This window comes from Thalassophryne amazonica, chromosome 9 (genome assembly GCF_902500255.1).
Source record: "Thalassophryne amazonica chromosome 9, fThaAma1.1, whole genome shotgun sequence".
Taxonomy (NCBI): domain Eukaryota; kingdom Metazoa; phylum Chordata; class Actinopteri; order Batrachoidiformes; family Batrachoididae; genus Thalassophryne; species Thalassophryne amazonica.
The window spans coordinates 32968850-33040938 of NC_047111.1; the positions used below are offsets into that span (position 1 = coordinate 32968850).

Genomic DNA, 72089 nt, shown 5'->3' on the forward strand with positions numbered 1-72089 from the left:
CTGTTTTGTGTTTTCTGTTGATGAATCTCATGATGACGGTTCGTTTATCACCGTCATTTCTCCGGGGCAGAGGGTGGCACGCTTCAATGTTATTTAAATCCATTTCTATACCTTTAGATAGGAGGAAATCAGCAACCTGTTTTTCCACAGAGCTGACCTCCTGTTCACTGGGCTCCCCTCCGCTCTCATCTGTTACCGCCCGTGCGTAGGACCGTGGTTTGATATGAAGACCTGTGATGATGACGTCGTTAATTCTGGTGTACTGCTCCAATTCAGCCACTCTATTTTCCAGCTGCACCAGATGCCGGTCTTTCTCGGCATTCTGGAGCCGTAATGCCTTCACCTCCTCCACCAGATCCATAATTGATTTCTGTTGCTGCTTCACAACAGAAATATCCTCTGATAGAAAGTCCAGAGATTTTTTAATATCGTCACCTTCCTCCGCTGTCAGAACCTTCTTAGGCCCCATGGTCGGCTTATGAGCAGCTTGTCGATCGCCGATGTTAACAGCCTGCGTTGTTTGTCACCGGGATGGATCTGCACTGCGCTGGTGCCGCGCGGCCTCGGTGTTTCCGCGCTGATGGATCCGCGGTGGCTGCACGAGGCCTCGGGGAAGCGGCACTCGTGACGCGCGGCTCTAATGACGCAGCGCGCGGCCTCAGTGAATTCACCACGTTGGGCGGGCCTCGGACGTTGTTGCTGTCCAGTCGCGGGGCTAAGTTGCCGGTTGAGGTGGTATTCCCACTGTCCGGGTTGGCAAACACCGGCGTGGCAGATGGCAACTACAAACACCACCTCTGAAAACTCAGGTACAAACTTTTTGCAGCTCGCTCTGACGACACGCAGCTCTTACTGACTGTGACTGACGCAGCTCTGACTGACATGTCAACCTATACGGATTGTCCGTAAATTATATGGATTTTTCCGAGTTTCAGAGTCATACGGACGTACAAATAAAGTCGGATACCTTTGACTGCTATGCAGATGATACTCAGTTATACATGCCGATAACTGCTGGTAATTTCGTTCACATAAAATCCTTAGAAGATTGCCTTGCAGCAGTGAGAAGTTGGATGTCTAGAAACTTCCTACTTTAAACTCTGATAAGACTGAAATGATGGTTCGTGGTCAGTGAGACATCAGCATCAATTTGACCAGTTAACGCTCAGCCTCGGCTCGTGTGTCATACATCACACTGACACACTGAGGAACCTTGGGGTAATCTTTGATCCTTCGTTGTCCTTTGGCCTCCACATTAGAAATATTACTAGGACTGCTTTCTTCCACCTGCGAAATATAGCGCAGATTCATTCCATCCTGTCTATGGCTGATGCTGAGACCCTGATCCATGCATTTATCTCTTTTAGATTGGACTACTGCAATGTTCTATTTTCTGGTTTACTGCAGTCTAGCATTAGGGGTCTCTAATTGGTTCAAAATGCTGCAGCCAGTGTTTTGCCACGAAGCAGAAAGTTTGACCACATTACACCCATTTTGGCATCCCTTCACTGGCTTCCTGTCCCAGTGAGATCAGATTTTAAGGTTCTGCTACTAACCTATAAAATTATTCATGGACTGGCACCCTCCTACCTAGCTGACCTAATTAAACCTTACGTACCAGCCCGGGCTTTATGTTCTCAGGGTGCAGGACTACTTTGTATCCCTAAGGTGAATAAGAAGTCTGCTGGTCACAGAGCTTTCTCTTATCATGCCCCTGTTTTGTGGAATGATCTCCCTGCGTCAATAAAACAGTCAGATTCTGTGGAGACTTTCAAGTCCAGACTTAAGACGCACTTATTTTCCTTTTCATATGGCTAGCATACTGGTACAGTTTTGTTTTACGCTTTTTACTCTTTTAATACATTTTATTAGTAAATGGAGCGGGCAGCGGCCTCAACTTTACCTAAATTCTGGGTCTGTTAATGACGTTTAGGGCTAGTGGCCAGCGATCACCTTAATATTTCTGTTTTTCTTGTTGTTTAATGCTGACAAATTACACAGTATTTCTTTGTCTATTTCTTGCCTGATTCTGTTTTTCTCTCTGTTTAAGGTGCAGCTCCATCCAGAGATGGGAGTTGTGTTCGTGTTGGCGATCCTCCTGTCCTGTGTGCCAATAGCATTTCTTGTATATTCGTCTGTGAATTGTTCTGAGAATTGTTCTGTAATTTATGTTTTGTAGCATGGCCCAAGCAGAGGGTCACCCCTTTGAGTCTGGTCTGCTTGAGGTTTCTTCGTCAGAGGGAGTTTTTCCTTACCATTGTTGCTCTGGGGGTTGGTAAGGTTAGACCTTACCTGTCTGAAGTGCTTTGAGGCAACTCTGTTGTGATTTGGCACTATATAAATGAAAATAAATTGAAATTGAAAATTGTATATTGTACTGTATATTCAATGTCCAGTTGTATAAGCTTTACACTTTGCAAGTATGCATATAGGTATCCTATTACAGTACAAGTTACAGTGCAGAATGGTCTATGGTCTAATTTATGTAAACTTTGTTTCAGAGAGTTATGGAATTGGAGGTCAACCAGGCCCCGGATGAATTCATCTATGTAGATGAGGCAGGATTCAATCTTGCCAAAAGGTGTCGGCGAGGATGGAACATTATAGGAAAAAGGGCCACAGTTGAAGTGCCAGGACAGAGGGCGGCCAACAATGTGTCCAGCAATTGGAAATACTGGTTTGGTCCTTCATAGATCTCAGGTTGAACCCTACAACACCAAGCGCCTCCTTGTCTTTTGGAATGATCTGCACCAGCGCCTGGTTCCAGAGGAGGAAGGTGAAAACATGAGGACCTTTGTCATCACCTGGGACAATGTGGCTTTCCATCACTCGCAAGCTGTCACAACATGGTTTGAAGCCCACCCAAGACTGTTGCGTCTCTTCCTTCCACCTTATTCACCTTTCCTCAATCCCATAGAGGAGTTCTTTTCTGCATGGCGTTGGAAGGTTTATGACCATCAGCCACATGACCAGATGACCCTCCTTGATGCCATGGATGCCGCCTGCAGGGACATCACAGTTGAAGCCTACCGAGGGTGGATCTGACATGCTAAGCGGTTTTATCCCAGGTGCATTGCTTGAGATGACATCCAATGCGACGTTGATGAAAACATGTGGCTTAACCCTGAAGACCGCAGAGATTAGATGGGGGTTTGTTTTGTCCCCCCCTTTCATCTGGGCCTTTTTGCTGCTTTTTGTGTGTACATTCAGGATGTTCTTGTATGTTTCATGGATATTTCCACTGTGAGAAATATAACTTTTTCTGTTCTATCACAACACAAAAAAAAATCTGATTTGTGCTTTTGTTGGAATGCTTTAGAATGTGAACGTCGTATGAAGACATGCAGTTCCCAATAAGAAAATGTAGTGTAAAAATGGTGGCTTGCGTGTTTTATATGCAAATACCTGTCAAGATGAAAGTCTATGCAGTTTTTGTAATGCCAGCATTTGACAGTATTTTGAAACCTGGTTCACTTTGTTTGACTGCATGTACCTTGTGAAGTGAAAATATGTGTTATTCGCTGACAGAATGTTTTCATTTTGAGTCAGATTATCAGTGTTTTGGTGAAGTTAGTGTGTGCAGAAATAGATGTATTTTGAAATGAAGAGTTAGTATATATTCAACGAAATGTGCTGTTGGGAGGAAAATTAACCCTTTGGCTAATTGTGTTTTGTGGTTGTGTCACTGTGTTAGGAGTTCAGAAAAGTATCTGAAGTATGGGTAAGCGTGTGTTAGCGATTACAAAAAAACTGTAAACGGTGATTCACTTTGAATTTATTAATTCCAACTGGACTCTGTCAAGACAGAGAGCAGTGCAGTGTTTGGAGCTGTGCAAACTGAACGTAGGATGATTCTCGTTTCTTTCCTGCAACAAGACAAGATAGTTAGTGACTTTAATCTGCACAAAAGTGACTCATGATTGACATTTTTAACTGGCTTTGAGAGGGGTTAAGAAGCGGACCTGTCGCTTCTGAAAAGCAGTGAAGCAATGACCAACGAAGCAGCGAATCGGAGCACTGCTTTGTTGTTTCAAGCTTCAAAGAAGAGCCATTACAGAAGCGGTTGATTACAGACCCACTGCAGGGTCTGCAATCAACAAAGAAATGATAATTTTCTCGATAAAAGACCCTCAAAAACAACGGCTGCTCTGAAGGACTGATAAGGGACTCTTAAGCAAACCACTGGTTTCAGAGTTCAGTTAAGGGTTCTGTGTTTATTAATGCTTGTTTAAACTTAACAACTCTGCAACATCAGTTAGATATTCCTATGACAGTTATTAAAGTTACTTCTATAAAAAAGAAAGAAAGAAAGAAAGAATGAATATCTTTTGGGGGAGGTGATGGTCTAGTAGTTAAGCGTTGGGCTTGAGAGCAGAAGATCCATGGTTCAAATCCCCGCCTGACTGGAAAATCACTAAAGGCCCTTGGGCAAGGTCCTTAATCCCCTATTGCTCGCAGTGTGTAGTGAGTACCTTGTATGGCAGCACCCTGACATTGGGGTGAATGTGAGGCATTATTGTAAAGCGCTTTGAGCACCTGATGCAGATGGAAAAGCACTATATAAATGCAGTCCATTTACCATTTACTTTGTCCTTCACAGTTTTTCCAATGCAATGAAATCATTAAATTCCAGAATATTTGGTGTTATATATAAATTTAAATCTACACTTTGTCTCACAGTAATAAAGTATCTGATGGCAGCTCTCTGCTGCTCAGATTACAGCTACTATATATATATATATATATATATATATATATATACACACGAGGTCTGTCAATAAAGTATAGGTCCTTTTTATTTTTTTCAAAAACTATATGGATTTCATTCATATGTTTTTACGTCAGACATGCTTGAACCCTCGTGCGCATGCGTGAGTTTTTCTACGCCTGTCAGTGACGTCATTCGCCTGTGAGCACTCCTTGTGGGAGGAGTCGTCCAGCCCCTCATCGGAATTCCTTTGTCTGAGAAGTTGCTGAGAGACTGGTGCTTTGTTTGATCAAAATTTTTTCTAAACCTGTGAGGCACATCGAAGTGGACACGGTTCGAAAAAATAAGCTGGTTTTCGGTGAAAATTTTAACGGCTGATGAGAGATTTTGAGGTGATACTGTCGCTTTAAGGACTTCCCATGGTGCGAGACGTCGCGCAGCACTCTCAGGCGCCGTCGTCAGCCTGTTTCAAGCTGAAAACCTCCACATTTCAGGCTCTATTGATCCAGGACATCGTGAGAGAACAGGGACGTTTCAGAAGAAGTCGGTTTCAGCATTTTATCCGGATATTCCACTGTTAAAGATTTTTTTAATGAAAGACGTGTGGATGGATTGCAGCGCTGCGACGCTCCGCCACAGGAAAAACACCTCCGTTGGAAGCCTTAAGGACAAGTTGGAACATGTCCAGCTGTTAAACAATTTCTCATATACTCACTCCACTGAAAGCCATCAAAAGCCGCCTGGATTTTACAAATGGTTATCAACACGGAGGTGTTTTTCCTGTGCCGCCGCACCGCGCCGGCTGCATCCCGACGCACGGACCCGTCCACACGTCTTTCATTAAAAAAATCTTTAACAGTGGAATATCCGGATAAAATGCTGAAACCGACTTCTTCTGAAACTTCTCTGTTCTCTCATGACGTCCTGGATCAACAGAGCCTGAAATGTGGAGGTTTTCAGCTTGAAACAGGCTGACGACGGCGCCTGAGAGCGCTGCGCGATGTCTCACACCGTGGGAAGTCCTTAAAGCGACAGTATCACCTCAAAATCTCTCATCAGCCGTTAAAATTTTCACCGAAAACCATCTTAATTTTTCGAACCGACTCCTCCCACAAGGAGTGCTCACAGGCGAATGACGTCACCGACAGGCGTGGAAAAACTCAAGCATGCGCACGAGGGTTCAAGCATGTCTGACGTAAAAACATATGAATGAAATCCATATAGTTTTTGAAAAAAATAAAAAGGACCTATACTTTATTGACAGCCCTCGTGTATATATACATATATACATATATATATATATATATATATATATATATATATATATATATATATATATACACACACACACACACACACACACACGGTATATGGGGAAAATACGGGGAAATAAAGGGATTTGGATAAAGATGCTTCTGTCAGGCAAGTTTATGTTCAAGTTATTAAAATTAATACATAGTGTGTAGGTGCTGCCCTTCACGTTTTGATATTACAATTATGGCTATTACAATTTTATTAATATTATAATTATGACTGTCAAAGTAACACATTAACTTAGATTAATTAATTATAGAACCAAAGCATGTCAAAAATATTTCAAACTAATATATATATATATATATATATATATATATATATATGAAAAATGTAAATAAAAACAGAATGCAATGATTTGCAAATCCTCTTCAACCTGTATTCAATTGAATGCACCACAAAGACAAGATATTTAATGTTCAAACTGATAAACTTTATTGTTTTTGTGCAAATATTTGCTCATTTTGAAATGGATGCCTGCAACACATTTCAAAAAAGCTGGGACAGTGGTATGTTTACCACTGCGTTACATCAAATTTCCTTCTAACAACACTCAGGACACTAATTGTTGAAGCTTTGTAGGTGGAAGTCTTTCCCATTCTTGCTTGATGTACGACTTCAGTTGTTCAACAGTCCGGGGTCTCCGTTGTCGTATTTTGCGCTTCATAATGTGTCACACATTTTCAATGGATGACAGGTCTGGACTGCAGGCAGGCCAGTCTAGTACCCGCACTCTTACTATGAAGCCACGCTGTTGTAGCACTTGCAGAATGTGGCTTGGCATTGTCTTGCTGAAATAAGCAGGGATGTCCCTGAAAAAGACATTGCTTGGATGGCAGCATGTGTTGCTCCAAAACCTGGATGTACCTTTCAGCATTGATGGTGCCTTCACAGATGTGTAAGTTGCCCATGCCATGGTTCACTAACACACACCCATACCATCACAGATGCTGGCTTTTGAACTTTGTGCTGGTAACAATCTGGATGGTCTTTTTCCTGTTTTGTCCGGATGACACAATGTCCATGATTTCCAAAAACAATTTGAAATGTGGACTCATCAGACCACAGGACACTTTTCCACTTTGCGTCTGTCCATTTCAAATGAGCTCGGGCTCAGAGAAGGCGGCGGCGTTTCTGGATGTTGTTGATGTATGGCTTTCACTTTTGCATGGTAGAGGTTTAACTTGCACTCGTAGATGTAGCGACGAACTGTGTTAACTGACAATGGTTTTCTGAAGTGTTCCTGAGCCCACGCGGTAAGATCCTTTACACAATGATGTCGGTTTTTAATGCAGTGCCACCTGAGGGATCGTAGGTCACGGGCATTCAATGTTGCTTTTCGGCCTTGCCACTTACGTGTAGCAAGTTCTCCAGATTCTCTGAATCTTCTGATTATATTATGGATTGTAGATGATGGAATCCCTAAATTCCTTGCAATTGAATGTTGAGAAACATTGTTCTTAAACTGTTGGACTATTTTTTCACAGTTGTTCACAAAGTGGTGATCTTCTCCCCATCTTTGCTTGTGAATGGCTGAGTCTTTTGGGGATGCTCCTTTTATATCCAATCATGACACTCACCTGTTTCCAATTAGGTGTTCTTTGAGCATTCATCAACTTTGCCAGTCTTTTGTTGCCCAATCCCAACTTCTTTGAAATGACCCTGGACTGTTGAACAACTGAAGTCATACATCAAGCAAGAATGGGAAAGAATTCCACCTACAAAGCTTCAACAATTAGTGTTCCCAAACACTTATTGAGTGTAACACAATGGTAAACACACCACTGTCCCAACTTTTTTGAAACGTGTTGCAGGCATCCATTTCAAAATTAGCAAATATTTGCACAAAACCAACAAAGTTTATCAGTTTGAACATTAAATATCTTGTCTTTGTTGTGTATTCAATTGAATATAGGTTGAAGAGGATTTGCAAATCATTGTATTCTGTTTTTATTTACATTTTACATAACATCCCAACTTCATTGGAATGGGGGTTGTACATACCAAACTGTAACTTCTGTGTACTGTGACACCCTTTATATATAATTTTCAGATCAAACATGCCATCATTTTTAAACTTTTGTAGATTAAAGCCGTGCGTCCAACATCCCGATGTTTGATGTGTTTGTGATGTGTCATGTGATCAATACATGATACAATACACTCTGCTGTTTGAAACAACATGACGCCTCTCAGTAAAAAAACCTGGGAATGCCAATGGCTACGTTTACATGCTGTTAATATCCGGGATAAGGTCAATATTCCGGTTCCTGAATAGTTACGAATAACCCGTTTACATGCTTAAGTAGACAGAGTTACTTCTATATACATGGTCATTGGTATCATTTGGAATATCCCCATCTAAACAGTGACGCATGTCTTCCACCGGTGCTTGATTTGGTCTGGCGTTCATGCAAATCCTGCTTTGTGTAACTTTTCAGCCACCTTCTTGTAAATGTCGCTATCTCTGTACTTTCTACCATCAATAAAAGACATTATATTTATGTCTTTCACGATAATAATGAAGTACTTGGTTTCCTCCTCACTCCAAAAGTGTGGCGCTGTGCTGCCGCATCTGGATTTCCCCATGCTTGTTTACCTCTGCTTCTGTGGTGTCCGGTGGGTTGCGCACGCCGCATACAAGTAGTTGTCATACTCAAAAGACCAAGATTCCTTGCAGATAGAACATGCGCAGAACACAAAATAATGTTCCTTTCTATGGGGATATTCCGATGCGCGTTTATATGACCTGATATTCAGGTTAGAAAAGGAGTAACCCAGGGATCATATTTGGGTTTTTAAAAACCGGAATATGAGCATATTCAGGTTTTTGCAGGTGTTTACATGGCCATGCGCAACCGGGTTATTGCTAATATTCCAGTTATGAAAGGGTTATTGGCTGCATGTAAACATAGTCAATGTCTCCACTCTTTATGCAGGCACTCTAAAAGAAGCCCCCCCATGCTCTCTTCCACCTCTGAAATGGAAGATTCCACCACTCAAATAGACTGTCATTGTGTCTTGCTGTTATTTGTGTACAGAAACAATACCTAATGGGTGTCACCAGCAAGAAAAAGGCTGAAATACTAAACTATGTCAAATAGCAGTTTTCATGTTGAATCCTGCTGAAAACCTTGGAAGAGGCTACAGCCCCATTATCATTATCATCATCATGGTGAACAACCCTAAAGCTACACATGCTTATCAGCATGTCTCTCGCCTCCACTCCACATCATGGCTGGTGATATTCTGATATTCTGTCCAAACGTATTAGTGCATTGTCTGTCTGTCAGCAGAAAAACGAGAAGCCCAACATGAGCAGTGAGGGCCTTTGGACTAGTGCTTATTCTCATCTCTATGGCATTAAGTAGATGAAACTCGACAACACCAGTCTGGCACAGGTGACTTCCCAGCCATGGCTACAACCCATTTACAGTTGGACGGACTGCAAAGATGCAAATGAAGTGGGTTCATTTGCATCTTTCATGACTGGGAATCAAACCAAAGTATATACAGTGAGGAAAATAAGTATTTGAACACCCTGCAATTTTGCAAGTTCTCCCACTTACAAATCACGGAGGGGTCTGAAATTTTCATCTTAGGTGCATGTCCACTGTGAGAGACATAATCTAAAAAAAAATTCCAGAAATCACAATGTATGATTTTTTAATAATTTATTTGTATGTTACTGCTGCAAATAAGTATTTGAACCTGTGAAAATCAGTGTTAATATTTGGTACAGTAGCCTTTGTTGACTGACTGGGGGAACCCGAGGCATTGCCAGGCCACCCCGGTTCTTCCCCGGGGTTTCCTCTCAGATGGATGTACCTGGAACACCTCCCTAGCAAGGCACCCAGGGAGCATCCTTACCAGATGCCCAAACCACCTCAGATGGCACCTTGCAACGTGAAAGAGCAGTGGTTGTACTCCAAGCTCCCCACAGATGACCGAGCTTCTCACCCTATCTGTAAGGGAGACACTGTGATCTAGTTCTTTCGGTCATGACCATAGGTGAGAGTAGGAATGAAGACTGACCAGTAGATTGAGAGCTTCGCCTTTTGGCTCAGCTTCCTATTCATCACAACAGTACAGTAGAACGAATGCAATACCGCCCTGCTGCACCGATTCTCTGGCCAGACTCACACTCCATTGTCCCCTCACTCGTGAACAGGACCCAAGGTACTTGAACTCCTTCACTTGAGGTAAGACAACATTCCCTACCCAGAGTAGATAATCCATCAGTTTCCTGTTGAGAACCATGGCCACATCATCTGCAAAAAGAAGCAATGAGACCCTGAGCCCACCAAACTGGAATCCCTCCTCCCCTGACTATGCCTCAATATCCTGTCCATGAATATCACAAACAGGATTGGTGACAAAGTGCAGCCCTGGCAGAGGCCAACCTCCACCGGAAATGAGTGTGACTTAGTACTGAGAACCCGAAGACAGCTCTCTCTATGTGAGTACAGAGATTGGATGGCCCTGAGAAGGGACCCCCTCACTCCATACTCCCATTGCACGTCCCACAGTATCTCCCGGGGTACCCGGTCATACGCCCTTTCCAAGTCCACAAACCACATGTAGACTGGATGGGCCTACTCCCAGGCACCCTCCAGGATCCTTGAGAGAGGAAAGCTGGTCGGTTGTTCCACGACCAGGATGGAACCTGCAGTGTTCCTCTTCAATCAGAGGTTCGACTGTCAGCCAAACCTTCTTTTCCTGCACCCTGGAGTAGACTTTACCAGGGAAGCTGAGTAGTGTGATGCCCCTGTAGTTGGCACATACTGTATGACCATACCTGTTAATTATGTATGACCATACCTGTTAATTAGGGCTGTGCCCACCAAACCGAACAATAGAAGGAGTGGGAGGGCTGGGCACTTCTATTGTTCTCTATTTTAATGTTATTCCTGGGATATATTAGAGAAGAATCTCACATAAAGCATTTTTTTGCAGTTAGTGGTGGGTCAAGTCTCAGTACCAGTGGACTATTAGTGGTTGGTGCTGTTGCCTCACAGCGAGAAGGTGAAGGTGAATCCTTTCTGTGTGGAGTTTGCATGGGTTCCCATTGGGTGCTCCAGCTTCCTCCCGCATCTAAAGACATACAAGACAAGTGAATAGGAACCTAGAAATTACCCTGTGTGAGGGTATGAATGTGCTTGTCCATGTGTGGCCCTGTGACAAACTGATGTCCTGTCCAGCGTATACCCCACCTCATGCCCTATGACTGCTGGGATAGGCTCTGGCACCCCCCAGGACCCTAAATTGGACTAAGCGGTTGAATATGAGTGAGTGAATGAAGTTAGGAAGGTTGAAAACAGAGTTCTGAATGCCACATGTTCCACATGATATGTGATGTACATCCTCATTGTGGGAAGCTAACACCCTGATGAAACAGTTTACTGTTGTTGGTAATCATCAAAAAAAAGCTTCCACTTCATACAGCTGGCTATAAAAAGTCAGACTTCAAAGACATTAAAGTGGGAGCTTGAAGCTCCAAATGGAAAGAAGGTTTTGTCCTGCAGAATGTACAGCAGGATGATAATTTCTTGAACTGATATTTGAAGCAACCTCATGCTCAGTAGGAGGGAGAAAAGCCAGCGGCAGCTTCTGTTTCATCCTGTTTTTGACTTTACCTGTGTTCAGGAAAATTATGTTAACTGGTTTATTCACAGAAACACGGAGACTCAGTTACACCATATCAAAGGGTGTCTGAAGAACTTACCTGGATGCTGTTTTTTGGGGGGTTGGGGGGGGGGTTGCAAAGTACAACCAAGCACACGTGGAGTGTTCAATTAAAATAAATAATGTTGATATTCAACAATGCAATGAATTGGCTGCTGGACAATACAGCAAGACAGACAAGAACAGATTTTATTTAGAATGCTTTTTTCAGAAGAGGAATGGTGCATGACTAACATCAAACATAGCAAGATACAGAAAGAGTTATAAAGAATTTGAATTAAAATGAAAGGCACCAGAGGGCTGATGAACACCCTGTGCTCTCCACACACCATAATACAAATGCTCAATTCAATAAACATGTCTGTACTTGTTATGGTCTGTCTTGGTCCTTTGCCTTGTCTGTCCTGCTTGTGTTGTTCATCTGTTTTCCCTCCAGGTGGCATGCTGCAGAGCCGAGGAACACCTGCAACTCATCATCTCCTCACACCTGACGCTCATGACCTCCTGATCAGGAGTGGGTTACTTAAACCCTGGCTTTGAACTCAGTTGGGGCCGGATTCTTCCTTTCCATGAAGCCAGAATCTTACTGCAGAATCCATGACCTTGTCTGTGCTGTTGCTTCCATGCGCTCCGACGTCTGAGCTTCCCGCAGCTCATCTTAAGTTAACCTGGCTACCTCAAATTTCTGTATTAGAGCTCGTTGATCTTTTGGTGTTTCCAGACACCTTCCTGCATGGCTTCCATGCCGCACTGCTCCTGGCTCCGACACCACTCCCAAGCACTACGTCACTTTGGAACTCATCTGCTCTCAGCCTCAGAGCACACAGCTCTGCAACATTCAGCTAAGTTCATGCATGACTTAGTTTGTGAGATCCCACTCTCACCCTGCTCCTGTTTGTGACTGTGCATGACCAAGAACTGTTTCCAAGAACTGTTCCAAGAACAGTATGAACTCTGATGCTAGACTATTAAAAACTTTCCAGTTCAGTTCTGGAGCCAAGTCCTTGCTTAACTGGAACTGTGCCATAAGACACGCAGCACCCGACCTCAGACCTCTGAGGATCATTCATGAACTGTGATCAATTCCTGAACTGTGAATCTTCTTTCCTAAACAGTGAACTTTATTTCCTGAACTGTGAATGCTCCTGCTTTAAGCTTGCAGTGAACTGTGTGTTTTTAAAGGCTGTGTTACGGATGTATTCACTCACCTTCTGTTCTCCTTGTCCTCCTAGTTCCTCATCCTCGGGTCTGTGCGTTCCACCTGGCTCTGGTTCCAGTCCCATATACCCAGAATTCCAGCTCGTTCTCAGACTCCCAAGTCTGGCCCAGTGTGCACTGCAGCTCCCAGATTTCCACCGCTACAAAAGGCCCTGTCTCAGCTCTGCAGGCAGCCTAACCAGCTCAGCACTTTAATTCCTTATTTATTCCTTGTTGTAAATAAATCTCTTTTCATTCACAACCTGTTCTTGTCTGTGCTCCCAGCGATTGAGTCCATCACCTGTAATGGTCTGTTCCCATCTGGACCCTTAAACACAACAGTAATGATGTTTTTGACTATGTATGACTTCAATATTGACTTCTGTTTGAGTTCAATATGAAGTCCTTCATATCAGTCAGTCACAAATATTATGCTGATTGATATATGTGTTAGGCCATCCATCTAGGCTTTTTGGCCATTGGGATATACAAACAATAAGTCTTTTATGGACCATTTTTGATTTTTGACCTAATCACTCTAATATGTAATCACATCCAGACATCTATTCAAATAGTATCCACCAAGATTGAAAAAAGTCCATCCAGTCATTTTTTTTTAATCCTCCTGTATACACATGCGCACACACACACACACACACACACACACACACACACACACTAGTGAAAGCAATAACCTTTCTCGCCACTTCAGGGTTACAATAGTGTAAATAAACAAACAAAAAACTATCAGGAATAAACTTGAATTACAGTGAGATTACATATCTCCAAGTCAGTTGACATGAGTGTGTGTTATGAAGAAACTGCTTTGGTTTTTGACCACCCAAACAGACGCTACCACTTCCTCAAAGTAGCCTCCTGTCAGATGCAACCTGGTGTCATAAGGACACACCTTTGCAGGATGGAGGGGCAATGGACACGGGAGGGTGCTTTGGTGGATGAGTGCTTGTGCACAGACTTTTCCTCACCAGAAATCATCTCATTTCTGAGTCCACCATTTACATAGCAATGACATTTAACACTCTGATTGGTTTCTTTCATATTCAGCCTAAAACACAGGCACCACCAAAATGACTTTGTTTGACTGTGTGACTTAGAAAGATTCAGCTGAGAAATATAACTTAACATTAGATGTGTTTCTATTACCCTCCAAACTGCACAAATATAAGTAGCAAATTGAAAATGCAATTAATGGAAATGAAACACGTATTTTCAAGAAGAAAATGCTCTCAATTTTGCAAAAACATTTCTATGCTCATATGAGATGGTTTTCAGCTGTTTTGAAATAGCCTAATTTTGAAAAACTGCAATGGAAACATTTTTATCCACTATTACAGATCATATGATGCACAGAAACGAGATGGAGAGCTTGTTAAATGTGGTAAAAGATGTTACAGCAGTATTGGATTTAAAAAAAAAAAACAATGAAATTGTAATAATTGTCACCATAACATTTGGAATTATAGTTCTTACAAGTGTCTTGTTGGAATGATTCATCACAAGAAGACAAAACCCAACAGTGGCATTCAGTCACTCGATGGAAACACTGTCATTCAAGGATTTTTTTGTTTGTTTTTGTCAACATGTTGAATTTTTGTACAAATCTGGAATGGAAATCCAGCTTCTGTGTGGGAGTGCCACCTATGACACTGTTGCCATGTGATATATTTCACTGGCTGTGATCCACAATGCCTCAGTGTTGAGTATCACATCAGCTGGAATATGCACACATTTGACTTGCGAGCAATGGGGATGAACCAGTTCATTGCCTTCTGAGACGTGACACTGCACAAAACATGCCCATCAGAGACTAAATATAACCCCTTTGTGCCCAACACTACATTGAGATCATTACAGGTTTCTTTGGGTCTATGTTTCAGAATAAAATAGGAATACATCAAATTTATTTGTGTGTGGAGTCTACATTTTTTCTTCATACTGAAATAAAGTTTGACAGAGACTGATGTATATCAGTGCTGCAGGTGGGAAACATTAGTCACTGTTTCTTGCAGGTAATTTATTGCTTTACATGACATCTTTAAAAGGAAATCACCCACTGGAGGAGATTCATTCAATGATCATTGATTAATTCACCTGCAAAATATAGTCACCTGCAAAATATCGCCAAGATCCGTCCCATTCTGTCTATGGCTGATGCAGAGGCCTTGATTCATGCATTTGTCTCTTCTAGATTGGACTGCTGCAATGTTTTATTTTGTGGTTTACTGCAGTCCAGCATTAGGGGTCTCTAACTGGTTAAAAATGCTGCTGACAGACTCTTGACAGGAAGCAGAACATTCGACCACATTACACCCATTTATGCCATTTTTGGTTGTGCTATTAACCTATAAAATTACTCATGGACTTACACCTCCCTACTTAGTTGACCTAATTAAACCCTACGTACCAGCCCAGGTTCTCAGGGTGCAGGACTACTTTGTGTCCCTATGGTGAATAAAAAGTCTGCGGGCGACAGAGCCTTCTCTTATCGTGCACCTGTTTTGTGGCATGATCTCCCTCGATAAAACAGTCTGATTCTGGAGAGACATTCAAGTCCAGACTTAAGTCACATTTATTCTCCCTTTTGTATGGATAGCATACTGGCATGGTATGGAACGATGATTCCTATTCGTTTAAATTCATTTTATCAGTAATGGAACAGGTCTCAGCCTTAACTTTAACTACATTTGAGGTCTGTTAATGAAGCTTAGGGCTGGCTTTCCTGTCAATTTAACGTTGATGAATTATACCTTAGGTGTGGTTTTCCGGCCGAATGATTCTGCTCTTTTTTTCTTTGTCCGAGGTGCTGAGGTAAATGAGTGAGAGTGGTATCTGTAGACAATGGGATGCTGGACTGACTGCAAGATGCCATGCCTGAAGCTGATGCAGAAGATGTTTTAAATTACTGTTTTCTCTTTCTTCAGCTCTGTAAAACTTTGTAAAAACCTTGTGTCAGAATGGCCTAAGCAGTGGGTCACCCCTTTAAGTCTGATCTGCTTGAGGTTTGTTCCTCAATATCATCAGAGGTAGTTATTCCTTACCACTGTTGCCTGTGTGCTTGCTCTAGGGGTTGGTAAGGTTTGACCTTATTTGTGTGAAGCACCTTGAGGCAGCTTTGTTGTGATTTGGAGCTATATAAATGTAATAAATTGAAATTAATTCCTTGCATGTGAGGCGGTGCATATGTGGAATGAGTAGCAACAGCTGCCAGAAGGAATATTTGACTGGATTTTGGTACTAAATGTACTTTTCTGTCTTGTGATGGATCAGATGAAGGTACTATATTGATTAGAGAGCTCAAAACTTTGCAGAAGCTTTAATCTGAAGTGAAAGGCAACAGATGACTCCCAGGAGGAGGTTGGTGTTTGGTTTGGGTGTTGTATCGGTTTACATTATGCACCATTCACTGATTTTCCACAACATATGATATCCTCTCTTCTTGGTGAGGGCCTTGCAAATAGTTGAAATGTTGCTGTGGTCTTGGGAACATGCCTGGAGATTTACTTTGGCACTTAAGTAATGCCTCCTGAGACACTGAGTAATTTGGGGCTGGATACAGTCGTGTTCAGAATAATAGAAGTGCTATGTGACTAAAAAGATTAATCCAGGTTTTGAGTATATTTCTTATTGTTACATGGGAAACAAGGTACCAATAGATTCTCACAAATCCAACAAGACCAAGCATTCATGATATGCACACTCTTAAGGCTATGAAATTGGGCTATTAGTAAAAAAGTAGAAAAGGGAGTGTTCACAATAATAGTAGCATCTGCTGTTGATGCTACAAAATCAAAACTATTACGTTCAAACTGCTTTTTTAGCAATCCTGTGAATCACTAAACTAGTATTTAGTTGTATAACCACAGTTTTTCATGATTTCTTCACATCTGCGAGGCATTAATTTTGTTGGTTTGGAACCAAGATTTTGCTTGTTTACTAGTGTGCTTGGGGTCACTGTCTTGTTGAAACACCCATTTCAAGGGCATGACCTCTTCAAGTATTTTGACATATCCAAACAGATCCATGATACCTGGTATGCGATATATAGGCCCAACACCATAGTAGGAGAAATATGCCCTTATCATGATGCTTGCACCACCATGCTTCACTGTTTTCATTGTGAACTGTGGCTTGAATTGAAAGTTTGGGGGTCGTCTCACAAACTGTTTGCGGCCCTTGGACCAAAAAGAACAATTTTACTCTCATCAGTCCACAAAATATTCCTCCATTTCACTTTAGGCCAGTTGATGTGTTCTTTGGCAAATTGTAACCTCTTCTGCACGTCTTTTATTTAACAGAGGGACTTTGAGGGGGAATCTTGCAAATAAATTAGCTTCACACAGGTGTCTTCTGTCACAGCACTTACAGGTAACTCCAGACTGTCTTTGATCATCCTGGAGCTGATCAGTGGGTATTCTGGTTATTCTTCTATTCATTTTGATGGTTGTTTTCCATTTTCTTCCACACGTCTGTTTTTTTTTTTTTTTTTTTGTCCATTTTAAAGCATTGGAGATCATTGTAGATGAACAGTCTATAATTTTTTGCACCTGCGAAAGTTTTCCCCTCTCTAATCAACTTTTTATTCAAACTACGCTGTACTTCTGAACAGTGTCTTGAACATTCCATTTTCCTCAGGCTTTCAAAGAGAAAAGCATGTTCAACAGGTGCTGGCTTCATCCTTAAACAGGGGACACCTGATTTCCACCTGTTTGTTCCAAAAAATTGATGAACTCACTGACTGAATACCACACTACTATTCTTGTGAACACCCCCTTTTCTACTTTTTTTTTACTAATAGCCCAATTTCATAGCCTTAAGAGTGTGCATATCATGAATGCTTGGTCTTGTTGGATTTGTGAGAATCTACTGAATCTACTGGTACCTTGTTTCCCATGTAACAATAAGAAATATACTCAAAACCTGGATTAATCTTTTTAGTCACATAGCACTACTATGAATGAATGAATGAATGAAAACTGTTTATTTCGAACATATGATACAACAACAATTACAAGATAGATCAGTGAAGACAATAACAAAAAAGTTCCTACTGTGTACTCAACATGTCCGAAAAGGGGTAGGGTGAAGCATCAGCTTATTTTTCCCTACCCCTTCTTCCCCACAACCAGTAATACCCTTTGCCACATATACATATAGATTCCTACACACCTAAACTGATATCAATATATACGAGGGCTGTCAATAAAGTAACGGTCCTTTTTATTTTTTTCAAAAACTATATGGATTTCATTCATATGCTTTTACGTCAGACATGCTTGAACCCTCGTGCGCATGCGTGAGTTTTTCCACGCCTGTCGGTGACGTCATTCGCCTGTGAGCACTCCTTGTGGGAGGAGTCGTCCAGCCCCTCGTCGGAATTCCTTTGTCTGAGAAGTTGCTGAGAGACTGACACTTTGTTTGATCAAAATTTTTTCTAAACCTGTGAGACACATCGAAGTGGACATGGTTCGAAAAATTAAGCTGGTTTTCAGTGAAAATTTTAACGGCTGATGAGAGATTTTGAGGTGATTCTGTCGCTTTAAGGACGTTTCACGGTGCGAGACGTCACGCAGCGCTCTCAGGCGGCGTCATCAGTCTGTTCAAGCTGAAAACCTCCACATTTCAGGCTCTGTTGATCCAGGACGTCGTGAGAGAACAGAGAAGTTTCAGAAGAAGTTGGTTTCAGCATTTTATCCGGATATTCCACTGTTAAAGGAGATTTTTTTAATGAAAGACGTGCGGACGGATCCGCGCGTCGGGACGCAGCCGACGCGGTGCGGCGGCACAGGAAAAACACCTCCGTGTTGATAACCATTTGTAAAATCCAGGCGGCTTTTGATGGCTTTCAGTGGAGTGAGTATATGAGAAATTGTTTAACAGGCAGGACATGTTCCAACTTGTCCTTAAGGCTTTCAACAGAGGTGTTTTTCCTGTGGCGTAGCGTCGCGGCGGCTGCGTCCCGACGCGCGGACCCGTCCGCACGTCTTTCATTAAAAAAATCTCCTTTAACAGTGGAATATCCGGATAAAATGCTGAAACCGACTTCTTCTGAAACTTCTCTGTTCTCTCACGACGTCCTGGATCAATAGAGCCTGAAATGTGGAGGTTTTCAGCTTGAACAGGCTGATGACGCCGCCTGAGAGCGCAGCGCGACGTCTCGCACCGTGAAAAGTCCTTAAAGCGACAGTCTCACCTCAAAATCTCTCATCAGCCGTTAAAATTTTCACTGAAAACCAGCTTAATTTTTCGAACCGTGTCCACTTCGATGTGTCTCACAGGTTTAGAAAAAATTTTGATCAAACAACGCGCCAGTCTCTCAGCAACTTCTCAGACAAAGGAATTCCGACGAGGGGCTGGACAACTCCTCCCACAAGGAGTGCTCACAGGCGAATGACGTCACCGACAGGCGTGGAAAAACTCACGCATGCGCACGAGGGTTCATGCATGTCTGACGTAAAAACATATGAATGAAATCCATATAGTTTTTGAAAAAATAAAAAGGACCGTTACTTTATTGACAGCCCTCGTATATATATATATATATATATATATATATACATATATATATATATACATATATATACATATATATACATACATATACATATATATATACATATACATATATATACATATACATATATATACATATACATATATATATACATATACATATATATACATATACATATATATACATATACATATATATACATATATATATATACATATATATATACATATACATATACACATATACATACATATACATACATATACATATACATACATATACATATACATACATATATATATATATATATATATATACATACACAAACATAAATATACACCTACACATACCTACTTACATACAAAATACTATATATTTACAAGCCGAAGCAAAAAACAAAAACACCCTAACCCTCATTACCCTTCCTCCTCCCTATACCTAGAAAAAAACATATTTTTGTACCACTGTTTGAACTGGTTTATGCTTGGACATTGCTTGAGCCCCACTCCCAATCTGTTCCACATCCTCACCCCGCAGACAGAAATACAGAAACCTTTTAATGTTGTTCGTGCCCACTGATGCTTTAAATTAAATTTCCCCCTCAGATTGCAATCCCCTGATCTGTTAAAAAACATATTTTTAATATTTGCTGGAAGTAAATTGTTTATTGCTTTATACACGATTTGTACTGTTTGAAAATGAACCAAGTCTGTGAATTTTAAGAATTTGGATTGTAAAAATAGTGGATTTGTATGATCTTTATAGCCAGTATTATGAATAATTCTTATAGCTCTTTTCTGCATTACTGAAAAAGTATTACCCCATACCTCTGCACAGTACTGTAAATATGGTAAAACCAGTGAGCAGTAAAGAATGCGGAGTGAGTTGTGGTCCAGAATATGTTTCGCTTTGTTTAGAACTGAAATGCTTCTTGACAGTTTACTTTGTATATGTTTTATATGAGTCTTCCAGTTTATCTTATCATCTATTATCACCCCCAGAAACTTATTTTCATGTACCCTTTCAATATCTACCCCCTCGACTTGTACCTGAACCTGTATGTCTGTATTACAATAGCCAAATAACATGTATTTTGTTTTACTTAAGTTAATGATAATTTGTTTCTGTCAAACCATATTTTCAATTTTCCCATTTCTATACTGATCCTCCTCAGTAACTCCTGAACAAAAAATGCTTGTGTCATCTGCAAATAATACTAATTTTAATATTTTGGAAACATTGACAATTGTTATGTGTCGACGCGGATTGAGGAGCGAACCTGCGTCAGACAGGACCCAGCGCTAAAAATAACCAGAAAGCGGTTCCAAACAAAAACTATTTATTATACACCTGTGTTTAAAAGTGTAAAAACATAAAAAACAACGTCCCTCTGGTGGAGTGATCCGCGGCTCGCTCTCCAGCGCCCGCAAGGATTAAAGCCGGCGCTCCTGGACTTCCTACCACCGCCAAACACCCCCCAGGTGGACACGACAAACTGATTCTCTGTGAAGCAAAGAGACGGTGAGGTAAGTCAACAGATACAACTATATCTTCCAATAAACACACGCTGCCAGCAACACACTCAGGTCAGTGTCCTTTTTTTTACTTTATGCAAATGAGCAGCTTCTCACAACAAGTGGAGGATCACTTATCCTTCACGCCACAGCAGTGAGAAGCAAACTGCGCAATTCTCTTTACAATTCCAGTATACTGTGTAACAAAACACCAAGTTACTATCAACGAGTACCTAAACACTTAATTACCTTTCGTGTGTGTTGACAGCATGTGTCCTCACCCCTCCCTGCTTCACGGGCTCGATGTGTCAAACCCAGGCGCGGTCCTCAGCGTCTCACAAACGAACGTCACAAGGTCGATTTCCCGGCAGTTCTGCTTGAATCACACATGACTTAAATGCAGAACGCCATCCAATTATCTGCTTCAGCTGCAAGTCGTCCAGGTTGCACGTGAGCACCGATCACAGGTGCTTTCCATGATGTTGATGAGGGTGAAGACTCTTCAGCCAGCACCTTCTTCACAGACAAATCAGCCCTCATGCCACCTGGAGAGCAAAGAAAAGAAAAGAACACCAAAACATCCATCCACGCCCCCCCCAACACACAACAGACAATATCATTTATATAAATTAGAAACAGTTTTGGACCCAATTCTGACCCCTGTGGGACACCACAAGCATTGTCCAAGCATGATGATGTATATTCCCCAAACTTCACAAACTGTTTTCTATTACTTAAGTAGCTTCTCACCCAGTGCAACACCAACCCCCTAATCCCATACTGTTCAAGTTTATTGATTAATATGTCATGATTGATTGTATCAAAAGCCTTTTTAAGGTCTATAAATATTCCAACTGAATGTAATTTGTGGTCTATGGCGTTTGTAATCTCCTCAACTGATTCTATTAATGCAAGTGATGTTAAACTATGTGCTCTGAATCCATATTGACTATCAGTAAGTAATTTATGTTTATTTATGAATTTGTCTAATCTATTATTGAATAACTTTTCTAATAATTTGGAAAATTGTGGAAGCAAAGAAACAGGTCTATAATTTGTGGTGTCTATCCCCAGTCTTATACAGCGGCACAACCTTAGCTATTTTCATTTGATTGGGAAATTTACCGGTTTGAAATGATAAGTTACGGATGTATGTTAATGGTTCTACAATCCATTCAATGACCTGTTTTACCACCACCATATCAATTTCATTTAAATCGGTAGATGTTTTATATTTACAATTATTCACAATGTCTATAATTTCTTTTCCATCCACTGCTGTGAGGAACATTGAACAGGGATTTCTTTCTATGAGATTATTATCCCAATCCTCAGGTTGGGAATCGGGAATTTTTTCTGCCAAGCTTGGTCCAATATTTACAAAAGAATTATTAAAACCGTTGACTACCTCATCCTTATTTTCCTTCTTGACATTATTATCAATGAAATACTGAGGGTAACTGTGTTTTTTATTACCATTTTTGATAATGCTATTTAATATATCCCATATTCCTTTAATATTGTTTTTGTTATTATATAATATGTTACTATAATATTCCTTCCTACATACCCGTATAATATTACTTAATCTATTTTTGTATTTCTTATATCTATTTTCTGCCTCTTTAGTCTTTAGTTTTATGAATTCTCTATACAGTGTATTTTTCTTATTACATGCATTTCGTAACCCTTTCGTCATCCATGGTCGATCTTGGATTTTTTGTTTTCTGTAGTCTTGTTTAATTGGACAATTTTGATCATATAATGATGTAAATATTTGTAAAAAGTTTCATATGCACTATCAACATCACTTTCACTGTATACCTTTTCCCAGTTTTGCTCCTGTAAATCCTTCTTTAGTGTGTTCATGTTTTCCTCTGTCCGCACTCGCCTGTATTTTATTTTCTCCTCTGGCTGATTCTGCCGATGGTTTCTATTATAAACAATGAAAACTGGTAGATGATCACTAATGTCATTGATTAATAATCCACTCAGTATTATTCTCAATATCATTGCTGAATATATTATCAATTAAGGTAGCACTATGGGATGTAATTCTGCTTGGCCTGGTGATTTTTGGATATAAACTCATACTGTACATTATATTGATAAATTCATCTGTTATTTTATGCTTATTTGGATTGAGCAGATCAATATTTAAGTCACCACAAATGAACACAGTTTTTTGATTAGTTTTTGAGAACGTTTTTTCCATACAGTCAGTGAATGTTTCAATACTAGATCCTGGTGCTCTATATATACAGCTGACTAATACATTTTTGCTTTTTTCCTCACATATTTCAATAGTTATACATTCTAATAAGTTATCGATCACAGTTGTCATATTGTCTACTATTTTATAATCCATGTTCTTATCCACATACACAGCCACTCCTCCTCCACTCTTATTCTTTCTGTTTACACAGTTAAATTCATATCAATCCAGTTCAAAATCCATTCCTTTATCTTCATTGATCCATGTTTCTGATATAGCAATTATGTTAAATATTTTTTTTAAATTGACTTAAATATTCTTTAATGTTGTTAAAGTTTGCATATAGACTGCTGCTGTTGAAATGGATTATTGATAATTTGTTATCCGTTTTAATGATCCGATTAAACTGTTCATCTGTATAATAGCAACAACTGTCATTGATATTTGAGAAGAAATTATTGTCCGGGTCTATATCGTGCTCCAAGTCCAGTACATTGTGGTCTGTGTATTTAAATGTTCTCAGTTCTACTTTTCCATGATCAGCAATCCTTTGAGTTATATCCTTCTTGTCTCCAGATGTAGATGATGTAGTAGATGAATAGGTTCCTCTGGTCTGTGTCATGGTGTTGTGATGTGTTTGTGTCCTCATACCTTATTGGTCGTATTTGTCCAGTTCCTCGATGTTCCTGATTACCATAACCTTCGCTTGTTCTGGTGTTCCATTCAATTTGATAAATGTTTTGCAGTTGGATGTCCATGTCTGTTGAATTTTTCCCTGCTTTTTTAAGAAACGAGCTTTCCTGGCGATGTCTGCGTTTCTTTTGGTCAGATGTTCATTGATGAATACGTTTGTTCCTTTGAGTTTCTGTCCCTGTTTTAACAATGACATTTTATGTTTTCTGTTGACAAACCTCATTATAACTGCTCGCTTGTCTCCATCCTCTCTCCTGGGCAGGGGGTGGCACGCTTCAATGTTATTACAGTCCATTTGAATACCTTTAGATTGCAGGAAGTCAGCCACCTGTTGTTCCACTGAGCTGGCCTCCTGCTCGCTGGCCTCCCCTCCGCTGTCTTCTGACACCGCCCATGCGTAGGATCGAGGTTTAATATGAATTCCTGTAATAATAATGTTGTTCATCCTTGTGTACTGTTCTAACTCCGCAACACGGTTCTCCAGGTACACCAGACGCCGGTCTTTCTCTGCATTCTGGATCCGGAGAGCCTTCACTTCTTCCACCAGCTCCATAATGGATTTCTGCTGCATTTTAACAACAGAGATTTCCTCAGACAAAAAGTCCAGGGACTTCTTGATATCGTCTCCCTCCTCCACCGTCAGTGCCTTCTTCGGACCCATGGTCAGATAACTCCACGCTGGCGCCTCGGGCCTCGGTAAAGCCGCGCCGGTGGAACTGCACTGACGCCTCGGGCCTCGGTGGAGCCGCGCCGGTGGAACTGCGCTGACGCCTCGGGCTTCAGGTGGAGCCGCGCCGGTCGATGTGCGCTGGTGCCTCGGGCCTCGGTGGAGCCGCGCCGGTGGAAAACAATCCTGCTGTGGATCAGCGAACTTCACACTAATAATGTGATTATTAACTGTCAGATGACAACGTAAAACCTCTTAATCATTCTAAAGTTAATTGTAAGCAGAAACAAGGCAGTTTAAGCGCAAACGGGGCGATAATCTCTTAATTGCTGCTAGCGCTCAGTCATGACGCTGCTAGCGCTCCGCCATCTTAGGTGTGGCAGGTGTGTGTCTACTATTATTCTGAACACTACTGTATGTCTCAACATTTCCAGATTTTGGGTTTTAATTTGGGACAAGTTTCCATCTTTTAACATGGAAAATACCACCCATGTCCTTTGGGTGGCAGTGAAAGTCGAGGGCCTTGACGGACCAGACCCAGGTGGCAGGGGCTAGCTCTGGGGGTGTGGAACATCACCTCGCTGTGGGGGAAGGAGCCGGAGCTTGTGCGGGAGGTGGAGCGATACCAGTTAGATCTGGTGGGTCTCGCCTCCATGCACAGCCTCAGCTCCGGAACTACTCTGATTGATAGGGGTTGGACCTTATTCTTCTCTGGAGTTGCCCAGGGAGTGAGGCACCAGGTGGGTGTGGGGATACTCATGAGTCCCCAGCTGAGCACCGCTACATTGGAGTTTACTCCAGTAGACGAGAGGGTCACCTCCCTGCATCTTCGGGTGGGGGGGGGGGGGGGACTCTGACTGTTGTTTGTGCGTATGTACCGAACAGCGGAGTATTTGGCCTTCTTGGAGTCCCTGAATGGAGTCCTGTATGGGGCTCTGTTGGGGGACTCCATTGTGCTGCTGGGGGGACTTGAACGCACACGTGGGCAATGACAGAGACACCTAGAGAGGTGTGATTGGGAGGAACGGCCTCCCTGATCTAAACCCAAATGGTCATTTGTTATTGGACTTCTGTGCTAGTCACAGACTGTCCATTACGAACACCATGTTCGAACATAAAGATGCTCATAAGTATACATGGTACAGAGCACCCTAGGCCAAAGATCGATGGTCGATTTTGTGATCGTATCATCTGATTTGAAGCCGCATGTTCTGGACACTCGGGTGAAGAGAGGGGCAGAGCTGTCAACTGATCACCATCTGGTGGTGAGTTGGATCAGAAGGTGGGGGAGGACTTTGGACAGACCTGGTAAGCCCAAACGGATAGAGCGGGTGAACTGGGAACGTCTGGAGGAGCCCACTGTCTGACAGATCTTCAACTCACGCCTCCGGCAGAGCTTCCCCAGCATCCCTGTGGAGGTTGGGGGCATTGAACCAGAATGGGCAATGTTCAAAGGGCAATATCCTTCCAGGATATGTTATCTCGGAGGACTCCAGAGGCAGTTGCAAGGTACCAACAAGCCCGAAGGGCGGCAGCCTCTGCTGTGGGGGAGGCAAAGCAGTGGTTGTGGAAGGAATTCTGAGCAACCATGGAGAAGGACTTTCAGTCAGCACCAAGGAGCTTCTGGCGGACCATGAGGCACCTCAGGAGAGGAAAACGGGGAACCATTTAAGCTGTCTACAGTAAGGATGGGACTCTGTTGACCTCAATTGAGGATGTAATCTGGCGCTGGAAAAAAACACTTTGAGGAACTCCTGCATCAAACCAGAGCGCCCTCTATAGTAGGGGCAGAGCTGGAAGCTGATGGAGGATTTTCATCAATTTCCTTGGTGGAAGTCACTGAGGTAGTCAAACAACTCCACAGTGGCATGGCCCCGGGGGTTGATGAGATCCGTCCAGAAATGCTGAAGGCTCTGGGTGTGGAGGGATTGTCTTGGATGAGACATCTCTTCAACACTGTGTTGAGGTCTGGGACAGTGCCTAAGGAGTGGCAAACTGGGGTGGTCGTCCCCATATTTAAAAAGGGGGACCAGAGAGTGTGTGCCAAGTACAGGGGCATCACACTACTCAGACCCCCCCCCAACAGCAACCATGCCTACTGCCATAAGAGTTGTTAAATCAGTGAATCCTCCATCTGATCAGTCGGTTGAGTGTGTGTCTGCACTTCATTCACATCAGCCCGGTATCCCGAGGTTTGTACTATAATGGTTAAATAAGATTGTACAGTGTCTTGTGCCAGTAGATTCTAAAAATTCACAATCAGCAAGCAAAATATTCAAAATTTCTGGCAAGAAATATTCTGTTCTACATACATACATACATGCATACAATACAGTAAAATCTGCCAGTAATGAAGTTGTATATACTAACTTTCCTTATTTAAAGAAATAATTTACAGGTCCTGTTACTAAATAAACATGTTTATTTATTGCTGATATAAAGTTACAGAATTCCTTTTATAAAAACTCATTTTCGATGTCCCTTGCGTAATGTTTCATTTGCATAGTGTGTGCATACTGTCTATGGTACCATACACTTGAAACATAAGGACTTCTATGCTATACTACTGAGGTTTACCTCCTTATCTGGGGTGGAAAAAGTGATCTGTCCAAACAAAAAAATTAATTATTATTTTTTTTTTTTTGGTGGGTAAATAGACCTGAGAAAGCACCAGAATGCATTTGAGATTTCACATTTTTCTGGGGGACAACCACCAGACCCCACCACGGCCTTGCCCAGATCTTTCAAGTTTTTTTTTTTTGTTTTTTTTTTCTTCCCCCATGGCTCACTTTCCTCACTCAGAGACAGGGTGGTGGCCAAGTGGTTAATGCACTTGGTTTCAGTGCAGAAGGTTCCGGGTTCAAATCCCACCCCTGCCACATTTCTCCATGTAATGTGGAGTTGCGTCAGGAAGGGCATCTGGCATAAAACCTGTGCCAATTCAACATGCAGATCCACCTCAGATTTGCTGTGGCGACTGCGCATGCAAACAAGGGACTTACTTACCTACTTACTGTCATCACTCAGTTCATTCACAGATTTGTCGATGCTCATGATGAAAGGCCAACAGCATTGGTTTAATCATTTGTGAAGCATAGGATTTAATGTAAAGTGAGAATTTCTATATTAAGGTTGTAACGTGGATATATATATACATTTTGTGTTCCAGGGGAAGCAGAATGACATCATTCACAGTATCAAACAGCTAAATCACAAAGTTGATGCACTGCATCCTTTGACTGTCCCTGAAAGTGTCGGTTCCCAGACATACCAGGAAAGAGAACAATGTGGACGCTGCTGAGATGATCATCTGAAGAATGGCCAGCTCTAAACCAGAAGTGTGGGCTAGAACCAATTACAACAATGTCTGGAAGTAATGGGCCTTCCAGTAAAGTCACTTGAAGTGAGTTAATGTGTTTTCTGTTTGTTAGATTCTCATCACTTTAATAAAGTTTTGCCGTTTCATTTTTTACACAGTATATTATGAAACATGGTATATTTATGGAAGTACGGTAACTAAAAGGCCTTTCACATTGCACGCTTTATATGTATCAGGCAACGCGTCGTGACGTCAGTCGCGTTGCGTCAACATCTCCCACACCCCCAATGCGTTGCATGCAGCAATGGGGCGGAGACTTTCACTCAGTTTTTTTTTCTCCAGAGGAAAGCTGAGTGATCGCCATGTTGTATGTGCGTCGATGAACCACAAAAAAGCTTTAATACAGCAATTAAATTAATTTTGAGGTTAAAAAAGCATTTGCAAGGATTTTTTTTCAGAAAACTGCTGTGTATAAATGAGCAGTCCTGTGACACATTTCTGTTTTGTAGAGATCAGTGGTTTCTGCCACTAGTCTTCCATGTTTGGACCCGACACGTTGTTTCTATTGGACAGTGCGAAGCTTTGTCACAGTTCAGAGCGGCTAAAGTTGGATTGGGTTGAACTTTGACCACGTCAGCCTGTCGACAAGCAGGAATGCGCAGGCTCCCGACAGAAGCGTTGGTTTAGCTTGGCTTTTGACGCGACGTCTCTAAAAAGTGACAAGTGACAAAGTGACAAAGTTTTTTTTATTCGGCACACAAAATATTCAAATAGAAAAAATTAACAATTCCACAAACAAACACAGACAAAACTAGTGAGTCCGAAAGGGTGTGGGCTGAAGCAAAGCTTATTAGCGCCCACCCCTGCTAGTACAAGTCCAACAATTCTAATCAGTCATATTTACATAAATACAAATTCACTACTACATGTCGACACACAGACATACACATCAATATACTATTCACTTATAATTATATTTATATAGTACCAGATCACAAGAAAGTCGAATCAAGGCACTTTACGCCAGTAAGGACTAACCTTACCAACCCCCAGAGCAAGCACTAGGCAACTGTGGTGAGGAAAAACTCCCTATAAGGAAGAAACCTCAAGCAGACCAGGCTCTTGGGAGTGACCCTCTGCTTGGGCTATGCCATATATACCTATATACATACATATATACTTTACAAACATAAATATATACATACATATACACAGTCACTTATATACATATACACCTACCCATATCTATATATCTACATACGCATATACATACCCACACATTCAAATATACAATAAGTCCAACTTATAAATTGAACATTCCATATAAATCAAATTATATTTGCTTCTTTATAATACTTAGACATAATGTTCTTTTTGAGTAGTTTCTTAAATCTTACTAAGGTACTACTCATTCTAACCTCTGTTGAACATTTGTTCCATTTCCTCACCCCAACCACAGACACACAAAAACCCTTTACATTTGTTCTTACTGGTGGTTTCATAAAAATTGCACAACCTCTTAAACTATATCTGGATTCCCTCAATCGGAACAGACTCTGGACATGTCTCGGTAAGGCTTGGTTTTTCACTCGAAATAAAGTTTGAATTGTAATGTAATCGACCAAATCTATGAATTTTAATAAATTTAAAGACACAAATAGAGAATGAGTTGGTTCACGATATTGTTTATTGCAGATGATTCGTATGGCTCGTTTTTGCAAAAGGAATATTGGATTGGTATTTGATTTGTAAGTGTTTCCCCATGACTCAACACAATGTCATATATGGTACCATCAGAGAATGATATAATCTAAGTAACCCTTCTTGCGGCAGTAGGTCTTTGGCTTTATACAAAATGGCTATAGTTTTTGACAATTTTGATTTCACATAATTTATATGTGGTTTCCAGCTAAGTTTATTATCAATTATAACACCTAAAAATTTATTCTCTGTTACTAACTCAATTTCCTTATTGTTTATAGTTAAATTTTTACATTTGGGTGCCTGTTTATTTCCAAATATAATACATTTAGTTTTCCCAAGGTTGAGTGACAACTTATTAGTGTCAAACCAAACCTTAAATTTTTCCAGTTCTTTCTCCACTATGTCCAGAAGCTGTTCAAGATTTTCACCGCTACAGAACACAGTTGTATCATCCGCAAAAAGGACACATCTCTGTGAACTCGACACCCAACTTATATCATTTATATAGATTATAAACAACAAAGGACCCAGCACTGAGCCCTGCGGCACCCCACATGTGACATCCCTGAGTTCAGAATTTGTATTATTGAATTGAACATACTGAAATCTGCCTTGTAAATAACTAGCTATCCATTCATATGCCAGACCTCTGATTCCATATTTCTGCAGTTTAATTAATAGTATTCCATGGTTAATTGTGTCAAACGCTTTCTGTAAATAAAAAAAAAAAACACCTATTGTGTATTGTTTATTGTCAATTGCAGTTGCTATACTTTCCACAAAGTCCATCAAAGCATGTGATGTAGTTCGAGACCTTCTGAATGTTGTGTGGGCCGCTGAAGAGGAGGTACTGCTGGCCCACCACCACCAGAGGACACCCTGCCTGGAGTGCGGGCTCCAGGCACAAGAGGGCGCTGCCACCTCACAGGAGCAGCCGGGGTGACAGCTGTCACTTATCACCTACGACGGCTGTCACCAATCATCTGATCTTCAGTAGTATATCAGCAAGACGACATCTCCACCTCGTTGCCGAGATATCGCTCTACCTAGGAGGTAAAGTGCTCAGCCGATTGTGTTGTCTTCCCGACAATAATACTTTGTTGCTTTGTGTGTTTAATAGCAGACAGTGAGTATTTACAGCTGGAGACTGTGTTGGACTTTTTCCCTATCTCTTTGATAAGTACTCACACTCCTGCACTTACCAGTTTCTGATGAGAGGTGGAGGTGGTTTTCCCACCATATGTGTTGCTGGGTGCAAACGCATCCACATCTAACTGTTTTTTGTTCCTCGCCAGCAGTACCAGATCCGACAAGCGGAGGCAGTGGCCACCTGGGAGTTCGCGACTTGGTGGCTCCAGTATTCCCGGGGTTCGGTGGCAGAGGAAATCGTGTGGTTCCGGTTCTGCTTTGGACGGACGTCTCTTATCTTCGAGCCTGCCCACGTGACACATTTTTGTGAATTGACTTCATTGCTTACTATTGTGATCTGCCGTGTTTGTTGTGCTTATTCACAACAGTAAAGCGTTGTTATTTGACTTCCTCCATTGTCCGTTCATTTGCGCCCCCTGTTGTGGGTCCGTGTTCCTACACTTTCACAACAGGATATCTCGGCCAACGTCATGGACCCCGAGGGGCGTCAACCGGTTGTTGAACGGCCAATGGAAGAGCAGGGCGCACAGGCATCTGCAGGAGGAATGATCGGTGAGTTGCAGCGAATCCTCACCGCTTTTACGGCTCGGTTGGATCTAATGACCGAGCAGAACGTCCTCCTTAACCGCAGGGTGGAGGCTCTCGCCGCGCAGGTGGAAGCGCGCCCTCAGGGCGCTGCTGCGGCTCCCCCTCCTGTCGATCCTGTGCGCAACAGTGACGTTCCACAGGTCGTTCAACGACCCCTCCCACCTTCCCCTCAAGCATACATAAGCCCTCCAGAGCCGTACGGGGGTTGTGTGGAGGCGTGCGCGGACTTCCTTATGCAGTGTTCGCTCGTCTTCGCACAACGTCCCGCCATGTACGCGACTGATGCTAGTAAGGTAGCTTATGGGATTAATCTGCTTCGCGGTGAGGCACGCGCTTGGGCTACAGCGCTCTGGGAGCAAAATTCACGGCTCCTTCTGACATATGATGGGTTTGTGAGGGAGTTCAGAACAGTGTTCGATCACCCAAATAGAGGAGAGACCGCTTCAGCCGTGCTGCTGTCAATGAGACAGGGGCGCCGGAGCGCAGCTGCTTATGCAGTCGACTTCCGCATCGCGGCTGCGAGGTCCGGCTGGAATAGCACTGCCCTCCGTGCCGCCTTCGTAAACGGACTGTCGTTGGTTCTGAAGGAGCACCTGGTGGCCAAGGACGAACCGCGGGATTTAGACGGGCTTATTGATCTCGTTATACGGTTAGACAATCGGTTAGAAGAACGCCGTCTGGAACGAGACGAAGGGCGTGGCCGGGCACGCGCCGTCCCTCTCCCTTCCGGTTCCGACCGAGTTCCGCCCTCCCCACGCTCCACGGCCTCTACGCTCCGTATGGTTACAGCTCCCCCTGCTGATGAAGCTATGGACACGAGCAGGGCCACATTTAGGCCACCAGATAGACCGAGGAGGCTGGTCCGCGGAGCGTGCTTTGTTTGTGGCTCGATAGAGCACCAATTGAGAGACTGCCCCGAGCGGTTAAACACCAACGCCCGCCCCTAGAAACTGGGCTAGGGGTGGGCCAAGACATTCACGTGGGACATACCCATATTGCCACACGACTCCCAGTTACAATCCTTTACGAGGATATAACCCTTTTAGGCCACAGCACTGGTGGACACGGGCTCTGAAGGGAATCTGCTAGACAGCAGATGGGCCAGGGAGGCAGGGCTCCCTCTGGTGGCGCTTACTTCACCAGTGCAGGTGCGGGCACTAGATGGTTCCCTACTCCCTCTAATCACACATAAGACACCACCAGTAACTCTGGTGGTGTCAGGGAACCACAGGGAGGAGATTGAGTTTTTCGTGACTCCTGCCACCTCCCGTGTGATTCTCGGGTTCCCCTGGATGTTAAAACACAATCCCCGGATCGATTGGCCGTCCGGGGTAGTGGTTCAGTGGAGCGAGACCTGCCATCGGGTATGTTTAGGTTCCTCGGTTCATCCCGGTTCCCAGGCTAGGGAGGAGGTCAGAGTCCCGCCCAATCTTGGGACGGTGCCGGTGGAGTACCATGACCTTGTGGATGTGTTCAGTAAGGATCTGGCGCTCACCCTTCCCCCGCACCGTCCGTACGATTGTGCCATTGATTTGGTTCCGGGCGTTGAGTTCCCGTCCAGCAGGCTGTACAACCTCTCACGACCTGAGCGCGAATCAATGGTTTCTTTTTTGTGGGAAAAAAAGATGGCGGACTTCGTCCATTCATTGATTATAGGGGGCTGAACGAAATCACGGTTCGTAACCGATACCCGTTGCCCTTGTTGGTTTCAGTGTTCACGCCCCTGCATGGAGCCCAGATTTTCACTAAGCTGGATCTTAGAAATGCGTATCACCTGGTTCGGATCCGGAAGGGAGACGAGTGGAAGACGGCATTTAACACCCCATTAGGTCACTTTGAGTACCTGGTCATGCCGTTCGGCCTTACAAACGCCCCCGCGACGTTCCAAGCATTGGTTAATGATGTCTTGCGGGATTTTCTGCACCGATTCGTCTTCGTATATCTGGACAATATACTCATCTTTTCTCCGGATCCTGAGACCCATGTCCGGCATGTACGTCAGGTCCTGCAGCGGTTGTTGGAGAACCGGCTGTTTGTGAAGGGCGAGAAGTGTGAATTTCACCGCACTTCTTTGTCCTTCCTGGGGTTTATCATCTCCCCCAACTCCGTCGCTCCTGATCCGGCCAAAGTTGCGGCGGTGAGAGACTGGCCCCAACCTACCAGCCGTAGGAAGCTGCAACAGTTCCTCGGCTTTGCAAATTTCTACAGGAGGTTCATTAAGGGCTACAGTCAGGTAGTTAGCCCCCTGACAGCCCTGACCTCTCCAAAAGTCCCCTTCACCTGGTCGGATCGGTGCGATGCCGCGTTCAAGGAGTTGAAACGGCGCTTCTCGTCTGCACCCGTTCTGGTGCAGCCCGATCCTAGTCGCCAGTTTGTGGTTGAAGTGGACGCCTCAGACTCAGGGATAGGAGCTGTACTTTCCCAGAGCGGAGAGACCGATAAGGTCCTTCACCCGTGTGCCTATTTTTCCCGCAGGTTGACCCCGGCCGAACGGAACTATGACGTCGGCAATCGAGAACTCCTTGCGGTGAAAGAGGCTCTTGAAGAGTGGAGACATCTGTTGGAGGGAATGTCCGTGCCATTCACGGTTTTCACTGACCACTGGAACCTGGAGTATATCAGGACCGCCAAGCAGCTGAACCCCAGGCAAGCCCGCTGGTCACTGTTCTTCGGCCGTTTTGACTTCCGGATCACCTACCGCCCCGGGACCAAAAACCAGAGATCGGATGCCTTGTCCCGGGTGCATGAAGACGAAGTCAAAACGGAGTTGTCGGATCCACCGGAACCTATCATCCTGGAGTCCGCTATCGTGGCCACTCTCACCTGGGACGTAGAGAAAACCGTCCGGGAGGCCTTGGCACGGAGCCCGGACCCCGGAACTGGGCCGAAGAACAAACTTTACGTCCCACCAGAGGCCAGGGCTGCAGTCCTGGACTTCTGTCACGGCTCCAAGTTCTCCTGTCATCCAGGGGTGCGAAGAACCGTGGCAGTTGTCCGGCAGCGCTTCTGGTGGGCGTCCCTGGAGGCCGACGTCCGGGATTATATCCAGGCCTGCACCACCTGCGCCAGGGGCAAGGCTGACCACCGCAGGGCATCGGGACTGCTCCAGCCGCTGCCTGTGCCTCATCGCCCCTGGTCCCACATCGGCCTGGATTTTGTCACGGGCCTCCCGCCGTCCCAGGGCAACACCACCATCCTCATGATAGTGGACCGATTCTCCAAGGCGGCCCACTTCGTGGCCCTCCCGAAGCTCCCGACTGCCCAGGAGACAGCGGACCTCTTGGTCCACCACGTCGTCCGGCTGCATGGGATCCCAACAGACATCGTCTCCGATTGCGGTCCCCAGTTCTCCTCGCAAGTCTGGAGGTGCTTCTGCCGGGAACTGGGGGCCACGGTGAGTCTCTCGTCAGGGTATCATCCTCAGACCAACGGGCAAGCAGAACGGGCCAATCAGGAGGTGGAACAGGCCCTGCGCTGCATGACGGCCGCGCACCCGGCGGCCTGGAGTACCCATTTGGCCTGGATCGAGTATGCCCATAACAGCCAGGTGTCTTCTGCCACCGGCCTCTCCCCTTTTGAGGTGAGTCTGGGGTACCAGCCCCCGTTGTTTCCGGTGGTTGAGGGAGAGGTCGGTGTGCCCTCGGTCCAGGCCCACCTGCGGAAGTGCCGTCGGGTGTGGCGCGCCGCCCGTTCTGCTTTGCTAAAGGCCCGGACGAGGGCAAAAGCCCATGCAGACCGTCGGCGGACCCCGGCCCCTGCGTATCGGCCAGGGCAGGAGGTGTGGTTGTCGACAAAGGACATACCCCTCAAAGTGGACTCCCCTAAACTGCAGGATCATTACATCGGCCCCTTCAAGATCCTCAAGGTCATCAGTCCAGCCGCAGTGAGGCTTCAGCTTCCGGCCTCACTGCGGATCCATCCTGTGTTCCATGTGTCCCGGATAAAGCCGCATCACACCTCACCCCTCTGTGCTCCGGGTCCGGCACCACCTCCTGCCCGGATCATCGATGGCGAGCCGGCTTGGACTGTGCGCCAGCTCCTGGATGTCCGTAGGATGGGCCGGGGCTTCCAGTATTTGGTGGACTGGGAGGGGTACGGACCCGAAGAACGCTCCTGGGTGAAGAAGAGCTTCATCCTGGACCCGGCCCTCCTGGCCGACTTCTACCGCCGCCACCCGGACAAGCCTGGTCGGGCGCCAGGAGGCGCCTGTTGGGGGGGGGGTCCTGTTGTGTGGGCCGCTGAAGAGGAGGTACTGCTGGCCCACCACCACCAGAGGACACCCTGCCTGGAGTGCGGGCTCCAGGCACAAGAGGGCGCTGCCGCCTCACAGGAGCAGCCGGGGTGACAGCTGTCACTTATCACCTACGACGGCTGTCACCAATCATCTGATCTTCAGTAGTATATCAGCAAGACGACATCTCCACCTCGTTGCCGAGATATCGCTCTACCTAGGAGGTAAAGTGCTCAGCCGATTGTGTTGTCTTCCCGACAATAATACTTTGTTGCTTTGTGTGTTTAATAGCAGACAGTGAGTATTTACAGCTGGAGACTGTGTTGGACTTTTTCCCTACCTCTTTGATAAGTACTCACACTCCTGCACTTACCAGTTTCTGATGAGAGGTGGAGGTGGTTTTCCCACCATACGTGTTGCTGGGTGCAAACGCATCCACATCTAACTGTTTTTTGTTCCTCGCCAGCAGTACCAGATCCGACAAGCGGAGGCAGTGGCCACCTGGGAGTTTGGGACTTGGCGGCTCCAGTATTCCCGGGGTTCGGTGGCAGAGGAAATCGTGTGGTTCCGGTTCTGCTTTGGACGGACGTCTCTTATCTTCGAGCCTGCCCACGTGACACATTTTTGTGAATTGACTTCATTGCTTACTATTGTGATCTGCCGTGTTTGTTGTGCTTATTCACAACAGTAAAGCGTTGTTATTTGACTTCCTCCATTGTCCGTTCATTTGCGCCCCCTGTTGTGGGTCCGTGTTCCTACACTTTCACAACACTGAATCCATATTGTTCTTCACAAATGATGTTATGCTTCAGTAAATAATCATTTAATCTTTTAGCAAATATTTTTTCCAAAATTTTGGAAAATTGTGGTAGGAGTGATATAGGTCTATAATTAGAAAATGTGTGTTTGTCACCAGTTTTAAACAGAGGAATTACTTTGGCTATTTTCATTTGAGAAGGAAATTTACCAGTACTTAGTGACATATTGCAAATATAATTGAACGGTTTTACTATACAATCAATAACTTTTTTTTAATAAAGCCATATCCAAATTATTAAAATCAGTCGATTTCTTACTTTTTGAATCATGAACCAGATCAAGTATTTCCCTTTCATGAGTACCACCAATGAACATTGAAACAGATTTGTTAAACGTTGAATTATTTACCCAGAAGTTATTAGTTGATGAGTCAATTTTACTGGCAAGATTTTTACCCACATTAACGAAGTATTCATTAAAGTGTTCAGCAATAGACTCGTTGTTATCAATCGTGATGTAGTTGTTACTCTGAAAAAATGAAGGATAATCTCTAGTTACTCTATTGTTTTTTTACTATTTCATTTAATATGTTCCATGTGTTTTTGATGTTATTTCTATTTTTGACAAGTAACTCATTATAATATATTTTTTTTAGAGTCTCATGATATTGATTAACTTATTCTTATATGTTTTATACTTACTTTCAGCTTCCTTAGTTCGTAGTTTTATGAATTATTTATATAGTACGTTTTTCTTTTTACATGCCCTCTGAAGCCCCTTAGTTATCCATGGTTTGTTGCTATATTGATTTCTATATATTTTGTCAACAAATGGACAGTGTTTATTATACAAACTGGAAAAAATGGAAATGAAAGCATCATATGACCTGTCAATATCATCAACAAAAACATCTGACCAATTCTGACTTGATAAATCCTCCCTTAAATTTCTCCCTTTTCTACTCATGAATTTGATATTGCTTCGATACATACAACAACCCTCCAATGCAAAGACTGAGAAAACTGGCAAGTGATCACTGATATCACTGACCAGTAGTCCCCCACTAAGATTACCGGATATTGTCAATATTGTCAATGAGAGTTGTTGTATCCATAGTTATTCTGCTAGGATGAATGATGGTTGGAAACAGTCCTAAACAGTACAAGTATAATTTGTGGATGATTGTGAGGGTTTAAAAAACATATTGAAATCTCCACAGACAAATAAATGCTTATTTCTGTTGATTTTGTTGTACATTCCTAAGATAATGTCTTCAAAGGTGTCAATATTTGTCCCAGGAGCTCTGTAAATGCAACTAACAACTATGTTTTTGGAGTTTATAGATGTAATTTCTATGGTAACACATTCCATGATGTCCACTGTAAATGACATGTTTTTAATGAGTTTACAGTTATAATCTGACCTTACAATAATGCAACGCCTCCACCCCTTCTCGTCTGCCTATTAACCAGGAACAATTCATAACCATCAAGATATACCAGATCTTTATTATCCTCATTTAACCATGTTTCTGAAATTGCAATAACTGAAAAACGTTTTTTGGATGTTTTCAAACAATCATTAATAGTGGACAGATTACGAGAAAGACTTCTGCTGTTGAAATGTATAACTGAAAAATCATCATTGATTTTATAATTTTTGAATTGTTCTTCTGTAAAATATTTGCACTGTCTCACAATATTCTCACTGAAAAAGGTATCAGGATCATTTTCAGATTTGAAGGGATGGTTAGCAGAGTTATTATAATTAAATGTATCTAGACAGAGCTCCTGGGCAGAAATAAACGGATCATTATCCTTAGTCATTATGTCTCTCTTGTCTCCGGGTGTAGATGATGTGGATGAGTGGGTTGCTCCAGTCTGCATCATGGTGCTGTGATGTGTTTGAGTCATCATACCTATTGTTCATATTTGTCCAGCTCCTCGATGTTCCTTATTGCCATAACCTTTGCTTGTTCTGGTGATCCGTTCAGTTTGATGAATATTTTACAGTTTGAAGTCCATGTGTGCTGGATTTTTCCCTGTTTCTTTAAGAAGCCTGCTTTCCTGGCGATGTCGGCATTCCGTTTGGTGAGATGTTCATTGATGAATACGTTTGTCCCTTTCAGTTTTCTTCCTTGTTTTAACAGTGCTGTTTTGTGTTTTCTGTTGATGAATCTCATGATGATGGTTCGTTTATCACCGTCATTTCTCCGGGGCAGAGGGTGGCATGCTTCAATGTTATTTAAAACCATTTCTATACCTTTAGATAGGAGGAAATCAACAACCTTTTTTTCCACAGAGCTGACCTCCTGTTCACTGGGATCCCCTGCGCTCTCATCTGTTACCGCCCATGCGTAGGACCGTGGTTTGATGTGAAGACCTGTGATGATGACGTCGTTAATTCTGGTGTACTGCTCCAATTCAGCCACTCTATTTTCCAGCTGCACCAGATGCCGGTCTTTCTCGGCGTTCTGGAGCCGTAATGCCTTCACCTCCTCCACCAGATCCATGATTGATTTCTGTTGCTGCTTCACAACAGAAATCTCCTCTGATAGAAAGTCCAGAGATTTTTTAATATCGTCACCTTCCTCCGCTGTCAGAACCTTCTTAGGCCCCATGGTCAGCTTATGGGCAGCTTGACGATCGCCGATGTTAACAGCCTGCATTGTTTGTCACCGGGATGGATCTGTACTGTGCTGGTGCCGCGCGGCCTCGGTGTTTCCACGCTGATGGATCCGCGGTGGCTGCACGAGGCCTCGGGGAAGCGGCACTCGTGACGCGCAGCTTTAATGACGCAGCATGCGGCCTCAGTGAATTCACCACGTTGGGCGGGCCTCGGACGTTGTTGCTGTCCAGTCGCGGGGCTAAGTGGCCGGTTGAGGTGGTATTCCCACTGTCCGGGTTGGCAAACACCGGCGTGGCAGATGGCAACTACAAACACCACCTCTGAAAACTCAGGTACAAACTTTTTGCAGCTCGCTCTGACGACACGCAGCTCTGAGAGAGTGATGACACGCAGCTCTCTAGTGGTTTGAACAGCTGTATCTGTAGCTTTACCATTGTTTCAAGCTGAAAACCTCCACATTTCAGGCTCTATTGATCCAGGACGTCGTGAGAGAACAGAGAAGTTTCAGAAGAAGTCGGTTTCGACGCAACGCGTTCATTGAAAATAATGCTTTTTAGATGGATTTGTGGTGCCTCTGATGCTTCCAAAGCGTGTGGTGTGAAAGGCCCTTTACACAAATAACAGTGGGTACATAGGATTAATCATTTTTGTCTGATCTGCTTTCACCTGTGTGGTATACCTAATTGATAACTAAATTGAGAAAATTCTGGAAGCAATATAAATAGCTTGTTAAAAATATAGGGCCTGTCCAATAAGGTGATGAGTTGAATACCAGTTATGAACATGCCACTCAAATTATACAGTATCAACAGTAAAATATATATATAATTGCTTATGATAAACAATGGAAATTTTCAACTTGCAGCTCAAGAGTGCTAATGACAAACTTGATGGCGAGGACAAGGGAACCAGGCGCCAGAGGAATGCCCTAATCAATGCCTTGACTGCATACACCCCTGGAATGGAACAAGGGAAGGATACAGTAACAATCATTGTCAGGGGCTGCTTGAACGCTACGGCTCCTGTTTATCTTTGGCAGTGAGGGCAAGTCAGGAACCGTCAAAGGCAGCCTTGCCAGGGATGCGCCACAAATTTACAGAGTTGTCATGGCGGCTACAATAAATATCACATCAATGGGCAGTACTACCATCATTTCTACAATTGTGCCATAATCCGAAGATGTCCTATCCAAGCAGAATCAAAGAAGTATAGACGGGACCATCCTGAACTTTTTCCTGACCCAGATTACAGGTTTGAAAAACTACCAATCTTGCAAATCTGTTTTTTTTTGGGGGGGGGGGGGGGGGGTGACAGCCAGTCACAGTAGAGAGCCACCGTGACGTCTGGTCTCTCTCTGGCTGCGAATCCAACATGGCAGAATCCGCTCCAAAACAGCTTCATTTTTGTGTAAATCTAACATACCCATCATATCATTCCACCTGGCTGTCACCCAGTTTCTGGCAAAATTTGATGCAGTCACACTGCTCCAGTCGTTCCGTCATTTTCCTTGCAATGAAAATCCGCCGAGAGCACTACACACCACCTCACACAAATGCTGCTTACCAGCAACTGACGCAATCGACAGGCGTGGAAAATTCACGCATGCACACGAAGGTTCAAGGTTGGCTCATGCAAGCACATGTGACTCAAATCCATCAGGTTTTTGCAAAGAAAAAAAAAAAAAAGGTTGGATACTTTTCTAACAGACCTCATATTATGTAAAAGCTACTGAAAAACACTTCGAAAACTGAAAACACTGTTTTCACAACCTGATAACACCTCTGCAGTGATTTACAAGGAAAAGCCACCAAGCCACCCAGACAACCCAGGAGACGTTATGGGCTTATGTGGCTGTGATTGGAGAAATTGTTCACAGTGCAAGTTTTGCATTTTGCATCACTACTCTTCGCTTCATCGTGGAGTAGAGCACAGAAGGATTTTCTTTCACCAAAACAGATCAAATCCAGGCTTGCATCTCAGATGTACCTTCTGGCAGTTTGTAGCTAAACTTTCAGGTCTTTTTAAGAAAATCCTCCTCTGTACCACTTCATCATGAAGATGGATAACTGGTGATACAAGTTGCAAAGCTTGCACTGTGCATAATTTCTCCAATCACAGCCACGTAAGCCTATAACTTCTTCTGGGTTGTCTGGGTGTCTTGGTGGCTTTCCTCACTCTTCTTCTTGCACAGTCACTCAGTTTTTGAGAACTGTCCATGCAGATTTACCATAGAGTGCCATATTGTTTGTATTTCTTCATAATTGATGTAAATAAAGTCCAAAACATTCAGTGGCAGCTTTACCCTCAGAGAGCCTCATCCACAACTGCCACAAAAGACTCCAAGCTGTCACTGATGTTAAAGGGGGCAAAACATGGTATTAAGAACAGGGGTATGTAAACTTTTGATCAGGTTCATTTGGGTAGTTTGTGTTGTCATTATGATTTGAAAAACGTAAACACTGTTGTTTGCCAATAAATGGCTTCACCAAACCACTAACCATGAGCGAAAAAAAAGTTTTTCTGTTATCGTTCATATTCTGAAAAATGGCCAGAAAAACTCAACTTTTGCCAGGGTATGTAAACTTTTGGCCCCACCTGTATATATATATATATATATATATATATATATATATATATATATATATATATATATATTACATTTAGCACTGAGATACCAATGAAGTAATTATTAAGAAGACTGCTCATATGGCTGAGGGTATTTAATATTATATGAGGGTGTTTATATTCTATAATATCAAATCTTAGCAGATTAGCAGCAGCATTTAATGTGCATTGTACGTGGAATATTTTTGATAAAATTTAATTTTACTTCCAGAGAAACTTTTTCTCTGGGGGATCAAACATTAATTTAAATTAATAATTTTGTATTATTTTTGTATATTTTTTTCATAATTTGAATTTCCTCAGGAAATTTATTGATTGTAATATGTTTGTGTTAAACTGTTCAGTTTCGCTCTTAAAAATGATTGTTCAACTGCATTGTCGTATCTGACTAATACTGAGTCATACTGAGTCTTCAAATTTATGTGATTAAAAACAGAATATTTTTTCATAGGAATTTTCTCAGGGAATTTATTGATAGTAATGTTTGTGTTAAAACTGTCCGCAGTTTTGCTCTTAAATATGATGTTTTATTAATTGTATGTACACTCAACAAAAATATAAATGCAACACTTTTGGTTTTGCTCCCATTTTGTATGAGATGAACTCAAAGATCTAAAACTTTTTCCACATACACAATATCACCATTTCCCTCAAATATTGTTCACAAACCAGTCTAAATGTGTGATAGTGAGCACTTCTCCTTTGCTGAGATAATCCATCCCACCTCACAGGTGTCCCATATCAAGATGCTGATTAGACACCATGATTAGTGCACAGGTGTGCGTTAGACTGTCCACAAAAAAAGGCCACTCTGAAAGGTGCAGTTTTGTTTTATTGGGGGGGGATACCAGTCAGTATCTGGTGTGACCACCATTTGCCTCATGCAGTGCAACACATCTCCTTCACATAGAGTTGATCAGGTTGTCAATTGTGGCCTGTGGAATGTTGGTCCACTCCTCTTCAATGGCTGTGCGAAGTTGCTGGATATTGGCAGGAACTGGTACACGCTGTCGTATACGCCGGTCCAGAGCATCCCAAACATGCTCAATGGGTGACATGTCTGGTGAGTATGCTGGCCATGCAAGAACTGGGACATTTTCAGCTTCCAAGAATTGTGTACAGATCCTTGCAACATGGGGCCGTGCATTATCCTGCTGCAACATGAGGTGATGTTCTTGGATGTATGGCACAACAATGGGCCTCAGGATCTCGTCACGGTATCTCTGTGCATTCAAAATGCCATCAATAAAATGCACCTGTGTTCTTCATCCATAACAGACGCCTGCCCATACCATAACCCCACCGCCACCATGGGCCACTCGATCCACAACATTGACATCAGAAAACCGCTCACCCACACAACGCCACACACGCTGTCTGCCATCTGCCCTGAACAGTGTGAACCGGGATTCATCCGTGAAGAGAACACCTCTCGAACGTGCCAAACGCCAGCAAATGTGAGCTTTTGCCCACTCAAGTCGGTTATGACGACGAACTGGAGTCAGGTCGAGACCCTGATGAGGACGACGAGCATGCAGATGAGCTTCCCTGAGACGGTTTCTGATAGTTTGTGCAGAAATTCTTCGGTTATGCAAACCGATTGTTTCAGCAGCTGTCAGAGTGGCTGGTCTCAGACGATCTTGGAGGTGAACATGCTGGATGTGGAGGTCCTGGGCTGGTGTGGTTACACGTGGTCTGCGGTTGTGAGGCTGGTTGGATGTACTGCCAAATTCTCTGAAACACCTTTGGAGATGGCTTATGGTAGAGAAATGAACATTCAATACACGAGCAACAGCTCTGGTTGACATTCCTGCTGTCAGCATGCCAATTGCACGCTCCCTCAAATCTTGTGACATCTGTGGCATTGTGCTGTGTAATAAAACTGCACCTTTCAGGGTGGCCTTTTATTGTGGGCAGTCTAAGGCACACCTGTGCACTAATCATGGTGTCTAATCAGCATCTTGATATGGCACACCTGTGAGGTGGGATGGATGATCTCAGCAAAGGAGAAGTGCTCACTATCACAGATTTAGACTGGTTTGTGAAACATACAAAATGGGAGTAAAACCAAAAGTGTTGCGTTTATATTTTTGTTGAGTGTAGATTGTTTTTGTTTCAAGTGGTGATTTATGTTTAAGTTGAATTTATTTTTGCTCCTAAAATGTGTATTATCAGTTGTATGTAGATCAATAGATGATATATATATATATATATATATATATATATATATATATATATATATATTTCTAGAAGATTTATTCTTATTATGTCTGAACATTGTTTTGGAGTAGCGTCTGTGGTTTACCGCTTAAGAAATCTTTTGTAAAGTTCAAAATTTTTCATTTTATGTGCTTTTTGAGCAATGATGTTTAATTCTGTAAAGATGAATTCCATCATTTAATCTGTTATCAATTAAGTGATTTCAAAAGTTTCTCCATTATTGATTTTATATGTGAATTCCACATTGCAAGTCACTATTGGAATAAAACCTATTGAATTTTAAAACATTTATAAAGTTTGTTTTACTTAATTTTTTAGTTCTCAATAGGAAAAATCACAAAAATTGTAGGTAACTGAGCAAGAACATTGTACGAACGTCATATGAACAAAGAATGAGGACAGGTAATGTTCACATTGGAACATTCTACAAATGTTCATTTAATGTTTTGCTGCAACTGTTCATATGATGTTTGTGAACATTTGTGACCGTTTGTATAATGTTCATGCAAACGTTCAATGAACATTCAAAGAATGTTCGGTTTCCGGGTGGGGATGCACTGGTGTGATTTGATGTAGATGCTGATGAACCTTTATGAATGTGTTCTGCTTTATGGCATTTAAACTTTATGTGCTTCACCCTTTTCAGCTCTGTATTCTTTCTTGTGCCTGCATTCCACTTTTGCTGAACATTAGTTCATGAGGACCCTGTCTTTCCCTGTCTGACAGCATTCTCATCCTGAATTAAAATACATAAACATTAATAGTCAGACTTTAGACATTGAAAACAATTCAACTGAAATATACTTTTAACCAACACACACACACACACACACAAATGTCTAATGTCTTATTTAGCACAAACATCATACACTGTTCAATAAATTGAAAAACAAATAAAGTATCACAAAAGCTATCTTGAGATTAGATTTAGTCACCATCCACAGGATGGCAGCAGCGTGGCTGCAAGATCTGCCTTGACCCGCAATACACGAACAACCTGCAGTTTGTATTTCACCTGTCAAATTGACTAAAACCCAGGCTTGGTGATGAGGGATTTTAAGGTTTTGGCTCGGCTCTGTCAGATTTTAAGTAAATAAGGTTGTGTCGCACCTCCTTCAACAAAACACGACCGACTTTATTACTGTGCAGATACTGATAAGCCTCGGACCTCTTAAGATTATTCATGGCTTCACCGTCTGACGCGACGGCGCTAAGGAAGTAGCTAAAAATGCTACTGTATGTTATATTTGGCACCTTTTCATATCATCCTCCCACCCATCTATTGCAGTCGGCAGAGGGATAGTCACGTCGTCCTTTCTGAGCTGTGACAACTGATGTTCCCACATCGTTTTACTGAAAAGCTTGTAAAAAGTTGAGTAGCGCAAACGGGTTAAATATAAACAAACAGCGGTTCCACTCAGACTGGAAGTTGCTTGCACATTTCACACAAGGGCTCATGGGCCGTAGTAATAAGGTGGATACTTCTTGTCAAATTAATGTTAAAAAAAAAACAAAACAAAAAAAAAAAAAACCAGTGTATTTATTTAAATGGGATAATAGTGACTGTGCCACGAAAGTGCCCAAAACTGTCAGTTTGGCAGCAATTTTTTTAAGCTTAGAAACATATGGAGTTAAAATTGTCTCATTAATATTTGTAAATGCACACAGGGTGATCTACAAATAATCATTGATTTGCACATGTGTTAAGATATCCACAAATGCAAATTTCATATTTGTAACTTGTAAATTGGTCTTTGCAAATAATGTTGTATTTGCAAATATAAAACTTAAAAGGCAGGTTCCCAACTTTGACAACAACAACAAAAAATGCTTCTTTGAAGAAACATGTCACGTTTATGATATGGCTGTATTGGGTCTTAGGCCTAGAACTGGCATGTTGAACCATTGACCAGTTGTGAATAAATCTGCAGAAATTTTGTGTATTTGCTTATGTATGCAGTGCAGCATGTTGTGGAATTTCCAAACACATCTGACACAGCTTCTGGCTGGCTGCAGGCTGCTGTCCCATGAGGCAAAGAAGAAAACTTTGCCTCCCATTGTTACAACAGCTGTTGGAGATGACCTTCAGTCTTGACCAAAGAGGCTCATTTTGTCTAGTGTCAGTATCAAGTGATCAACAGTGAGTTCTTGCCTTGATTCCCTGCCAACACATCAGCCTGCCCCGATTTGCATTCATAGACACTTGCTTCAATGATTACGAGTATGTGCAAGATTCTGCTAGAGAGTAAAGCATCTCTCAAGTGCTCACCTGCTTATTTTATGTCTCATTCAACATATCTCACAGTTCTTTGAAAATCATATCTTTACAAATTTACCCAGTTTATTAAAAAAAATTGTTTTTTTTTGGACAGTGTTGTATTAATTTTTCCTGGTATTCACATCAGACACTGCTAGTAGAACTGCCACAATCTGTAAGAATCTCATTTTCACTGGAACAGGGTCTGATATGAGAAGGAAATAGAACAAGAAGGCAAGACAGTTCTTCAGAATTTAAACAAAAATGGGTTTATTGCTTTATAATAGCTAGTTAGGGTAGTATCTCACTGGTCTGTGACTGTGACAAGTAGTAGGAGATTGAACTCTTTGGCGTGAATGCCAGGTATCATGTTTGGCGGAAACCAGGTACCATCCCTGCAGTGAAGCATGGTGTTTCCACCATCCTGCTGTGTGGATGCTTTTTAGCTGCAGGAACTGGGAGACTAGTCAGGATTGAGGGAAAGATGAATGCAGCAATGTACAGAGACATCCGGGATGAAAACCTGCCCCAGAGCACTCTTGCCTGGGGAGACGGTTCATCTTTCAGTAATACAAATACCCAAGGCAAACAGCCAAGATATCAAAGGAGTACATTCAGAATAACTCTGTGAATGTCCTTGAGTGGCCCAGCCAGAGCCCAGACCTGAATCCAACTGAACATCTCTGGAGAGATCTAAAAATGGCTGTACACAGACGCTCCCCATCCAACCTGATGGAGCTTGAGAGGTGCTGCAAAGAGGAATGGACAAAACTGCCCAAAGATAGGTGTGCCAAGCTGGTAGGATCACATTCAAGAAGACTTGAGGCTGTAATTGCTGCCAAAAGTGCATCGAGAAAGTTTTGAGCAAAGGGTGTGAATACTTGTCTATTTCATTTTGTCATTATGGGGTATTGATTGCTGTCTGATTGATCTTATTTTCCATGTCTCACTCATCTTCAACCGCTTTTCCCTGTTCAGCTCCAGCAGGGGACCCCAGACTTCCCTTTGCTGTGCCACATTGACCACCTCTGACTGGGTGATCCCGAGGCATTCCCAGGCCAGTGTGGAGATATAATCTCTCCACCTTGTCCTGGGTCTCCCCCAGGGTCTCCTCCCAGATGGACATGCCTGGAACACCTCCCTTGGGAGGCACCCAGGAGGCATCCTTACCAGATGCCTGAACCACCTCAGCTGGCTCCTTTCAACGTGAAGGAGAAGCGACTCTACTCCGAGCCTACCATTGATGACCAAACTTCTCACCCTATCTCTAAGGGAGACATCAGCCACCCTCCTGAGGAAGCCCATTTCGGTCGCTTGTACCCACGATCTAGTTCTTTTGGTCATGACCCAACACTCATGACCATAGGTGAGAGTAGGAATGAAGACTGACCAGTAGATTGAGACCTTCGCCTTTTGGGTCAGCTCCTTTTTCGTCACAACAGTATGGTAGCGCAAATGCAATACCGCCCCTGCTGTGCTGATTCTCCGGCCAATCTCACGCTCCATCGTCCCCTCACTCGTGAACAAGACCCAAGGTACTTGAGCTTCTTCACTTGGGGCAAGGCCGTATTCCCTACCCAGAGAAGGCAATCCATCAGTTTCGTGCTGAAAACCATGGCCTCAGATTTAGAGGTCCTGATCCTCATCCCAGCTGCTTCACACTGGACTGTGGACCACTCCAGTGAGTCTTGGAGGTCACCGGCCGATGAAGCCAACAGGACCACATCATCTGCAAAAAGCAGTGATGAGACCCTGAGCCCACCAAACCGGAAACCCTCCTCCCCCGGGTACGCCTCGATATCCTGTCCATGAATATCACAAACAGGATTGCTGACAAGGCGCAGCCCTGGCGGAGGCCAACCTCCACCGGAAACGAGTCAGACTTACTGCCGAGCACTCAAGCACAGCTCTCACTTTGTGAGTACAGAGATTAGATGACCCTGAGAAGGGACCCCCTCACTCCATACTCCCACAGCACCTCCCACAGTATCTCCCGGGGTACATGATCATACGCCTTCTCCAAGTCCACAAAACACATGTAGACTGGGTGGGCATACTCCCAGGCACCCTCCATGAGCCTTGTGAGAGTAAAGAGCTGGTCGGTTGTTCCACGACCAGGACAGAACCCGCATTGTTCCTCTTCAATCAGAGGTTCGACTATTGGCCGAACCCTCCTTTCCAGCACCCTGGAGTAGACTTTACAAGGGGGGGCGGACAAACAATAATCCGAAAATATTATCATAAACTTATCTTTATAAAGTCTCTGTCTGGGCACTGACATAACTTAAACTTTAATTGCATCAACACCTAATAAAAGACAGAGTATATATTTTAGTCATGGTCATAAAAAGGTATGTATATTTTAAATTTAGCATTTATTTAACCAAAGTATATATTTTATAAGTGAGACCTGGACAATTATAAAGTTTCCAATTCACCCAACCTGCATGTCCTTGGAAGTGAGATGCCCACACACATCTTATTGACACCTTTAGGCTTCTGGCTTAATATCAGAATAAATTAAAACATGGACAAAATATGAATTAGGCCCGTGCCTCTCTGTGGCTAACGTTAGCTCCATGCTACTCAAAAATGTGTCGGTTTGGTTCCCATTGGTCCATGTCTGGCATAATCAAGCTTCAAGCAAGTTCTGTCTTTTCTGGCTAAAATGGGTTTGTGCTCACATCAGGTTCCGTTACCTTAAAGTGTCTTTTGATAGTCACAGCGTCGTGATGACCGTAGGAAGGCCACGCCATTTGAAGCTAGCTGCTACCTCATGGTAGCTTTGAGGTGGTTTTCTGTGATGAATCCCAGTCAATGATCATCCAGCGTTAGTCTCCTCTTCTGCTCTAAGTGGTCTCTTAATCGTAGTATAGAGACTGAATAGACAAATTAACTGCTTGAACATAAACTTTTATTTGCCAAAAGAGAACGGGGTGCATGAGGCACTGTTAGTCAGCTAAGTCTTCTTCTTCTCTGTTAAACAGCGGGTTTTAACCCAACTCGGTGCACTTCTGCCACCAACTCTTTGGTGGAGAGCACTGCAAACTTTTTATTTATTTATTTATTTATTTATTTTTACCAGAATGAGAATGTTGAATTTTACATACAGAAATTATTGTATCCAGGTGTTACAATTACATTGTGTACAGTGTACTTGTTTTACCCTGGATAATATCATGCCTCACTGCAAACATGAATTGAGCAGCTGAAATTAAAGGAATCATAAAGCAAGAAATACGTTGTTATGTAACAATTCCGACCAAACACTGTTCGACTGTGACATGAAGTCATCCTCAAATGAGGCCTGAGCGAAACAGTAAACCCTGGACAAATGTTCATTCTGGAAATGTGAAATCTAGTTGATGTTCTCCTGTAACATACTTGTATGTGACTATTCATCTCATGATCATCATGTTTGTTTAAAAACATGTCTGATAATGTTTGAACTGCAAGTTGTGAAGTGACCAGTAAAAAATATTATTTGTCTATGAGCTGTTTTATTTAAATGTCAATGTTTCCTGCTCATGCATGTTGAAAACATTATTTTGTAAATCAATTTTTAATACCTTTGATGTAATTTTCCTTATTTACAAAAATGCTAAAGATATTATGCTTTTATAAAATTTGGCAAAATGTATGTAACTCAGATCTGTGGGACTTCTGGATAATAAGATGCCATTGCAGTCTGTTTCCATAAAAAACATATTTTTGGTAGCTGACAATCACAGTCTGTATTGACTTAAATTATTTCGCAAAAATTAATAGTCCAATTAACAGAGTGCATGTTTATGCAAGTTGCCCCAAGACATGTTTCTGAGTTAGCTCTGTCAGTTTATCACTGTAATCTTGAAATTATATATTCAGTAGGCCTGAATAAATCATAAATCGACAAATTATTGGTTTCCACGGTAAACAGAGTGTTTAAATCATTTCCTATTGTTCATTCTACCTATGATAGCACACATAATTTAAATGGAGTCCAACATTAACTTTCTGTAGGAAGTAAATGATATTTAACCCTCTGTCAGCGAGGTTTTCAACTCCCACCTCCGGGAGAGCTTCTCCCAGATCCCGGGGGAGGTTGGAGACGGAGTCCGAGTGGACCATGTTCTCCACCTCCATTGTCAATGCGGCCGCTCGTAGCTGTGGTCACAAGGTCTCTGGTGCCTGTCGCGGCGGCAATCCCCGAACCCGGTGGTGGACGCCGGAGGTAAGAGATGCAGTCAAGCTGAAGAAGGAGTCTTACTTATTTTTGTTGGTAGGTGGGACCCCGGAGGCAGCTGACAGGTACCAGCAGGCCAAGTGTGCCGCAGCCCGTGCGGTTGCAGAGGCAAAAACTCGGGTCTGGGAGGAGTTCGGGGAGGCCATGGAAGAGGACTATCGGTCGGCCTCGAACAGATTCTGATAAACCGTCCGAAGCCTCAGGAGGCAGAAGCAGCTCTCCACCAGCACTGTTTATGGTGCGGGTGGGGAGCTGTTGACCCTGACTGGGGATGTTGTCGGGCGGTGGAAGGAATACTTCGAGGATCTCCTCAATCCCATCGTCACGTCTTCCGAAGAGGAAGCAGAGACTGGGGACTCAGAGGCGGACTCAACCATTACCCAGGCCGAAGTCACCGAGGTGGTTAGAAAGCTCCTCGGTGGCAAGGCTCCTGGGGTGGATGAAATCCGTCCTGAGTACCTTAATTCTCTGGATGTTTGTGGGACTGTCTTGGCTGACACGCCTCTGCAACATCACGTGGTGATTGGGGACAGTTCCTCTGGATTGGCAAACCGGGGTGGTGGTCCCTCTGTTTAAGAAAGGGGACAGGAGGGTGTGTTCCAGCTATAGGGGGATCACACTCCTCAGCCTCCCCGGTAAGGTCTATTCCAGACTACTGGAGAGGAGAATTTGACCGATGGTCGAACCTCAGATTCAGGAGGAGCAGTGTGGTTTTCATCCTGGTCGTGGCACACTGGACCAGCTCTACATGGTCCATCGGGTGCTCGAGGGTTCATGGGAGTTCACCCAACCAGTCCACATGTGTTTTGTGGATCTGGAGAAGGCGTTCGACCATGTCCGTCGGGGCACCCTGTGGGGGTGCTCCGGGAGTACGGGGTCCGGGGTCCTTTGCAAAGGGCTATCCGGTCCCTGTATGACCGCAGCAGGCGCTTGGTTTGCATTGCCAGTAGTAAGTCAAACCTGTTTCCAGTGCATGTTGGCCTCCACCAGGGCTACCCTTTTTCACCGGTTCTGTTCATTATTTTTATGGACAGAATTTCTAGGCGCAGCCAGGGTGGAGAGGGGGTCTGGTTTGGGAACCACAGAATCTCGTCTCTGCTGTTTGCGGACACTGTGGTTCTGTTGGCTTCGCAAATCAGGACCTTCAGCATGCACTGGGGCGGTTTGCAGCCGAGTGTGAAGTGTCCGGGATGAAAATCAGCACCTCCAAATCCATGGCCATGGTTCTCGACCGGAAAAAGGTGCTTTGCCCTCTTCAGGTCGGTGGAGTGTCCTTGCCTCAAGTGGAGGAGTTTAAGTATCTCGAGGTCTTGTTCACGAGGGAGGGACGGATGGAGCGTGAGATTGATAGACGGATCGGTGCAGCATCTGCAGTGATGCGGTTGCTGTGTCGGACCGTCATGGTGGAGAGAGAGCTGGGTGGGGGGGTAAGGCTCTCGATTTACCAATCAATCTACGTTCCGATCCTCACCTATGGTCATGAGATTTGGCTCATGACCGAAAGAACAAGATCGCGAGTACAGGCGGCCGAGATGAGTTTCCTCCGCAGGGTGGCTGGGTGCTCCCTTAGAGATAGGGTGAGGAGCTCGGTCACTCGGGAGGAGCTCAGAGTCGAGCCACTGCTCCTCCACATCAAAAGGAGTCAGTTGAGGTGGCTCGGGCATCTTTTCCGGATGCCCCCTGGACGACTCGCTGGAGAGGTGTTCTGGGCACGTCCCATTGGGAGGAGGCCACGGTAAAGACCCAGGACATGCTGGAGGGACTACATCTCTCGGCTGGCTTGGGAACGCCTTGGGGTTCCCCCGGAGGAGCTGGGGGAGGTGTGTGTGGATCAGGAGGTCTGGGTGGCTTTGCTTGAGCTGCTGCCCCCGCGACCCGACTCCGGATAAAGCGGAAGAAAATGGATGGATGGTTGGATGGTTGGATGGATGGAATATATATACTTTTATTTAGAGGCAAGCTTTACACATACAACATGAACATTATGTGAATGTTTGCAAACACACTGAACATTAAGCATACATTCTATGAACATTTGATTTTTGCAAATGTTTGCTTACATGTTTGTCTAATGTTTGCTTACATGCAAACATTAGACAAACATCACAAACACAATATGAACATTCACAAACTTGCTGAACAGTAAATGAACATTCTTTGAATGTTCAGTTGATGTTCGCAAATTTTCGCTTCCATACAAACATTAGACAAACATCACAAACATTACATGAACATTCGCAAACTTGCTGAACAGTAAACAAACATTCTATGAACATTTGTTTGATGTTTGCAAATGTTTGCTTCCGGGTGGGTCATCAGCAGAGGGTATCCCCAATCTTTTTAAAAATCATAAAGGCTTTAAAATGTACATCAATTCTTCTGTGATGGCCCCACTCTATCAGCTGCAGACGAATGGTCCCCTTCAACAGTGCTACAAACGAGAATTAGAAATGACTCTCCTCAGTATTCTCAGAGCCAGTGTGATCTACATATGCCTCATACAGAGCACAGCACAATGCTGACCTGCAAGAAGTGTGTCACCTTTTATGAAACTTATGTTCAACTAAGCCCGACACAATTAGAGACGTTGAGCAAAGAGACCGAAATACAAAGTGCCTTTAACGTTAAACCTGATTAAGACCTGATTTAATCAAAGTTTAGAGCTGGTTTTAGACCTCGTTTATTCAAAGTTTTGTCCTGGTTTCAGCCCTGGTTTAATTAAAGCTTAGTCCTGGTTTTAGACTTTAATAAAAGTTTAGACATGGTTTAATCCTAGTTTAGTTTTGATTCAGACCTGGTTTTAGACCTGGTTTAATCAAAATGTAGTACTGGTTTTAGATCTAGTTTAACCAAGTCTAGTCCTGATTTTCGATCTGATTTACTCTTGGTTTGGACATCGCCTTTACAGCCATTTAACTTCAATAGTGTAGCAAGAAGTTGAATTTTAGTCCTATACTTTAACTTCTACTTTTGAAGACGTAGTTGTTTTTCCACCGCTGTGTTTCACTAATGTTAAATACAAAGTTAAGTTTATACGAATGTTCAAGGAAGGACACATGTCCAACTAGTTTTCTGTAAGTGCAACAGTTAACAGCTTCTCAGTGTTGACTTGAAATAAGCTCAGCTCTTAAATAAACCTGCACAGATTTTGATAATCTTGTCTATTTTAGCCACCAAGTTGACAGGTACAGTTTGTGAGAGAATCCTGTACACCTTCAAACGCATTATTGCCCATTCAACATGAATGCGAGCATGAGCAATGCGGTGTGTACGTGTGACCTCCTCAATGGTCAGCTGGCACCCTCTGCGTGTAAATGCTGGAATGATTAGGTTTACCTTACACTCCTCTAACAAGTCCCTCACTGTAAACCCACGGTCACCCATCACTTCATCTCCAGGATGCAAGTAGTCTAGAAAACCTGAGTTCTGTGTAATGTACCTGTCACTGCATTTTGCGCCATAAGCATCAGAAATAAACATGATTACTCCAGAGGGTGAAACAGCCACTAATTACTTATTATTATTACTTTGCATAATAATGACTGTATGACTCACTTCTTGAATCCAAGTTTTTAGCTTTTTGTAACACTGTTTCTGTGCAGTCAACTACACAAGTTGTGTTAGAGAAATGCTCTTTAAAAGCCTTTGGTAATGTGGCATTGATTGTTTCATGAGGCAACCACACAATAAGATCCCTCATGTGTTCAGACATTATATCAATCCACATTCCTACCGTCTTGCTGACCTGACCATGTGAGATCTTAAAACGTCGAGCGAGATCTGCCATGACAAAGTTTTGTCTTAATTTCATTAAAGTCATGAGAATTTGGTCCACAACTGGCACTGACACTGAGGCAGGAGCAAACGGTTTTAAACAGGTCACAAGTGTTAGGAATTCAGTGAGTGGGATCCCTGTATACAAAAGAGAGTCTGCATCATTCGTTAATATGTTGTCAGCATCAGGGTGTGGCATTTCTGGTGGTGTTGGTGTCTTCATTTCAAGGGTGACGGTGGTCCTTTTTGCATAGGTGTGATCCTCCATCCATGGGTCTGAGCACTGAGTTTGGGCATCATGAGATGATGTAGCTGCATTACAAAGATCTTTACCCTGATCCATCTCCTCTTGCTCATCTGAGGGTAGCAATACAGTGCATTATTATCAATACATTAAACATTCAAACATTTCATGTTTCATGTCTTTTTTTCTTAATGAGTCAGTGCATTACATACATTACATTAGTCTATTTTAATCTGCTATGTTTATTTATTTAAAAGCCGGAACAGAGCTGTGACTTACAGGAGAAATATATATATATATATATATATATATATATATATATATATATATATATATATATATATATATATATATATATATATATATATATATATATATATATATATATTGTTGTGTGCTGGGGGGCTGGGGTGGACATGGTTTTTTGGATGTGTGTTTATTTTCCTTCCTAGGTGGTTTGGAACTGATCTCTGGGAAAGCTGTGCTGCAGAAGAGTCTCTCACCTTTATTATGATGATTGGCTGCACCTGCTGTGATCTCGGGCGGCTCTCCATTAGGAGGAAGTTACGACACCTGTGATATTCACGTGCGGATCTAAGGGCTTTCAGCTGGTACCTATGTGGTAATGAGAAGCTGCATTTAAGCCAGCAGTGAGTTGGACTGGATTGCCGGAGAAGTGAACTTTGTTGCATTCTTGTGACGAGTATGTGAGGACGCCGAGGGCTGCTCCAGAGGCTGACATCACGTCTGTTAAGGAGGATGAGGGTGAGAGGCAAGCGCTGTCAGCACACGTCAGAGGTGATTATTCCTAAAAGCTAAATTGTTCATATGTTGTGGCATTTGACGCAGTTAAAATTAAAGAATTGAAGATAATTGTTCTGATTGCTCCTCACGGCTGTGGTGAAGGGATTGATGATCTTCCACTCGCTGTGAGCAACTGTTTGTGTGAAGTAGGTCCGCAGTAAGATCTGAACGTGTTGCTGATAAGTGTGCCTCTGTGGAGAAAATTGTGGATAATGATGGTATGAATAACCTCACTTCTGCTCCTCCTTCACAGAGCATTGTTCTGGAAAGCCACCTGGGGGGGGGGGGGGTTGACGGAACGATTGAGTCCAGAAGATTCGGGCTCGGATCTGTCGTGGCTCTGAGAGAGTGCGCCACTTGTCCACCTCACCAGACTTTTATTATTTAGATTTTATGTACAGCACAGGGTGACCGTAATAAATCTGTTTTTCTTTCTGGAGCTGCTTCTGGTCAATTAGTGCTGGGTTCTGTTGGACTCTGGGCCGCTCCTCGGTCCGCGTCCCTCATATAACATATATATATATATATATATATAAATGTAAGAGTTCCTTATGACACCCCTATTAAAAATTGATATTTTGCATTCTACTAGCATACACGCTTATTTATTATCAATTTAGAATATGTTTAGAACTTACCTGCATATTATGAGCAAGGATACACACTCTTTATGTCCTCTTAAGAACTTTTAGCTTGTAGGATAGGCTAGGTTTGGAGCATTTTTAATAGGGGTGCCATTTGCCATTACAAGTATTATTATTATTATTGCTTATCTTTGCACACACTGTTTGATGAAGATTTTCTTCTACTTGCACCCACCCTGTGTGTTTTCTTAAGAGCTGACGTAACATGTGAATTTCTCCTCTGTAAGATCAATAAAGTTTATCCTATTTGGAACTCTTTCCTATATATATATATATATATATATATATATATATATATATATATATATATATATATATACACACACTAACACACAGAGTGGTGGGCACACTTCCCATAATCCAACAACAGATTATTATCAAAGATAATGTTTTCATTATCGGATTATCTTTTTAGATAACTTTAAAAACAATTATTGGACCAATTATCTTCCGATTAATTTTTGTCTGAGAACTTTTAGACCAATAAAATAAATAAAGCTGAACAGCGACAAGCATTTTTAAAATCAGTTCAGCACCTACCTGTTAAAAGTTTTGTAACAGATGGACAGTTCTTTGCTAACAGAAGAGAGCTGCTTCTATGAAAAGCATGTCTATTCTCTGTAGACAAAGGAGAAATTAGCCAAAAAAATATATATATATGTATATATCCTTTAACACCATACTGATATGCTGGCAATTTCACCTAAGTCATCCAGAGGCATACATTTTTAACTTATGGTTCAAATTTTAACCAAACTAATTTTGGACAAGTTATTTAAAATTACTGTCATGTCTGAAGTTTTATATAGTGAAAATATCAGATATATGTTTTAGTTTTAAAGTAATGTGCTAATTTTTAAGGTTTTGTGAGCACATGCTGTGCCCAGCAGTGCATTATGGGTAGGATGATGTAATCTCAGTACGTTCATGACAGGACAAATGCATTTCAGACACTCTGTTCAGGCTCCACGGACAACAGCATTAAACTCCAGTGCCTAAAATTCTCATGAATACATTCTCTGGGTTTATAGACATTGTTATTGTATTTGCGTTTGTTAAATTCCACGTATTTTAAATGTAGCAGACAGGGATTATCTGGAATTTTGTTTTCAAGGCCTCTACTGCCATCTACTGGCCAGTAGTGTTCATGGCAGTATTCGCCCTAAGTACTAAGCGTCTGGGCACCAGTAGATGGCAGTGTTCTATTTATTTTGACCCTGGTTATATCAGATGATTGTCAAATCAACTTTTTGGCTTTGCAAATGGCTTTTTTTTTTTTTTTTTTTTGACAAATGAAGTTTAAAAACAAAACAAAACAACAGCAAAAAAAATAATAAAATAACATTACAAGACAGCTCTGCGTTGTTTGCACAGGCACAGTGCGAGCGGTTAGATGCTTGTAGCTTTTCAGCAGCAGGATACCCTCATGACGGCCGACCAGAATAATATCAAACAGGTTTGATTTTCATTGGACCATACGATCGGCAATCAGGAGGTGGTCCTGAGATGTTAAACGCAGCTTGTTACTCCATGTACACTACACGATGCAGGACGCACGATTAACCTGAAACTCAAAAAATTCCTGCATGAAAAATCATCTCGCACAGTGTAAAGCACATTTTACAACATCTTAAAACGTGCACACATTCTCTCCACATGCAAAACATTTTCCGATGACACTTCCAGGGCTCCGTAAAAATGCCTGTTTTTACAAATAAAAAGATAGAATATTTTACAAAAGCACATTTATCTGTAAACACCAACACACGACAGATGTCACATTAATGTGTTGGTTTACATAATGAATGACTGAACCAATCAGTGTTTAGCAGAGGAACTTTTACCCAGAATCATTTGCGATCTGTCTGTGTTTGTTACAAAACCTCAGAATTAGTGCATTATTCAACATTAAAAGATATATTACGAGTTATTAAAGCCGCGCATCACGAGTGCCGCTTCCCCGAGGCCTCGTGCAGCCACCGCGGATCCATCAGTGCGGAAACACCAAGGCCGCGCGGCACCAGCGCACTGCAGATCCATCCCGGTGACAAATAACGCAGGCTGTTAACATCGACGATCGACAAGCTGCTCATAAGCCGACCATGGGGCCTAAGAAGGTTCTGACAGAGGAGGAAGGTGACGATATTAAAAAATCTCTGGACTTTCTATCAGAGGAGATTTCTGTTGTGAAGCAGCAACAGAAATCAATCATGGATCTGGTGGAGGAGGTGAAGGCATTACGGCTCCAGAACGCCGAGAAAGACCGGCATCTGGTGCAGCTGGAAAATAGAGTGGCTGAATTGGAGCAGTACACCAGAATTAACGACGTCATCATCACAGGTCTTCACATCAAACCACGGTCCTACGCACGGGCGGTAACAGATGAGAGCGGAGGGGAGCCCAGTGAACAGGAGGTCAGCTCTGTGGAAAAACAGGTTGCTGATTTCCTCCTATCTAAAGGTATAGAAATGGATTTAAATAACATTGAAGTGTGCCACCCTCTGCTCCGGAGAAATGACGGTGATAAACGAACCGTCATCATGAGATTCATCAACAGAAAACACAAAACAGCACTGTTAAAACAAGGAAGAAAACTGAAAGGGACAAACTTATTCATCAATGAACATCTCACCAAACGGAATGCCGACATCGCCAGGAAAGCAGGCTTCTTAAAGAAACAGAGAAAAATCCAGCACACATGGACTTCAAACTGTAAAATATTCATCAAACTGAACGGATTACCTGAACAAGCAAAGGTTATGGCAATAAGGAACATCGAGGAGCTGGACAAATATGAACAATAGTTATGAGGACTCAAACACATCACAGCACCATGATGCAGACTGGAGCAACCCACTCATCCACATCATCTACACCCGGAGACAAGAGAGACATAATGACTAAGGATAATGATCCGTTTATTTCTGCCAAGGAGCTCTGTCTAGATACATTTAATTATAATAACTCGCTAACCACCCCTTCGAATCTGAAAATGATCCTGATACCTTTTTCAGTGAGAATATTGTGAGACAGTGCAAATATTTTACAGAAGAACAATTCAAAAATTATAAAATCAATGATGAAGATTTTTCAGTTATACATTTCAACAGCAGAAGTCTTTCTCGTAATCTGTCCACTATTAATGATTGTTTGAAAACATCCAAAAAACGTTTTTCAGTTATTGCAATTTCAGAAACATGGTTAAATGAGGATAATAAAGATCTGGTATATCTTGATGGTTATGAATTGTTCCTGGTTAATAGGCAGACGAGAAGGGGTGGAGGTGTTGCATTGTTTGTAAGGTCAGATTATAACTGTAAACTCATTAACAACATGTCATTTACAGTGGACAACATCATGGAATGTGTTACCATAGAAATTACATCTATAAACTTCAAAAACATAGTTGTTAGTTGCATTTACAGAGCTCCTGGGACAAATATTGACACCTTTGAAGACATTATCTTAGGAATGTACAACAAAATCAACAGAAATAAGCATTTATTTGTCTGTGGAGATTTCAATATAGATTTTTTAAACCCTCACAATCATCCACAAATTACCTAATTTATAAACACCTTGTACTGTTTAGGACTGTTTCCAACCATCATTCATCCCAGCAGAATAACTATGGATACAACAACTCTCATTGACAATATTTTAACTAACGTTATATCCGGTAATCTTAGTGGGGGACTACTGGTCAGTGATATCAGTGATCACTTGCCAGTTTTCTCAGTCTTTGCATTGGAGGGTTGTTGTATGTATCGAAGCAATATCAAATTCATGAGTAGAAAAGTAACACCTGAAACAATTGATAATTTAAGGGAGGATTTATCAAGTCAGAATTGGTCAGATGTTTTTGTTGATGATGTTGACAGGTCATATGATGCTTTCATTTCCATTTTTTCCAGTTTGAATAATAAACACTGTCCATTTGTTGACAAAATATATAGAAATCAATATAGCAACAAACCATGGATAACCAAGGGACTTCAGAGGGCATGTAAAAAGAAAAACGTACTATATAAACAATTCATAAAACTACGAACTAAGGAAGCTGAAAGTAAGTATAAAACATATAAGAACAAGTTAATCAATATCATGAGACTCAGTAAAAAAACATATTATAATGAGTTACTTGTCAAAAATAGAAATAACATCAAAAACACATGGAATAAATGAAATGAATGAATGAAATATTTAAATGAAATATTAAAAAAAGAATAGAGTAACTAGAGATTATCCTTCATTTTTTCAGAGTAACAACTACATCACGATTGATAATGACGAGTCTATTGCTGAACACTTTCATGAATACTTCGTTAATGTGGGTAAAAATATTGCCAGTAAAATTGACTCATCAACTAATAACTTCTGGGTAAATAATTCAACGTTTAACAAATCTGTTTCAGTGTTCATTGGTGGTACTCATGAAAGGGAAATACTTGATCTGGTTCATGGTTCAAAAAGTAAGAAATCGACTGATTTTAATAATTTGGATATGGCTTTATTAAAAAGTTATTGATTGTATAGTAAAACCGTTCAATTATATTTGCAATATGTCACTAAGTACTGGTAAATTTCCTTCTCAAATGAAAATAGCCAAAGTAATTCCTCTGTTTAAAACTGGTGACAAACACACATTTTCTAATTATAGACCTATATCACTCGTGCCACAATTTTCCAAAATTTTGGAAAAAATATTTGCTAAAAGATTAAATGATTATTTACTGAAGCATAACATCATTTGTGAAGAACAATATGGATTCAGAAGGTCTCGAACTACATCACATGCTTTGATGGACTTTGTGGAAAGTATAGCAACTGCAATTGACAATAAACAATACACAATAGGTGTTTTTTTTTTATTTACAGAAAGCGTTTGACACAATTAACCATGGAATACTATTAAGTAAACTGCAGAAATATGGAATCAGAGGTCTGGCATATGAATGGATAGCTAGTTATTTACAAGGCAGATTTCAGTATGTTCAATTCAATAATACAAATTCTGAACTCAGGGATGTCACATGTGGGGTGCCGCAGGGCTCAGTGCTGGGTCCTTTGTTGTTTATAATCTATATAAATGATATAAATTGGGTGTCGAGTTCACTGAGATGTGTCCTTTTTGCGGATGATACAACTGTGTTCTGTAGCGGTGAAAATCTTGAACAGCTTCTGAACATAGTGGAGAAAGAACTGAAAAAATTTAAGGTTTGGTTTGACGCTAATAAGTTGTCACTCAACCTTGGGAAAACTAAATGTATTATATTTGGAAATAAACAGGCACCCAAATGTAAAAATTTAACTATAAACAATAAGGAAATTGAGTTAGTAACAGAGAATAAATTTTTAGGTGTTATAATTGATAATAAACTTAGCTGGAAACCACATATAAATTATGTGAAATCAAAATTGTCAAAAACTATAGCCATTTTGTATAAAGCCAAAGACCTACTGCCGCAAGAAGGGTTACTTACTTTATATCATTCTCTGATGGTACCATATATGACATATTGTGTTGAGTCATGGGGAAACACTTACAAATCAAATACCAATCTAATATTCCTTTTGCAAAAACGAGCCATACGAATCATCTGCAATAAACAATATCGTGAACCAACTCATTCTCTATTTGTGTCTTTAAATTTATTAAAATTCATTGATTTGGTCGATTACATTACAATTCAAACTTTATTTCGAGCGAAAAACCAAGCCTTACCGAGACATGTCCAGAGTCTGTTCCGATTGAGGGAATCCAGATATAGTTTAAGAGGCTGTGCAATTTTTATGAAACCACCAGTAAGAACAAATGTAAAGGGTTTTTGTGTGTCTGTGGTTTGGGTGAGGAAATGGAACAAATGTTCAACAGAGGTTAGAATGAGTAGTACCTTAGTGAGATTTAAGAAACTACTCAAAAAGAACATTATGTCTAAGTATCATAAAGAAGCAAATATAATTTGATTTATATGGAATGTTCAATTTATAAGTGGGACTTATTGTATATTTGAATGTGTGGGTATGTATATGCGTATGTAGATATATAGATATGGGTAGGTGTATATGTATATGTATATAGGTGACTGTGTATATGTATGTATATATTTATGTTTGTAATGGGTAGGTGTATATGTATATGTATATAGGTGACTGTGTATATGTATGTATATATTTATGTTTGTAAAGTATATACGTATGTATATAGGTATATATGGCACAGCCCAAGCAGAGGGTCACCCCCAAGAGCCTGGTCTGCTTGAGGTTTCTTCCTTATAGGGAGTTTTTCCTCACCACAGTTGCCTAGTGCTTGCTCTGGGGGTTGGTAAGGTTAGTCCTTACTGGCGTAAAGTGCCTTGATTCGACTTTCTTGTGATCTGGTACTATATAAATATAATTGTAAGTGAATAGTATATTGATGTGTATGTCTGTGTGTCGACATGTGGTAGTGAATTTATATTTATGTAAATATGACTGATTAGAATTGTTGGACTTGTACTAGCAGGGGTGGGCGCTAATAAGCTTTGCTTCAGCCCACACCCTTTCGGACTCACTAGTTTTGTCTGTGTTTGTTTGTGGAATTGTTCATTTTTTTCTATTTGAATATTTTGTGTGCCGAATAAAAAACTTTGTCACTTGTCATATGCTATATTTTAACTTTGTACAAATGACAGAATTGACATTAATGGAGTTATTCTAGTTATTCTATCGGTATTAATGTTATTTATAAATCAAAACCATAAGTCAGCATGACTTTATTTTTCAAGACCTCTGCCTGACTGGAGCATAGTGATTGATAAAGAGTTGGCTTTATGGCTGCTCTCAGAGTGCCTCTGTAGTAAACAAGCGCTTCCAGCAGGGGCAGAATGTTCAAAGACAAAAGTGTGGTCTCATTGTTTGGGTTACTTTTAATATTACTAGAAGCTATTGTGGCATTAAAATTTAAATTTGTTTTATTAGTAGTTGTAAATGTACCAGAGACAATATTGGAATTTATCGGTTATCTGTAACTTCTGATACATTTTTGGGTGGTTTATTGTTTTATCTTTATTGAAGATAACTTTTCAGTTATCTGATTATCTGTTATCAAAATAAATTTTTTGGTTATCTGTGCCCACCACTGTATATATATATATATATATATATATATATATATATATATATATATATATATACACACACACACACACACACAGACACACACACACACATACAGTGAGGAAAATAAGTATTTGAACGCCCTGCGATTTTGCAAGTTCTCCCACTTAGAAATCATGGAGGGGTCTGAAATTTTCATCTTGGGTGCATGTCCACTGTGAGAGACGTAATCTTAAAAAAAAAAAACAGAAATCACAATGTATGATTTTTTTTTATAATTTATTTGTATGTTACTGCTGCAAATAAGTATTTGATCCCCTACCAACCAGCAAGAATTCTGGCTCTCACAGACCTGTTAATTTTTCTTTAAGAAGCCCTCTTATTCTGCGCACTTTACCTGTATTAATTGCACCTGTTTGAACGTGGTACCTGCATAAAAGACACCTGTTCACATTCAATTGACACTGTGATTGACACTCAGTCAATCACAGTCCAACCTGTCCACCATAGCAAGACCAAAGAGCTGTCTAAGGACACCATGGACAAAACTGTAGACCTGCACAAGGCTGGGATGGACTACAGGACAACAGGCAAGCAGCTTTGTAGAAGACAACAACTGTTATGATTATTTATTAGAAAGTGGAAGAAACACAAGATGACTCAGTCTCCCTCGGTCTGGGATTCCATGCAAGATCTCACTTTGTGGGGTAAGGATGATTCTGAGAAAGCTCAGAACTACACAGGAGGACCTGGTCAATGACCTGAAGAGAGCTGGGACCACAGTCACAAAGATTACATTAGTAACACATGATGCTGTCATGGTTTAAAATCCTGCAGGGCAGCAAGGTCCTTCCCTCAGTAAGAGCATTGAAGATGGGTCATGGCTGACTCTTCCAGCATGACAATGATCCCAAACACACAGCCAGGGCAACTAAGGAGGGACTCCGGAAGAAGCATTTCAAGGTCCTGGAGTGGCCTGGCCAGTCTCCAGACCTGAACTCAATAGAAAATTTTGGAGGGAGCTGAAACTCCAAACCTGCAAGATTTGGAAAAGATCTGTATGGAGGAGTGGACCAAAATCCCTGCTGCAGTGTGTGAAAACCTGGTGAAAAACTACAGGAAACGTTTGACCTCTGTAATTGCAAACAAAGGCTACTGTACCAAATATTAACATGGATTTTCACAGGTGTTCAAATACTTATTTGCAGCAGTAACATAAATAAAAATAAAAAAAATAAATTATTCAAAAAATCATACATTGTGATTTCTGGATTTTTATTTTTATTTTTATTATTTATTTATTTATTTATTTATTTATTTATTTTTAGATTATGTCTCTCACAGTGGACATGCACCTAAGATGAAAATTTCAGACTCCTCCATGATTTCTAAGTGGGAGAACTTGCAAAATCGCAGGATGTTCAAATACTTATTTTCCTCACTGTATATATATATATTGTGATAAAACATTGAACTATTTGAACTATACTATTGAATTACTGAGAACATTTAAAAAGTTTGAGTTTTCCACATTTTGAAATTGAGGTTAATTATCTTCAATGATAGTTACAATCAGTACATCACGTATTTCATTATTGGGGCAGTAGTGGGGTTAAATGATGCAGGACTTGGATATTAATTGCATGGTGATGCAGTACTTAGGGATCAATTGTATGATTTAAAAACAGAGAACCCGGTGCACAATAACAGCTAAAATACCAACTTCAGATAAAAAGTGCTGCATTGTTGAACACTTTGTGCCCAAACTGTGCCACGTTTTAAAGTTAGTGTAATATATTTATATAGACACATTTGTCATATTTAATACAATGTTGTTTTTTTACACACCTCGAGGTCTGTTTTTATGATATTGGTCTTTTGATTATAAATCATATGCTATGAGCTCAAATTTAACAAAATGTCATTGTGATGTAATACCAACAATATCTAGGTTAAATACAGTAATACACATTACATTTTAAGTTATTGAGCACAGACATCAGGGCATAACTATAAAATACCATTTTGTCACATTACTAATAATATTTAAAACAGTTTATTTATGTCATCTTGAGAGCTACCTGTTGTTGATGTGAAGCTGCTGTTGAACCTCCTCAGCACTCGGCGTTTCTTCTCCATAGAAAAGACGTAGGATGCGGGTTTTCATCAACGAAATGGAAGGAACAAACGTACAGTGTTTGGGGTGGTTTCTTTAAGTTGAGGTTTTTAAGCCACATCTGTCGAGTTTCCTCATCTTTGGACAGGTGGTGAAAACTATACCGAGGCTCGCAGGCACACTGTCTCTTCGTCTGGGATGCGTGTTCCAAACGTCGCTCCTGTAGCCACAAATGTAGCTTCAGCTTGCTGTTGGTACATCCACAAACAGTGCAAGGTGTTCCTGAACCACGCGAGTACATTTTTTGGGGCTAAATCATACTGATAAGCTCTCAGAGTTATTCAGGTAAACATCTAACTCAAATGCTAACTTACAGCTCTTTTCAATGGCCAAATGCTACTTCTGGTTAGCTCACCGGAAGTTGGGTGCACGATAGTTTCTACAACCCCTGGCAAAAATTATGGAATCACCGGCCTCAGAGGATGTTCATTCAGTTGTTTCATTTTGTAGAAAAAAAGCAGATCACAGACATGACACAAAACTAAAGTCATTTCAAATGGCAACTTTCTGGCTTTAAGAAACACTATAAGAAATCAAGAAAAAAATATTATGCCAGTCAGTAACGGTTACTTTTTAGACCAAGCAGAGGAAAAAAATATGGAATCACTCAATTCTGAGGAATAAATTATGGAATCACCCTGTAAATTTTCATCCCCCAAATTAACACCTGCATCAAATCAGATCTGCTCATTGACATTGACCCTATGCCATGACATTGACCCTATGTGTCTTTTTGCAAGGAATGTTTTTGCAGTTTTTGCTCTATGGCAAGATGCATTATCATCTTGAAAAATGATTTCATCATCCCCAAACATCCTTTCAATTGTCCAAAATATCAACATAAACTTGTGCATTTATTGATGATGTAATGACAGCCATCTCCCCAGTGCCTTTACCTGACATGCAGCCCCATATCATCAATGACTGTGGAAATTTACATGTTCTCTTCAGGCAGTCATCTTTATAAATCTCATTGGAAAGGCACCAAACAAAAGTTCCAGCATCATCTCCTTGCCCAATGCAGATTCGAGATTCATCACTGAATATGACTTTCATCCAGTCATCCACAGTCCACAATTGCTTTTCCTTAGCCCATTGTAACCTTGTTTTTTTCTGTTTAGGTGTTAATGATGGCTTTCGTTTAGCTTTTCTGTATGTAAATCCCATTTCCTTTAGGCAGTTTCTTACAGTTCGGTCACAGACGTTGGCTCCAGTTTCCTCCCATTCATTCCTCATTTGTTTTGTTGTACATTTTTTGATTTTTGAGATATATTGCTTTATGTTTTCTGTCTTGACGCTTTGTCTTCCTTGGTCTACCAGTATGTTTGCCTTTAACAACCTTCCCATGTTGTTTGTATTTGGTCCAGAGTTTAGACACAGCTGACTGTGAACAACCAACATCTTTTGCAACATTGCGTGATGATTTACTCTCTTTTAAGTTTGATAATCCTCTCCTTTGTTTCAATTGACATCTCTCGTGTTGGAGCCATGATTCATGTCAGTCCACTTGGTGCAACAGCTCTCCAAGGTGTGTTCACTCCTTTTTAGATGCAGACTAACGAGCAGATCTTGTTGTGTGGGCCGCCAGAAGAGGAGGTACTGCTGGCCCACCACCAGAGGGCGCCCTGCCTGAAGTGCGGGCTTCAGGCACGAGAGGGCGCTGCCGCCACGGACACAGCCGGGGGTGACAGCTGTCACTCATTATCTCTTGACAGCTGTCACCCATCTACTCTACAGCATCTCACTCCATAAAGACCAGACGTCATCTCCACCTCATTGCCGAGCTATCATACTTCTATGGAGGTAACTGTCTCTGCCTGTATTCATTGATTCTAAGAGCTATTGTTTTGCAGCTGTCAACCAGAGGACCGGTGTGGGTCACGACTGTTTCGTCCTACGTCCGTCAGATAAGTGGTTAAACAGACGCTGCACGAGTGTGTGTTAGAGGTGGAGGTGGCATTCCCACCGTTGTTGTTACGGGGTGTACACACACCCACACTTGACTGTCTTTGTTCTTCGCCAGCAGTACCAGATCTGACAGTCGGGGACGGTGATCACCTGGGAATTCGGGACTTGGCGGCTCCAGTATTCACCAGGTTCGGTGGCGGCGGAAATCGTGTGGTTCCGGCTCTTCTCAGGACAGACGTCTTCTATCCTCGAGCCTGCCCACACGTCACCTTTGTGGATTGACTGTTATCAGATTCTGAGATTGTCTGTGTATTTGTTGTGCACCTTCACAACATTAAATTGTTACTTTTTGGCTCATCTATTGACCGTTCATTTGCGCCCCCGTTGTGGGTCCGTGTCACTACACTTTCACAACAGGATATCTCGGCCAGTGTCATGGATCCCGAGGGGCGTCATCCATCTGTTGGACAGCCAATGGAAGAGCAGGGTGCACAGGCGTCTGCAGGAGGCGTGCTCGGTGAGTTGCAGCAAATCCTCACCGCCTTTACCGCTCGGCTGGATTTGATGTCCGAGCAAAACATCATCCTTAATCGCAGGATGGAGGCTCTCACCGCACAGGTGGAAGCGCGTGATCAGAGTGCTGCTGCGGCTCCTCCTCCTTCCGACCCGGTGCCGGGTATTAACATTTCACTGGTCATTCAACAAACCCCCCCACCATCCCCTGAAGCATACATAAGTCCCCCTGAGCTGTACGGGGGTTGTGTGGAGACGTGCGCGGACTTTCTGATGCAGTGTTCGCTCGTCTTTGCACAACGACCCGTGATGTACGCGTCTGATGCCAGCAAGGTGGCTTATGTTATTAATTTGCTTCGGGGTAAGGCACGCGCCTGGGCTACGGCGCTCTGGGAACAGAACTCACGGTTGTTATCAGCATACACTGGGTTTGTATGGAATTCAGAACAGTGTTTGATCACCCTAACAGAGGAGAGACCACTTCAACAATGCTGCTGTCAATGCGACAGGGGCGCTGGTGCGCAGCTGAATATGCAGTCGACTTCCGCATCGCGGCTGCGAGGTCCGGCTGGAATAACGTTGCGCTCCGCGCCGCCTTCATACACGGACTGTCATCGGTCCTGAAGGAGCATCTGGTAGCTAAGGAGGAACCGCGGGATTTAGATGGGCTTATCGATCTCGTTATACGGTTAGACAATTGGTTGGAGGAACGCCGTCGGGAGCGAGGCGAAGGACGTGGCCGGATACGCCATCCCTCTCCCTTCCGGGTTCGAAAAGGGGCCGCCCTCCCCACGCTCCACAGCCGCAGCGCTCCGTGGGGCAACAGCTCCCCCTGCTGACGTTGTTAGGGAAACGCACAGGGCCAAAATGAGGAGGCTGGTCCGTGGGGAGTGTTTTCTCTGCAGCTCAAAGGAGCACCTACAGAGAAACTGCCCCAAACGGCCCCAACAACAACCGCCCTTAGAGACTGGGCTAAGGGGGGGTCAAAACATTCACGTGGGACACACACAGATTGCCACACGACTCCCAGTTACAATCCTGAGCGGGGATTTAACCCTTCAAGCCCCAGCACTGGTGGACACGGGGTCAGAAGGGAATCTGCTAGACAGCAGATGGGCAAGGGAGGTAGGGCTCCCTCTGGTGGCGCTTCCTTCGCCATTGCAGGTGCGGGCACTAGATGGCACCCTCCTCCCTTTAATCACACACAAGACACAACCAGTAACTCTGGTGGTGTCTGGAAACCATCGGGAGGAGATTGAGTTTTTTGTAACTCCTTCTACCTCCCGCGTGATTTTGGGCTTCCCATGGATGTTGAAGCACAATCCCCGGATTGATTGGCCATCTGGGGTGGTGGTTCAGTGGAGCGAAACCTGCCATCGGGTGTGTTTAGGATCCTCGGTTCCTCCCAGTTTACACGCTAAGGAGGAGGTCAAAGTCCCTCCCAATCTGACGGCAGTGCCGATTGAGTACCACGATCTTGCTGACGTCTTCAGCAAGGATCTGGCACTCACCCTACCCCCGCACCGTCCGTACGATTGTGCCATTGATTTGGTTCCAGGCGCTGAGTTCCCATCCACCAGGCTGTACAACCTCTCACGGCCTGAGTGCAAATCAATGGAGACCTACATCCGGGACTCATTAGCTGCCGGGCTGATCTGGAACTCCACCTCCCCGATGGGGGCAGGTTTCTTTTTTGTGGGCAAGAAAGATGGCGGACTACGTCCATGCATTGATTACAGGGGGCTGAATGAGATTACGGTTCGCAACCGATACCCGTTGCCATTGTTGGATTCCGTGTTCACCCCCCTGCATGGAGCCAAAATCTTTACTAAGCTGGATCTTAGAAATGCGTATCACCTGGTTCGGATCCGGAAGGGAGACGAATGGAAGACGGCATTTAACACCCCGTTAGGTCACTTTGAGTACCTGGTCATGCCGTTCGGCCTCATCAACGCCCCCGCGACATTCCAAGCCTTGGTTAACGACGTCTTGTGGGACTTCCTGCACTGATTCGTCTTCGTATATCTGGACGATATTCTCATCTTTTCTCCGGATCCTGAGACCCATGTCCAGCATGTACGTCAGGTCCTGCAGCGGTTGTTAGAGAACCGACTGTTTGTGAAGGGCGAGAAGTGCGAGTTTCACCGCACGTCTTTGTCCTTCCTGGGGTTTATCATCTCCTCTAACTCCGTCGTCCCTGATCCGGCCAAGGTTGCGGCGGTGAGAGATTGGCCCGGCCCCAACCAACAAGCCGTAGGAAGCTGCAACAGTTCCTCGGCTTCGCTAATTTCTATAGGAGGTTCATTAAGGGCTACAGTCAGGTAGTTAGCCCCCTGACAGCCCTGACCTCTCCAAAAGTCCCCTTCACCTGGTCGGATCGGTGCGAAGCCGCGTTTAAGGAGTTGAAACGATGGTTCTCTACTGCGCCAGTTTTGGTGCAGCCCGACCCTAGCCGCCAGTTCGTGGTTGAAGTGGACGCCTCTGACTCAGGGATAGGAGCCCAGAGCGGAGAGACTGATAAGGTTCTTCACCCGTGTGCCTACTTTTCACGCAGGTTGACCCCGGCTGAACGGAACTATGACGTCGGCAATCGAGAACTCCTTGCGGTGAAAGAGGCTCTTGAGGAGTGGAGACACCTGTTGGAGGGAGCGTCTGTGCCATTCACGGTTTTCACTGACCATCGGAACCTGGAGTATATCAGGACCGCCAAGTGGCTGAACCCCAGGCAAGCCCGCTGGTCACTGTTCTTCGGGTGTTTTGACTTCCGGATCACCTATTGCCCCGGTACCAAGAACCAGAGGTCGGATACCTTGTCCCGGGTACACGAAGAGGAGGTCAAAACTGCACTGTCGGATCCACCGGAGCCCATCCTGCCTGAGTCCACTATCATGGCCACCCTCACCTGGGACGTGGAGAAGATCGTCCGGGAAGAACCGTTTGTATGTCCCACCAGAGGCCAGAGCTGCAGTCTTGGACTTCTGTCATGGTTCCAAGCTCTCCTGTCATCCAGGGGTGCGAAGGACCGTGGCAGTTGTCCAGCAGCGCTTCTGGTGGGCGTCTATGGAGGCCGACGTCCGGGAGTACATCCAGGCCTGCACCACCTGTGCCAGGGGCAAGGCAGACCATAAAAGGTCCCAAGGACTTCTCCAGCCGCTACCTGTGCCTCATCGCCCCTGGTCCCACATCGGCCTGGATTTCGTCATGGGCCTCCCGCCGTCCCAGGGCAACACCACTATCTTCACGATAGTGGACCGATTCTCCAAGGCGGCCCACTTCGTGGCCCTCCCGAAGCTCCCAACAGCCCAGGAGACAGCAGACCTCCTGGTCCACCACGTCGTCCGTCTGCATGGGATACCCACCGACATCGTCTCTGATCGTGGTCCCCAGTTCTCCTCACACGTCTGGAGGAGCTTCTGCCGGGAACTGGGGGCTACTGTGAGCCTCTTGTCCAGGTATCACCCGCAGACCAATGGACAGGCAGAACGGGCCAATCAGGAATTGGAGCAAGCCCTGCGCTGCGTGACGTCCGCACACCCGACGGCCTGGAGTAAACATCTGGCCTGGATCGAGTATGCGCATAACAGCCAGGTGTCCTCTGCCACCGGCCTCTCCCCATTTGAGGAGTGTTTGGGGTATCAGCCCCCATTGTTTCCCGTGGTGGAGGGAGAGGTCGGTGTGCCCTCGGTCCAGGCCCACCTGCGGAAGTGCCGTCGGGTGTGGCGCTCCGCCCGTTCTGCCTTGTTGAAGGCCCGGACGAGGGCGAAGACCCATGCAGACCACCGGCGATCCCCGGCCCCTGCTTACCAGCCCGGGCAGGAGGTGTGGCTATCCACGAAGGACATCCCCCTCCAGGTGGACTCCCCGAAACTCAAGGACAGATATATCGGACCATACCGGATCCTCAAAGTCCTCAGTCCTGCCGCAGTGAAGCTCCAACTCCCGGCTTCACTGCGGATCCACCCGGTCTTTCATGTTTCAAGGATCAAACCTCACCACACCTCACCCTTCTGTGCTCCCGGACCGGCGCCGCCTCCTGCTCGGATCATCGACGGGGAGCCGGCTTGGACGGTGCGCCGGCTCCTGGACGTCCGTCGGATGGGCCGGGGGTTCCAGTATTTGGTGGACTGGGAGGGGTATGGACCCGAAGAACGCTCCTGGGTGAAGAGGAGCTTCATCCTGGATCTGGCCCTCCTGGCCAACTTCTATCACCGTCACCCGAACAAGCCTGGTCGGGCGCCAGGAGGCGCCCGTTGAGGGGGGGGTCCTGTTGTGTGGGCCGCCAGAAGAGGAGGTACTGCTGGCCCACCACCAGAGGGCTCCCTGCCTGAAGTGCGGGCTTCAGGCACGAGAGGGCGCTGCCGCCACGGACACAGCCGGGGGTGACAGCTGTCACTCATTATCTCTTGACATCTGTCACCCATCTACTCTACAGCATCTCACTCCATAAAGACCAGACGTCATCTCCACCTCATTGCCGAGATATCGTACTTCTATGGAGGTAACTGTCTCTGCCTGTATTCATTGATTCTAAGAGCTATTGTTTTGCAGCTGTCAACCAGAGGACCGGCGTGGGTCGCGACTGTTTTGTCCTACGTCCGTCAGATAAGTGGTTAAACAGACGCTGCACAAGTGTGTGTTAGAGGTGGAGGTGGCATTCCCACCGTTGTTGTTACGGGGTGTACACACACCCACACTTGA

The 72089-nt window shown here is 43.1% G+C and overlaps 1 long non-coding RNA gene across 1 annotated transcript; it reads right to left on the reverse strand.

Annotated features, from left to right (window-relative positions):
* Window positions 1-26742: 26742 nt before the first annotated feature.
* On the reverse strand, window positions 26743-45180 carry LOC117516505. The gene is made up of 3 exons (XR_004562433.1): window positions 44453-45180; window positions 38059-38065; window positions 26743-26754 (listed from the first exon to the last, which is right to left on the reverse strand). It is a non-coding gene; the product is annotated as an uncharacterized LOC117516505 (long non-coding RNA).
* Between the last annotated feature and the right edge of the window lie 26909 nt (window positions 45181-72089).